Here is a 63,155-nt window from a genome sequence, read left to right on the forward strand (position 1 = left end):
TTGTAATAGGGCGAAAGCGAATGGAGCAATAACCCGAAGTGGGAACAGTGTTGGTGAAATGTTTTAGGGGAATCCCCCCAAAGTGGAGTATATAGGTTTGTAATAAGGCAGCAGTTTACTCAATGGCATCCACCTAAGTGCAGCCCTACGGAGGAAAGCTCTCGCCCTACCATATGCTAGCCGTCCCGGTTAGTCGAGTTGGTAGTGCGACTGCTCCGGTTAAGCGGTGATCCTTGGTCCGAACCATGGACCAGAACGAAATTTTCTTTAACTATGAAGTTTCTGTGGAGGCTGTATAGCTCTCCTTTGTAACCGTATGGCTGCGCTTAGGTGGATGCCAATGAGTAATTTGCTGCCTTATTATAAATTTACTCCACCTTGGGGGATTCCCCGACATATTTGACCAACTCTAATTTTACTTTCCCTTTCCCCCTTCCACAGTGTGGAGTAGCCGGCCAGGGTCACCTCACCACCAGCCGGCGTCTCCTCCTTTCCTTTCATTAAATCTCTTTCTCTGTTTCCGTACACCTCATATCCACGGACAATGAAGATAAATATGTTATTGCATGTTTTCCCACCAATCAGTGTTAGATATTAAGGGAGAAAGGGCGGAGGGGGCAGCCCCCTCCACCAGACGAAAATTTTTCCTCGGAAGAACAATAAAAAACCCTGTTTTTATCTCGTCTAAAGTGCTAGAAATGCATCACGCAAATAGGACTGCCCCAACTAACCGCCTTCACCAAGAGTCACCCACAAATCCGCCCGTGTCGCCCATCAACTATGAGGTACGCTGTAATGGAGCGCGGCAGAGAATTTTCGACCGCATGAGGTTATTTAAGGCCACCTAAATCACTCTAATGACGCTTCCTGCCTTCCGCCTTGCGGTTGCTGAGTCCAGGAACAGAATCCGCGAATTCGGCTGAAGGACACCACAGGCACTGAATCACCGCAGCGAGTCACCCTGGCGATAAGAACTGTGCAGTGAAAGGGCACGTAATCTCTGATGTCGATAACAGATCCAGAGCAATGGCATCGTTCGGACCTCGTGAAACTCAGGGAAACTGCCATTGTCCCGTGCGACTGTAAGCGCATGAAATCATTTCTCCGGCCGCGGACTTAACTATATGGCGGTAATGAAACGGCATTTAATTCAACCGCGTGCGCACCTTACGTCGTTCAAGCAGCATTTTCGCGCTGGGCACCCCGTTCAGCAAAAACTAATAGGGTTAACGTTGAGAACCAACAGAAGTGGCGCGTATTATAAACCGCAGTCGAGTTAATGATACCCCTGGTCAAATCAAGGACTTAAAACAGATTTGGAGCGAGCATGCAGTAATGCGGACAGCCGTCAGTGCAAAGCAGAGGATTTCAAGGGAAGAAAGGCGCTGCAGAAGACGGGGCAGACAACAAGGCGCGGAGATGAAATTAGGGAAATCTGCGGAGTAGAGACGGCCTCAGCTGGCGCAGCCAAGGGGCTTGAGAATGGAGCAGTGGAAGTGGCCTTCTTCGCCTTGCAGAAGACGTAATGAGACTGATGGTGACAGTTTTAAACAGCAGCCTATACAGCACGAGGAGAAAGACCTGCCGCTTTTGTTCTAGTTTCCTTCACTGCAGTGTGCACGACGTGATGGGTATTTCTGTGCAGCGCATATCTGATATGTTGTCACCTGCTCAAAGGACCGCTGTAGCATTACTGTCGCTTCGACGAGGTAAAATGTTATCTCGTTTCATTATGGCACTTGTGAGCGTTGTCTCAGCGTTGTCCGTCCTGCGGCTGTAGTTTGATTTCCTTGAATTGTGATATACATGCTCTTCCTGTGGCACACCGCAGACCAAAGAGTTTCATGTTCATGAACCAGTTTTAATCAGAGCTAAACAAGAAAAAGCAAAAAAAGCTCAGCTATGTAGAAACGTCTGGTGCAAACCTCCGTGGTGGCGAGGCGGAATAAAATAAAAGCGAAGGTAAATGAAAAAAAAAAAAAAGAATGAGAAGGGGGTAGTGGTGGGCGAAGAAGGGCCGACAGAAATTGGGTTATATCGCCGCGAAGCCCACCTGCGCTTGACCCAGTGACCCAGAGACACAACCAGCGGATTTGGAGGGCGCGTAGCGAGACCCCTCTCTCCTCCTGACTGCGCCTCCCTCCTTTCTCCCCTCTGAAGCGCTTTTCCTCTCGAATCCACCGTGCCCGCCTGCCCCGTGTACGTATCTTGTAGTGCGCACTCTGTACGCTCTGCCCTCAATTATATGTAAGCTGTCTTCCGTGCGTGATTCTTGCCTTCTTCGTCAGCTGTGTAAAATTAGCAGCGCGACAGGCTAACAAACAGATCGTGTGGACGTAAGAACGCGGCCTAAGGAATGCGTGTGATTTCGTGTCGAGTTGCGTTGTTTGTTGGTTTACGGCTCCAGCAGCGCTCAAAAGTTGCAACGAAGGTTGCACGCCGTGTTCAGATACTACACTGCGGCTTGAATACCTTCGAAAAAGAGAGGGACTTCTTTTTCTTTCAGCTTCGAAGACGACAGAAGATTAGTTGAAATCAAGTTAGAAATGCGCATATTTAAGAGAAGATTTCGCTTACGTTCTTTTTACTTCGGAAAGCGGCTAGGAAAAAGGGTGTAACGAATTCATGTCGTCATGGGTAACTCTCTGTCTGTCAGTATTTTCGAGCGATAATTGGCTGTTAAGTTCCTTTTTTTTTTCTCGCTCGATGTAGCTTCCGCATCGTCGCGTCCCATCTCGCAACTCTTTCGGGCGTGATCTGTACAAATTTCAGCGGAGCGTGCAAGAGTGCGGCCCTGTTTTCCGGTTAACGCGCGAAAAACAGGGTCTTCAGATTGTAGCCTGAAGAGCGCAAGGCAAACACAGTAGGCACAGGCTGGAGGACGGGCAGCTATCATTACAATAGCTTCGGCTCGACAGGTAGCACGGACGCAGACAGCGAGAGATCGACCTGCAACAAAAAAGCTTCGCGAATGAAAGAAGGAAGATACAGCGCGTGTCGGAAGAGATGACATCGAAGAAAACCAACAGGGAATGGGGAGGAGTACGAAAGAGAAAGGGCTAGTCTCACGCCCTCCGCGCTCGGCCGATTGGCGAATGTTGGTCACGTGAGCCGTTGCGTGTAGACGTTAGCCACGCCCCCCTGCTGGCGAGCGGACGAGGAGGAGCGGTCGAGGGGGAGCGCGCCCTTTTTCAAAGCTCGCCTGAGTCCGGACGGGGCACAGCGTGGTCAAGGGTTCGCTAGATCGCCGGCATCAGCAGCAGCTCCACCACAGCGGCATCCGTAGCGGTCGGCGTAGTAAGCGGCATTATCAGAAGCATGCGGGAACTCGTCATTCTGGCTGCGGTCCTCCTCCTTTGCACGTTGCAGCTGGTGACTTCGGCAGCGCTGAGCGGCGACGAGGAGACAGACTCTCACGGTGAGCGTTCTTAGCGTCTGTCCTTAACGCCGGACCGTCTAAAAACTGCGATGTAGGTATATAGGTTCATGCCTGACTGGCAGGAGCTATTATCACGCGACATTTCACTGAAACCTCCGCTGACGTGTTCCCGGTAGTTGGCTTTTCCCGTGATTTGCGGATGGAGAGGGTTCGGATATCCGGAGCCCTCCATTACAGCCTTTCGCACAGCCCACGCCCAACTTCGGGTGGTTAGCACCCCGTACCAAAACCGGCACTTCCCCTCCCCCCTTACTTCCTGCATACAACTTCCCGATTATCCGTAGAACTCCTTGAGCACTCTGTGTTAGTGACTACACAACCTTCGACTATTTCCAGAATACCACTATCGTCAAGGTCCCCTGCAGAAGTGTAGTACTTGTGCACACAGTATTACACGCGCGTTCCTCATTATCGGCAGTGAGTGCTCACAACTTCCTAGGCCCGTGATCCGCTATCACGATAAAAAAAAAGGAAGTCGAAGGTTGTTTACAGGCGAGCCACTTCCTACAAAAGCTAATGCGCACTATATTTGAGCGAAATATTTCTTTGAGATTGTCTGCCTACTTTCCTTTTAGCGTGTGGCTAAGAATTCTCATTTCACCAGGAGCATCGGTGAAGCCTGGAAAGGGTGCACTGTTTCACCACTCACCCCATGTCATAATTTATTGCGACTGGAGCAAAACCTGTATGAGGCGTTCGAGGAGGCTGCACAGTGCGGGCTAATAATTGTAATCGTTGATTGTCGTTGTTCAGCCATTCATGAGAACATGACAGCCTTATTACCTCGCACTTGTCAGGCTTACTGGTTTTTGATCTCCGGCAGCTTAAAGCGCAAGCCGCGTGAGGACACAGTTTATTAAAATGATCGCCATGCTTATTGGTTAGCAGCAGGCGTAACCGCCACTTGCCAACATGCTGTTATGTGGAGTAGAGTCGCTCACGTCAAGCTATCTCAAGTCTAAGCTGCCTTTGAGACTCAGAATCTGGCTGCGCCGCCAAACTGTGGACTTCAAAGGCGCAGCTAGGCTTCATTTTCAGTGGATGTAGAGAAGAAAGAGTTTGTGTCCTAACTTCCGAGGCTACACTGCACGAATACGCCCGCGCGTTGTTTCCAGTGTCATTGTACGAAGACGGAGGAGTGCAACTCACAGCGACGAACTCAGAATCCATGTATCGCCCCCGTGCCGGATTTCAAGCTAGCCCCCCCTCGTGTATTCGGTTCACCGGAGCGTTTTTGATCGTATTGAATCCTTCAGTCCCGGCGAACTTCTAAACTAGGGGGACAGCAGAACGTGTGCCAGGTGCGCAAAGGTATTCGTGTTGGTGCACTCGGTTGACGATTGGCCGAACCCATTGTGCAGGCTGCACAGAGAAGCACTCTGCTCAGTACGAAAGCATTTTTGAATGTGGTCGCTGGGTTACGGTGCCATGCTTGGGGCATTGCAGAACTGTTGAGGCATTGTGAGTGCTCCGGATAATAATTAAAAAAAATCCGCAATACGAGACCAAGTACGGCACAGGAAGCAGCACTAGGCGTTAATTAATGTTCACGAAATTCGTTGCAAAGACTGCGCAGAGCAATCGCGAAACGCACGCGCCGAACCACTGTTTTTTTTTTTTTCGTTTCCCACTCGGAGCGGTGAGCCATCTCAAAATTTTGATTCACCTGTTTTTATAAAGATACGCTATCTCCTTGAGAGGGCAACGGACCGGATGCCCATACACGCCTGTATTCCACTTTTTCAGTGAAAAATATTCCCTGAGTGCTATAAAAAAAGAAAATTGGGCAGAAAGAGCACAGGCGTGAAAACAGAGGGCGCATGCGATTCGATTTAAATCTGGCCTCAGGATGGATCATTTTCTACTGCAGCACATATGGGACTCTATACACTACATTGTTTACGGGACAAGTGCCAACTCACAACTATTTGTGGACAATACTTTTTTCTTCCAGTCTTTCATCGAATGAACAAACAAGACATCTGAACATGTTTTGCCAGGACGAGGTCTTGTTTACATTTGAGGCACATTCACGTGTCGCCGGGCCATCGTCAACTAACTTTCGTATAAACAATGTTACCTTATGTGCCACAAAGTCATGACGTCTGCCCAAAATATTGATACCTGCCAGTTTTGATCTAGTATCCCATTTCATGCAATGCGTCGGCAGGTCCTGGCAACACGTGTATAAATGTCCAGCTTTCTTGGTCATGCAGAAGCCTCGGATATAAAGAACATTTCCGAGTCCCACGAGAATAGATGTATTGTTATTTTGTTAAGTGAAAACTGACAGGCATCAACATCTTGCCCAGTAGTCGTGATGTGCTTCCTCCTGAAAGCATTGTTTCTCCGAAAGAGCGGTAATGAATATTTCAGTGACACGTCAATGGGTCTAAGATATAAAGAAATTTTCCTGTCAACACGTGTATAGATGTCTACACACGGGTTCGAACCCGGCCACGGCGGCAGCGTTTGGATGGAGGCGAAACGCAAAACACGCCCGTGTGCTGTGCGATGTCAGTGCACGTTCAAAATCCCCAGGTGGTCAAAACTATTCCGGATCCCTCCACTTCGGGACGTCTTTCTTCTTTAACTCCCACCTTGACAAGGAGAGCAAGGTTGTAGGCCAGTTGCTGAGACATAACTACTAGAATCGAAGCAGACAGAGGCAGGCGCCTGCCTCCAACCGGTGTCTGCTGCGGTTTTAGTAGTTAGTTATACTCCCACGTACGTTTTTCCCTTCCCTAACGGCGCGATTGAGGTGTCCGCCAAGTTGTGAGACAGTTACTGAGTCATTTCCTTTCCTCAAAAGCTACTAAAAATGTTTGATTCTTAGTTCATGCTCATGAAAGATTTAAAAAAGAACGCAGATATGTAGTCACATTCTTCTTCAATAACCAGCGGGGAGTTTAGGCTCATTTGGTCTACTTATTAGCGATCTCCCGTGTGTTGCGCTAGTGAGTGAGTGAGAAGCTTTATTTGGCTCTAAGTTTGGGATGTTTGAAAGTCCTCGCGACTGCTAGAAAATAATTATCACTGAACCATGAGCAAGCTAGCACCAATGAAAACACTGCTACAACTCTGGCGTTTCTATACAATGAGTTCCTTACGCTTCGGTTTGCTTGTGCTGAGTCAAACAAGCCCAGGATTCTTAGACATAGCAACTGTGAAAAATTCAACGTGCAGTTAAGGAAATATTGAAGGTAATGGTTCATTCTTCGGATGTGTAGCAAATTATTTCTTTTAAAGTTTGTCCATCGCTTGCATCGTGTAGTTAAGACTGCCATATAAAACCAATGGGGAGAATTCTTGACGATAGCAAATATGTTAATAGTAAAAAAAATATTCAAGTCTGCCATCGAGAGATCTGCGGATATATTGATTGCTATACTGAAATCCTACGATATATGAATTTTAAACAATTCATATTTGAAAAAATGCGCTCGTAGAGAATTTCTGGGCATGGTTCAGTTACCGGCGAATTTATACAGGGCGTTTTTTTTAACCGTTTACAGATTTTTAAAAAGGAGGCGCTGATAGTATCGTGAATGCCACCTTCACGGTATGTATATTCAGCTCGGCGGTATGTATATTCAGCCCATATGCTACGTAAGAGATTGACGAAATGATCACGAGAACCGACGGCACCAAGGCTAGCTCCTACTGCGGCAAAAAGGCGCTCGAGAAAGCGCATAGTCGTTGTTGTTCTCGCGAAAACAACAACAACAACGATTATGCGCTCTTCTCGAGCGCCTTTTTGCCGCAGTAGGAGCTAGCCTTGGTGCCGTCGGTTCTCGTGATCATTTCGTCAATCTCTTACGTAGCATATAGGCGGGATTTCCGGCGCACTCTGAGCGTTCAGTTCCCGAATCGGATCCGAAAAGGCTGAAAATTCAATCGCGAATATTTCAATATCTGTTGCACTTAGGCACATGCTGCAAATTGCATTAGCTTTGAAACTTTACAGTCTTCAATATTGCATTGCAATATGCAGCGTAAAGTGAAGAGTTAAAAATAATTAACTAAATGTGTCTAATTAATTAAATTTGACCGATATTTCCTTATCTTGTGTCCGCCGAGCTGAATATACATACCGTGAAGGCGACATTCACGATACTATCAGCGCCTTCTTTTTAAAAATCTGTAAACTGTTAAAAAAACACCCTTATATATTTCTCTTTTGATATGCACTCTTCGTACGCTGGTAATCATTCAGCAAACTGCGACTAACCAAACTCTTCTTTTGTTCGGCACCTGGCAAATCGTCACTCTCAAGAGAAAACTACTCTTGACTGACACTTACCGTCGAAAATTCTATCGCTACCCTAAACTAGAGTACGTTAATTTGCTGACACTGCCGCGTAGCACCTCAGTCCGAATGCGTCTCCAATTTTTTTTTTTTTAGATTTCGAAGGCGTAAGCTCATCTGTGTTCTGTTTACATTTTGTTCGAATTTAACTTCTCTGTCTAGTAAAGTCACTCCCGGTCTTATTCTGATGCGCTTCAGGCGCACTCAGAAGGCCGCCTTATTATTTCTTTTTTTAAACAAGTTCGCATGCTAGTGTAAGCGCTAGGGACTTACGCGCGTAATGGGCTCCATCGTTCGCTTTTCTTCGCAAATTTACGCCGTCGATCAATGCTGACGCTCAGTGCTGAACAAAAAGCACAGATGCAACAGCGAGTGAGGTTCCAGAGCTCTGCGAGCTGTCGTTCTAAGTCACCCGTCATTTACATGCCTTCAGCATAACAAAGGCGGCTGATTTCGAGTTGATTCCCTGCATATCACCTGCTCTTTCCAGTGCCTTCGGTAAATCCAATAAATTGGTCTTCTTTGAACTCACGAACGATGCGCAGCATAACACCGAGCAAGGAAAAATATTTGCGTGAAAGTGGTCTTGAAGTTCGTTCAGCACTCTTCTGCCATCGCCGGAGCGAACTGAGGCAACGAGCAGCATTTTGGAAGCATTCGCATACGAAAATTCAGGCAGCCGATGTTCGCATAGCCTGAAGAGAAAAGGGATATGAGACAGGTTTCCAAAGGGACATTCTACGCACATTCAGACGTACCTTACTCCAATTCTTATCTCTGTCAGTGACTCCGAATTGCGTGCGCTTTTAAACATATAGGACAATATTTACCCGACACAATGTATCCAAACTCTCTAACGAAGGAATAATGATAGCGCTCCGTTCAAACCTCGCATACGATTATCGATGCATCAGTCTGCCGTTAGTGCTTGAAGCAGCGACCAGATGCACCAGCCGTATAGAAAGAAGTGCCAGCTTCTTTTAACCAGCCAAAAACCTAATCAGTCCACAGAGAATTCAAAATTAATTCACCTTCCGACTGCGCTTGTTCATTTGAGGCTTATTGCCTCTCCTTATCAAATGGAAAAGATATTTGGGTATCTAACATGGTCAAATAAAACACGCGATGCGATGGAAGTTTTCCGTCATCGTTTGCAAGATGCCGAGAGCCCCTTTAAATCGATACTTATTTGTTTCAGTACAAATGCGCACAACTTCAACGCTCCGTGTTCAATAAAGGGTTCGATATCTGACTATGGCGGCAATTTTTTTTTTTATCGCAGTGGAATCCAAAAACTCCTGTGTGTTAAAGAGAGCCCCAGCTGATCGGTGCTGTTCATAAGATCTACTATGCGGCGCGCTAGAGACGTGGAAACTTTTATGAAGTAATCCTCTTTATGAATGACCGTTAAGTTTGTCGAAAAAAGAAAGTGAGCGATAGTTACAGTGGTTACTTTGGGAACCTTGAGTAACAGCAAACATGCACGCGCTGTAAGCTTTAAAAAAATTTCCGAAGGTTCATTTTTTTTAGTCCTGCGCTTTTTGCCGCAAAGAAACAAGTATAACGAAAGTGGAGTTACAGAAGACTTCGGAATTTAAGTATTTAGCAAAGCCGCACATGCTAGCGACATGGGATGAGGGAGGAAAGGTACAGAAAGAAACACTCGTAAAAAAAATGCAGAGGTTTCTTTCAGCAATGAAGTTACGTCCGTGCAGAGATGGCTTGGTGACGACCGTGACTTGTGAAGGGGCGACATTTTCCGAAATCATGTGGTTTCTTTCATTTAGCTCCACGCTGAGTGGTACGCGAGTTCGTAGTTTTTCTTGGAAAACAATCTTCATCTTCGAAGTGTGATGACAGTAATATTACTGTAACATCACTAAAAAGTACGCAAGCACGTAGCTAGGCAGAGACAGATAACATCCATTTCGGTCGTGAGTTCGCACGCCACGCTCATTAATTACCCGCAAAAGAGAGGCCCTCTCGCGGAGATGATTCTATAGCCGTATCAAGAGCCTACATAGCCGTCTAAAGACAGCTCTATTGTAGTACTATGCGCCCATTTTCCACGCTATTATTCACAAGACATATTACGCTTCTTAACGTGGAACATATTTTACGTCTATAATGCCGCGAGATCCTGAAGAAAGAAAAAAAGAATAACGCAATCATACTTGAAAGAGCCTGATGTGCACTTGTGACGGCCCTTCTTTCGTGCATCTATTGCGATTCAGGCGCCACGCCGATCATTCAATCATTGTGATTTTCTTTTTTAACTAAATGCGTATGCAATCTGCACACGACAACGAATAACGAATTTCTACCAGGGATTTAAGCCAGATTATTCGTGCAGTCAGCGCTTTTGGAGAGTTTAGAACTTGAAGTTAGTTGTTCGAGGCAGCATTGCACTCAAGTGGGACATCGTAGGCGACTCGCGCCCAACGGCAGACGATGTTTTGAAGAACGATCTCCAAATCGCGCGTCGTATGAGCGTCCCGAAGCATGAAGTGCATTTTACGTACTCTGAGGCGTTAGCCTATTTTGTTTCCTAACTTACTTTTGGAAGCTGCAGGCCACATGGGCCTCGTGGACTTTGACGTCTGCATTGGTGATCCCCGTCGTGCCTATAAAAACTAATGTCCAGGGGCGCGTTTAGCTTACGATTTCTGCTTCCGGAGTCGATGATCCTAGGCTCTGCTCTGTCGAAGTTGTGTATGCTCCGGCGTGACCCGTCGAAATCGTCATTTTATAGCGCGAGGTTCGTCTTCATTCTATGCTGCGCAGCGCGCAGTAAAGCGTCACCTTGTGCTTCGAGCCTGTCGGTAAAGGCTTTCGGAGATGCTAACGACGCTGTGCGCCTAGAAAGCATGGAGAGAACATGCAACTCAGAAGAAAAAGAAAACGAAGTGATTCTCTGAGCTCGTTGTATATCGTTAAGCGACTTGCACCTTTAAAACATTTTCAAACTTGATTTTGTAAATGTCAGTCGAGACAACGTGTCGTAAGCATACAACACAGAAACCGAGAAATGTTCCGATACGCTTGTTAGTGTTCTACGCCCCACGTTTATACTCCTTTAAAGCTTGTCGTTAAACACGCGACACGGAGTTGTAAATGATGAAGCTGCTGGGATGTCATATATGTGCAGGCTCCGTTAGAGGTCGGCGCAACTCTTATTATAAACTCTGACGTGCTTGTGTACCGTCGTTGATTTGCACCGCCTTCTTAGGATTTACGTGATTGGACTGACGTTTCAACGGTCGTCACGATTGGCTGGCAGTTCACTTGGCGCTTTTACGCTAGATGCGCTTTCACATCGGAAAACGTTCGCCTCAAGATTTCTTTTCGACATTCAAGTTTTGTTCCGAGCCTTACACTTCTCTACGTAATGCGTACAAATCTTCCATACTCTGTTCCTCTCTTCTTGACTGGAACAAAAAAAAAGGGGGAACATTTTTTTGTTTTTTTTTGTTCAGTTGCAAGAAGCGTATAGCGGAAACAAACTGGAATAAAGTAGCGACCACGAAACTGCGCATCAGAGTCCGCAAATTTCGACGCCGGCGAGCGCTGTACGCTGCCACCCATTAAAACTGGGGCAACAGGCGCGGGCGGCCCATTTGAGGAATTATCTTTACAACTCTCCACTCCAAGCGCAGGAGCGGCGTGTCTGTGCGTGCCCGTGGCCTCTACCCTCTCGGAGGTTGGCAGAAGAGGGAAGCGGAGGGCCACAGCCGTCGAAAACTGCGCAGCGGCCTCCAGCGGTTCGTTCCTGCTCCGCACAGTAATTGCCACCTTCTCTAATGATGATGAGGAAGAGGAGGATGGGATGAAACGGGGCAGGGGTATAGCAGGGGCGACCAATTTGCATCGGCTTGGCTTGGCTTGGCTGCGTGTGGTGCGTTGCACTGCACAGCGCGGCCGGTACGTGAGCACGCCCACGAGAAACCACCCCAGAGCTCTCACGCTGCGCGGCTTGAAGGCTAAATAACTGCTTGGCCCGCGTGTGGGCAGAAAAAAAAAAAAAACAACGAAGCCGCAACAAAACGCACGCCGCTTTCCCAAGTCTCGCGTTCTGCTCGCGGCGGCACTGCGCGTATCACATTTTGTTCCCGCCGTAAGCGCAAAATAGATACAAAGGATTGTTGCGCGAGCTAACTTTAGCGGCTCAACTTTGCGCCCCTCGTAATCGGCCGGGTCAAGTTGCGACGGGAACCAGGTTTCCGTGACGCTGAGCACACCCCCCCCCCTCTTTCCTTCGTGGAGTGGTGAGGGTTTGGACGTCAGATTGGGAAAACTGGGTTGCATAATGATGGCTCATTAAGTCAGTCACGGTGTTAGGCGGCCATGGTTCGAGGTGCTTGTTACAGTTACAAGTGCGCCCTGATACTACGCAGCGATTACTATATTCCTGCAGTACACAAGAAGGCAGCAGGCTCGCGGGACGCGAACCAGGACAAACGTGCTCGCTAATTAGCCTTAACTATAACAACGCGCGTGCTAGGCCGTCCGTTGAGACCCCAAATTATCCCTGTTCCCGAGAGGCACCTTGGAAAAGACCGACGAATCGGCCGTGATCGCCCCGCGCAAGTGGGACAGGTCGGTCGTTTTCTCTCAGCGCTGCCAGCCGATGTGCGCAGCGGCACATCAGATCATGTCTCGAGATATGGATGCCGGCAGGTCGAACGCAGGCAGGCTCGTAAAATGGGTGGCGTCAGGTCATCGGCCCTACGCTTCGCGGCCCCTTTCTGTTCGTTCGTTTACTTATTCAGACCCCTACAATGCCCTCACGGGCAGTGTTGCAACGCACCCTTCCGAGGACGGCCACATCCTGAATGATGCCAGGTTTAGCGCACAGTATGAAGTCGATTTCATTTTTAATCTCACCATTGGGGCTCTTCCAGGTCCACTTCCTGTTTTCTCGTTTGCGGAAGAAGGTATTCATGATCCGTAAATTATTTCTATCCGCGAATTCGACTAATAACTCTCCCGTGCTATTTCTAGAGCCTATCCCATAGTCACCTACCGCGTGGTCGTCAGCCTGCTTCTTGCCCACCTTCGCATTGAAGTCGCCCATCAGTACAGTGTACTGCGATTTCACTTTATTCAATGCCGATTCTACGTCCTCATAGAAGCTTTCAACGGTCTGGTCATCATGGCTGGATGTGGGTGCGTAGGCCTGCACCACTTTCAGCTTGTACCTCCTATTCAGCCTAATTACTATAGCTGCTCAGGTGACGAAAGATCTGATAAGAAGCGCCAAAACATGAAGGCATCTAACACTACCGATAGAATAGAGCTAACGGAGCTATCAAAGTTAATAAATAAGCGCAAGGTAGCCGACATAAGGAAGTTTAATATAGAGAGAATCGAGCATGCTATAAAGAACGGAGGTAGCCTAAAAACAGTGAAAAGGAAACTAGGCATAGGTAAAATCCAGATGTATGCATTAAGAGACAAGCAGGGCAATGTCATTAGCAATATGGATAAGATAGTTAACGTAGCCGAAGAGTTCTACACAGACCTGTACAGTAGCCAATGTAATCAGAGCGCTAATGAGAAAGACAGCAGTGCACAGCAATGCGTCATCCCGCCAGTAACGAAAGATGAAGTAAAGAAAGCCTTAGAAGCAATGAAAAGGGGAAAAGCAGCTGGGGAGGATCAGGTAACAGCAGATCTGTTGAAGGATGGAGGGGACATCGTGCTAGAAAAACTAGCCACCCTGTATACGCAATGCCTTATGACCTCGACTGTACCAGAAGCTTGGAAAAATGCAAACATTATCTTAATTCATAAGAAGGGAGACGCCAAGGACTTGAAAAATTACAGGCCGATCAGCTTACTATCCGTTGCCTACAAAGTATTTACTAAGGTAATCGCTAATAGAGTCAGGGCAACGTTAGACTTTAATCAACCAAATGATCAGGCAGGCTTTCGTAAAGGATATTCCACAATAGATCATATTCACACTATCAATCAGGTGATAGAGAAATGCGCAGAATATAACCAACCTCTGTATATAGCTTTCATTGATTACGAGAAAGCATTCGACTCAGTGGAAACCTCAGCAGTCATACAGGCATTGCGTAATCAGGGGGTAGAAGAGCCTTATGCGATTTGCTGATGACATTGCCTTGCTGAGTCACTCAGGAGGTGAACTGCAAATCATGATCAACGAGTTAGACAGGCAGAGCAGATCGATGGGTCTAAAAATTAACATGCAGAAAACCAAGGTAATGTTCAACAGCCTAGCAAGGGAACAAGAGTTCACAATTGGCAGCGAGAGCCTAGAAATTGTGCCTGAATACGTCTACTTAGGGCAGGTAGTGACAGCTGATCCGGATCATGAGAGGGAGATAACTAGAAGGATAAGAATGGGGTGGAGCGCATACGGCAAATTCTCGCAGATCATGATTGGCAGTTTACCAATTTCCCTGAAGAGGAATGTGTACAACAGCATAATCTTACCGGTACTCACCTACGGGGCAGAAACGTGGAGGCTAACGAAAAGAGTTCAGCTTAAGTTAAGGACAACGCAGCGAGCCATGGAAAGAAAAATGATAGGTGTAACGTTAAGAGATCGGAAGCGGGCAGAGTGGGTGAGGGAACAAACACGGGTTAATGACATCCTGGTCGAAATCAAGAGAAAGAAATGGGCTTGGGCAGGGCATGTAATGCGAAGGCAGGATAACCGCTGGTCTGTAAGGGTAACGGAGTGGGTTCCAAGAGAAAGTAAGCGTAGCAGGGGGCGGCAGAAGGTTAGGTGGGCGGATGAGATTAAGAAGTTTGCAGGCAAAGGGTGGATGCAGCTGGCAAAGGATAGGGTTAATTGGAGAGACATGGGAGAGGCCTTTGCCCTGCAGTGGGTGTAGTAAGGCTGATGATGATGATGATGATGATGATGATGATGATGATGATGATGATGATGATGATGATGATGATGATGATGATGATGATGATAAACACTTACCGTCTAGAACCACGCACTGTTTTCTACAGACAGATAGGCTTCAAGGCTGACTAAAAGAATTTTTTTTCTACGTCAAAGAGGGATATCTTTTTAAAAGGAGTGTTTGGGGCTCAGAATCAAAGACCTTCCGAAAATCTAAAAACATGCAGTCAGTCTGCGTACCTGGCAATCGCGGCTGTGATTCCATGAGGGTGTGACTTCTTTCATGCAAAGAAAGAAAGAAAAAAGAAAAAGAGAGAGAGAAAGAAAGAAAGAAGGAAAGAAAGAAAGAAAAAGAAAGAAAGAAAGAAAGAAAGAAAGAAGGAAGGAAGGAAAGAAAGAAAGAAAGAAAGAAAGAAAGAAAGAAAGAAAGAAAGAAAGAAAGAAAGAAAGAAAGAAAGAAAGAAAGAAAGAAAGAAAGATCACTATGACTAAACATCACCGGCATTTTATGGCTGCATTAGCTGGTACACAGCCATGGGCGTACGAGAAATTAATTCTTCTATTTACTTGTCTGTTTTCAGCGGTCTCATTGCCTTTTTCTTCAGCAGCATAATACTAATCGCGTCTGCCGTCGTGCGATAAATATTACAGATAAATCTCTTCCTTAGAGTACAGCGAAATTCACTGCAGTAGACATCGCGACATGAAATCTGCCGCCTACTCGCGTCTCATCCGTCTCTGGTGCCGAGCAAGAGAGTAAATCGAGCATCAGCTGCCGTCACAAGGCTTCCTAACATCGAGAGGGCGGTAACAGACGCCGCCGCATCAAGTAAGCAACCTACGACAACCGAGAAGACACTTATTGTCGCGAGGAGCAGTAGATCGGGCTCGGTGCCTCGACGCAGCCAGAAAGGCAGCAGCACCATGAGCAACAGCAGCAGCGGTCCAGACGCCGGGCACACTTCACGGCCACGCGTGATTTACTGCGGCACGCGCCACTGGCCACGGCTTGTGGAGGGCGCGTGCGTATCTGCGCCCGACGGGTTCGTGCAACGGAGGAAGAGAGAGGGTGTAATTTTCGCCAATATCTCCTCCGTGGCAACCACCCGCCGAAGGCGTTGCAGCTTCCATTCTAGCTGGATTACTCAGTTTACTTGATGTTGCTCATACCTGAGGCAGCCCGGATGTTCCGCTATACGTGTTTCGATGTCGCGAGTTAGACTTTCGCCCATACGGTCGGTTCTTTTTGGTCACACGATAATGGCCTAACAAAGAAACTAAACTATGTATTCCTGCATTCGAATTTACTGGCCATTCCTTCTACCGAGCCGCCCAGCTGGGCTTTGTTGTTTCGACTCTGGCGTGAACACTGGATCGTTGTTGCTGACAAACCTTCCTTCTTTTTTTCTCACTAGATCCGGAATCACTTAAGAGTGGGAATCGCACTGCTCACGGGACACTAAGCAATTTAAATTGCATTCCTTTTGCTAAAGGAGCACTTTTAATACGCATGCGGTTGGCTAAATCGCCCGGCTAAATGACGCATGTATCAGTTGTCCCTCCATATCTTTGTCAAAGAAAGAATTAGAATTTCTATCTGCAAGGAAGTAATGCTGCTGTATCTGTTTGGTATTTTTTGTGTGCGTGGACAAGTGTGTATCACTCTTATGTGTTCTTTTTGTTGCTTAGAGCCTGATGTATTTATTACCACGTTCCGAGCAATAAATCTTTAGTTGAAAGTCAGCGCTTGTCTTTGTGTGTCTTCCTGTGGTCCTTGTCTTTTCGCGCTGTTCTTCTTGAACATGGCATACCAACTCGCCCAAGCATCAGTCCTAACGGGCTTCATATGTCGAGTGGCATTCTAGTGAGTGATAAATGTCATTCTTCTTATGGCGCTTTCGCTTAAATAGCGTTAAGAACGTTCGGAGGACTGCAAGTGACTCAAGTAGTGCTTGGTCTGCGCGCACGTATAGGCCCCCGCTTTGATGTCTCATTCCGGAAGACGACTGGCGTAATCGTCTTGAGAAGCTTTCCTGCAGGGGACCTTACCGCAATAGTGTTTTGTACATTTAAAATATGCAACCTTTCTAGGCCTTAGTTCTGAGTCTGAAATAATAACTGCATGCTGAGTGAAAGGCCACGCCGATTCTCTTCAAAATGATGGCGCGGGAGTGCGGTTGTGAAATTCAGTTTACGGTACTCGGAACACCGCAGATTCATGTAGTCCATCCTTCCAAGAAACGTGTTTTCAAAAAATAAGATAACGGCGTTCAATGGAATGTGAGAGAAGAACAAAGTCTTAACAAGCTGGTAAATCCCAGAAGCTACAGCGCTGAACAAAGTAGAGGATTACGGCAGATATAATTTACGCGCGCCCAATGCCGCAAAAGCTCTGAAAAGGAAGATAAGTGCGCAGATCTTTGCATTTAAGGGATACAGACAGAAAGTTTCGAACGCAAACCGTATGATTTGATTCATGGGCCTAAGGAGCTGCCTTGAAGCAGGTTTCAGTCGCAGGTGCTGAGTGGAACATGATTTAATATGATTCTGAGCGTTCTCCGAGGAGCCGTTCAGCATCAGCATTTCTACCTGCATCGAGTGACATCAAGGTGCACCTGCCCCAAATATTGTGACGTCACCGAGCCCACAACCAGTGCGAACCGGCGACACCGAGGTCATCAGGAATGTGTCAGTCCAGGTTAGCCGGTGCATCTCAGGTTAGATGGTGCACCTCAGTGCCGACGCCGACCAAGGCCGAAACTACCTGTACAAAATCGTTTGTAATTATTCATGCTGTGCACTCGTGTTTTCAGCTCATTTACATTATTGTTATTCGCGCAGGCCTTTTTCAAGACAAACGAACCGACACCCCAAAACTCTGCCACTTTGCAAAAATACAATTCATGATTTACATTCGCACAAAAAGAGGCCTTGGGCTGATTTCTTTTTCGTGAGCCTACCACGCAAGACCACCGCAGAAACAAAACACTGCCGTACTTGTTTTATGTCTCGTGTGTTTGAGAGCCGCGGGGAAAAGAGGGGAGAGTTGCGTGCCGTATGCGTTCGCACTGCATTTCCCATTGCAGTCACTTAACATGTAGACTGCCTGGCTATAATCGTTAGCGCGACATGCTCGCGACTGCACCTCTCGAGGCCAGGCAAGTCAGCGACACCATGGCCCATGTTCACAGGACATGTCTCGTGCCATAGCACTGTCCGTTACTGGCCGATGCGTTGTAATTGGTTGGAGAGCGCGATTGCAGGCCGACCATGGCAGTCGACGATTCTCCACCCCCTACCACAACAGATGACTTCTAAGTTCACAGTCGCTCACAGCATAACTTACGCAAGGCAGACTTTGTGAACCCTTTACACCCGGCGTCAGGACAAAGCGCTTCAACGCTTACAAGCTACGTGCATGACTATTTCCGTGAGAACGCTTTTTCTGTTGGCATGCGCCACGCAAAAATGTGGATCTCGGTGATCACAAACGCAGTGAGATACTAGAGCCTAGACGACAAATAAAAGGCGCGGGCTAAAAAAGATCTAGAGCGGTATCATAGCCTCGGGGGTATCGGTAACTGCATTAACTGACACTGTGGGCTCCAAGTGAAAAAATGAGCGGTCAAGAGACAGGTGGGGAGATGAGAAGAGCAAATATGTTCGAATAGTACGGAGGACAGGGCTCCTTGGAAATCGGCGGAACAGACATTTGGCCTACAGCAGGCACAACCGAGGCTGATGATTATTATGATGATGAGAACGATGATGAGAATTGACCTCGACCCTGTGAGTGGGGTTTTTTGAAAGGCAGGTTTAGCGCACGGCAGTATCAGTGCAGCGTCGCTTTCCGCTTACGGGCCTCCATAACACGAAATTGCAGTGCAGCCTAAGATGTGTCTTACGTCGTAGGTGGTTCGCTAGTATCCTGGGTAGTCCTCCCCACATTATTTGCCTCATATGTGCCCGCTCGCTTTTGCAGAAATATCTTCCGCTGCTCATTCAGCCGTTCTGTTTCAATCAGTGGAAATTTCTTTGCGTGCACCGTGATGCCTGGAGCATGTTGATTCTTCTCTGCGAGAGAATACAGTTTTTTGTATATCCACATGGTATATTTCGTCATATCATCTTCTCGTTTTCGCTAAAAAAAAAGTTTCACTTTCCTTTAACTAGCTGGAAAGCAATGACCTCGCGAGCACAGCTGATAACTGTACGGCACAGAGGTTTGAACAAAGGCTGCTAGACGTATTCCAAATTTGTGCCTTCTTTCTTCTGTCGATCACCACAGCCAAGTAGCATCGCTGTGGCGCCTATTGAAACAGTAGCCACCCCTCCGAGTAGTCGTCTTTTTTTGTTGGTCTTCTCAGGAGTAACGGAAGAGAAAAACACATTGCTTAATAACACAAACTCGAAGAAGGAAAGGCAGGAAAGCTTTCATCCGCTGAGGACTAGTCTTCGTTTTCTTTCCAGCGTTGCGACAAGGTCTCTCGTTGAAATGTTGGTCAGCGGACAGACCCACCTCTTGTCGAAGCTTGTGCACGCTGTCAAGAATTCCATTTTCCCAGCTCTCTATCTGACGTTTCTCAGTAAGGAAGAAGGGGCGGAGCAAAGTATCGCGCAGTCATTGCCGTCAGCACGCCTGGACGCACGCGCCCTGAACAACAGCGTTCAAGTCCGTTGATTTTCTGCCCCCCGAAACATCTCGTTGACAGCGCAACAGCCAGACGTAGCTGCTGCAGCATCGAGAACTAGCCGAAGCCGACGGCTCGTGAGACGTTGCCTGTACAGCTTAGCGATCGCCGTCTGAGCGTTCAGCCCCCCCAAAAAAGAAAGAAAAGACGTCTGCATCATCGGGGGACGCTACCTATACAAAATGAAACGCAGTGAAGCACGGTCGTTGCGCGAAAACTCCCCGAAGCCCGCGACTGTTTCGAAACCCGAAGTGCGCCAGGGCCGTGGCAGCCTCGCACTGCCACGAGCTTACACGTCACTTATTCATAAAATAGAGATTTCTCGCTCTCGCCACGACTTCAGTGTCTGTCGTGCCAGTGCCTGCCCTGAGGCGAATTCGGGCTTTGAAGGCGATGCATTCGACGAAAGCGGCTTTTTTTTATCAGCGGCATTGCGGCACAGAGGCGTGTGCCTTGGACGAGTGAAATTCATGGGATGAGAGCTCGAATGATTCCATGCATATGGGTGCATATCCCCTTACCTGTTTTAATATCCCGAGAATAGAGCTAACGCTGTTGAAGATGAAAGTTTTTGAATTAAGTAAGATCCGTGTTCTATGCTTCCTCTGCGCAGCTTCACTTATTGCTGTATTAACTGAGAACTTAGAAGAGCAGAGTGCACTACCAAGTAATTGCGTGCAGGAATTACAGTTGACGCCCAGAATGAGAAAAAAGTGGACATAAAGTGCGAACGGATTGGCTTCGGACTGGACTAGCTGCAGCGTTTTCTGATTCATATTCCTAGTCCAGTAAGACGAATAATTACCATCAGGCGACGCTCGCGCTTTGTTCTCTTTAAGTTTCTCGTTTTTAACTATTAATTTATCACTCTTCACGCATCTCTTTTCCATTCCTGCCCGGGTAGAGAAATATCTTTGTCCTGATCCCACTGCTTGCGTCACCGAATGTGTACACTCGAAATTTGGCGTGCACTTTGTGCCTGTACACACACCGCGATGTGCAAACATCCGCCCATGTACACCCAAGCCAGAATCTTGTTTTTTTTTTTTTATTCGAGAAGTGTGCCATGAGGCATAAGTTGAAAAAGGAAAGGGGGGAAGGAATGCACGGGATTGAAAGTTAAAAGAAGGAGTGAAGAACCGTTGCGCTGAGGTAGTCGCAGAGGTTGTTAATGAAACGGTTGTCCATTGTCCACTTCACGAAGTCACTTTCGCGGTTCCACCGCAGGCCAACCTCCCTGAGGAGCCGTTTTCTGATAGCAGCCGTCGCTGGGCACGTCCACAACAAGTGCCGCACATCACATATGTCCGGTGCAGCGCCACAGTGAGGGCACCTGTCAGGTAGTGGCAGATCTTTGGCACGCCACCGATGACGGACAGATGGTGTCAGAGCCGCCCCTGCCCGAATCCGGCGCACGGATACCTCCTCCTGCCGAGTAAGACTACGGGGGAGAGGGTGCGAACACGGAGGAATTAGAGCGCGTGTTCGCTGGCGCAGAACTTCGGAATCGGAAACGTGGGACAGGAACGGATCTGGGGGAAGAGGGGAAGGTGGCGGATCGTCTAATGTATGAAGATGAGTCATAGCATCCGCTTGAATGTTATGTGGATCCTGGGCATGGCCGCGAATCCAGTGTATGCGCACAGGACATGGATACTTTGCGCAGAGCACATGAATAGATTGTGAAATCTGGAACGTTCGTCGAACAGCCTTCAGCTGTTTAAGGGCGGCGCGGGAGTCGGTGTAAATGTGAACTGTATTGAATGTTGGAACGAGCGGAAGGGAAGCAATGGCATTGTAAATGGCTTGAAGTTCCAATGCCAGGGGAGTGCACGTATCCGCAGTATACGTCGCGCGAGAGTTGAGATGCGGATGAGATGGACTATACACAGCAGTAACTCCCCTCTCTGCAGAATGAGATGCATCCGTGTATAATATGCACCCTTCAGGCAGATACGCTGCTGATACCGACGGGGAAACAGTGGGGCGATTGTCAGTGATCTGGCAATAGGACCACGGTGGAAGTGTCTTTAAACGATGAAGTTTGAGAGACTGTTTTCGAGCTCTATTTGCCACCCGTTGGTCGATGATTTCACTGAGTGTATTAAGTTGGGCGAACTCCTGTAGCACAGGTATGGGTGTTAAACGAGGCAGATACGTTATGACGCGCATAGCCTCACGATTGATAGCTTCAAGGGAGTCCCACTGTCGGCGGGTGAGACGTTGAAATTGAGCCTGATATACTATCCGTGGCCCCGCCTCATACAGATAGACCTCCTCGAACAGGGTCAGTGACGGTGTTCGCCATTCCAGATGCAGTCGCGGATTGGTTAAGGCTCCACTGTCATCTACAAATCCCTAATGCACTGCTCAGACCATGGAACCATTTCCAAAACATGGACCCCGAAAAATGAAACAAAAAATTAGGTAAGTCAAAAATAAAAGTTTTCTTTTTCAAACAAGAATGATGGGAAGGTTTGCTGAGAACTCTCGCTTGCTGTGCTAACGCTGGATGCTTTTTTCAGGCCCCCGAAAGCAAAGCGCGGACAACAAGATTCTGGAGAATAGAGCGCACAAGCTGGCGGGTCGTGCTCATACGGCCCGCCAGCTTGTGCGCTCTATTCTCCAGAATCTTGTTGTCCGCGCTTTGCTTTCGGGGGCCTGAAAAAAGCATCCAGCGTTAGCACAGCAAGCGAGAGTTCTCAGCAAACCTTCCCATCATTCTTGTTTGAAAAAGAAAACTTTTATTTTTGACTTACCTAATTTTTTGTTTCATTTTTCGGGGTCCATGTTTTGGAAATGGTTCCATGGTCTGAGCAGTGCATTAGGGATTTGTAGATGACAGTGGAGCCTTAACCAATCCGCGACTGCATCTGGAATGGCGAACACCGTCACTGACCCTGTTCGAGGAGCTCTATCTGTATGAGGCGGGGCCGCACGAGTCTTGGTGCGAGCGCCGGACCACCGCCGCTCAGTGGTCCCACGCAAGAGCATGTCTTAGGGGCCGTGGCGTTTGCAAATATCGGGCGCCACTTTCTTGCCGCACACACGCGCGGCCGCAATGCGCGTATGGCGTCTGCGCGTCTAATGGCCGCCGCGGTATGCGCATCCGCAGCAGCACACGTGCCCCGCGGGCGCAGCCATCCGACCGCCAATTTCCGCGCGCAACACGAAGGCTGCCACCGTGGACTGCAGCAACCAGCGCCGCCACGCGTGTGTGCGCATCCGGCCAATAACTCTCGATGCGTGGAAGGAAAACGGAAGAGAGGGAGCCAAGAGATGTTCTTCGCCGGGCAGGTTTTGTTAGGTTTTATTCTCTTTTTTTTTTGCGTTAAGAATTCAAAACTCTGTCAGAGAACGTTTGGATTTAAAAAGAAAGAATGAACTGTGCCACGGCCCGCTTCTTCTTCTTTTTTTTTTTGCTGCTTTCTTCATGCACTGCCAGCCCTTCTCAGTGACTGCACTTTGATAAACCTCCGTAACCTTACGCACTGCCTATTTACATCTTGCTTTTCGTCGTCGTGAAGGAAACTTGAGCTATGCTCGGAACGATAGCGGATGCACGCTACATTTCTCTTACGTATATACCAGGCAAGTGAACCACTGTGCAGGGGAGCGACACAACTGTGCACGCTTCGGTTAGTGCTGTCACAAAAGCCGAGCGCCTTAACAAACACTGAAACCTCTGCTGCGTATCGACAGTGGGAGGTGACAGCAAAAAAACAGCTACAATGGGACGCAGTAAACGCCGGGGGTGTAAAGGGCATAGGGGGAGAGAGAAGGATAAGAGATGCAAGCTCCCTGTATGCCGACTGCAATGCGTCCTTTAAAGCCTACCGTAAATGTATTTTTTGTAAAGACGCAAATCAGACGCGCAAGAAATGTGGACAGGCAAAATCTTTGTCGACACAGCGTAGCTCCAAGCCAAGAGTTCGAGAGCGTCAGCTTCGTCTTCTTCAGCTTTCCCTCCTTCGGCGGCACTGGCCGCTGGGGCAGCAAACCCCAGTTGTATGTCTTACATTTAAAAAAAAAAACCGCAGTGCAATACAGAATTGCGCAAACACATTTCACGTGTCAAAATAGGTACAACGAAGTAGCTAGAAATGCGCAAGCGGGCTGTTGATTTTCACTACAGCACTAACGTTCACCGAAAGGCCTGCAAGTGTTGTTGGGTTGTCTTTCTAGGCGCACACTCAATGCTTTCACTAGACTAACGTGACAGTATACTATAGAGTGAAAGCAAGAAAAAAAGTTGAAGTGTATTCGCAATGCGACAACAGTTGCAGCCTCACTTGTATGTGTAAAGGGGACGTGGCAGGAAGATTATGACAATAAAATGTGCTCGGTGATTCAAGTGCGAGATTTTTTAACCGCAGCATTAATAGTTAAACGGGTGTAACCAATGGCTCGCATGACGACCCTGTTATATGACGAGGTCCTTTCCCGCGGACGCCGACCACGGGATATCGAGGGAAAAGGGAGGGGGAATCTCTGGCTGCAGCAGCCATCAGCTGGTTGCCTAAAATCAGTCAAGTAAAGCTGCAAATGGGCGGACGCAAAAACTACACATACGCAGAGGGCGCGTGTGGTGGGAGTTTTTGCGCCCGGTGTTGTTCGTACCCAAAAGTAGCGCTTTAATGATGCTGAACACGAAACGCAGAAGCTCAACGCCACTCGTTATCGCGCTTGGTTTCTCGGCTCGCTCGTTTTTCGCCACATTTGCTCCGACGCGATCGGGGCTGTGGCGAAGCTGAGAACAAGATCCGTTTAAATTGCCAGAATTCGCCGGTTCAAATCCGAACCGGCAAAGCAAGACGAAAGAACAGGCTGGCAGTAACACCTAGCCGTGCAAAGCGAGCATCGCTTCCGACGAGAAAAGGGCAATCTAGAATTCGGTCGGAAATAGAGAGAGGGAGACAAGGGCGCGACGAAGTCAAAGACAAATTGTGGCTCTTACGGTGATACGTAAAGGGAGGAATGTTCTCTGGGGTCTGGTTCATTATCGCCGCTTCTCGAGGCTGCTTCTGAAGAGCCTCCGGTTTGACAGCGCCGCCTCCACGCGTTGCCCCCGCGGTCGGTCCCTGGCCACCACTTTCTAAGAATACCCCGATCAGCCCTGCCACTCGCCTTCCGGACTTTCTGCCTCGTTCCACCGGAGCGGGGCCCGGTGGGGTGGGGTGTGTGTGTGGGGGGGGCAGGTGAGTTTTCTCATAGGTGTGAGCCCGCCAAGCTGTAGCGCTGGCTGCGCTCGCAACGAGCGCGCTCCCGACTCCACCGACGGGAAAGGCTGAGTCAGGCAGTAACTGGCAAAGGTAAAAGAACCAAGCAATACGGGGGCTCAGACAGCAATGCGAGCCATTCGCTACAGGATGGAAACCGTTGGGCGACTTTCAGGGCGAAGTGAATGCCTGGCACTGAGAGAGAGAAGAGATACGCGAAAGAAAAGTCATTGCGCTTTCGATCTGAGGAATGCCGTCTGCGGAGTCGTTCCCGAAACCGACGCTTTCTCTTTTTTTTCCGGGAGCCAAATTCCCCTTGAGGATTGAATAGGAGAAGATCCTAATCGGGGAGCTCCAAAGTACCGCGCGGTGTTCCTTTTTTACCTTGAGCCCGAACCAGAGTGACGAGGAGATGCGGCATTGCGAAAGAGGCCGCGTAGGGAACGCAGAGGCCTCCGAGACCCGCGACCGCGCGCGCGATAGTGCGATCGAGCTCGGGGCTATGATGCGCTCGTCTAGTGGCCCGCCTTTCCCCGTTCACCTTGAAGCCATTACTGGTCCATTCTGAATTTCATATCGGCCGTCAGAGAGACGGCCCCGAGCTCACCCCGAATCAACTGCGAATGTTGGCCCGATAGCAGGGGCAGTGCAATAACGACATGGCAGAGATACGGGCGGGTATTCGCCATGCCATACTGCCACGACCACTGGATCTACGGTAGATCGAGCGGCCGCGATACTGCTTCTTATGTCCATATCCGAAATTCACTGCGCTTGCTCAAGTAAATGTTTGTCTACGCAGAGGAGTGTCATTCTTATCTTCTCCTACTCAATGGACCTGTCGTGTCTGGAGAAACTCGGCTTATTAAAGCAGTATGCTAAAGTGACCAGAGAACATAACTTCAGAATAAGCTCTTCAGATCGATGTTCAAATTCTGAGGTATCGCGGTTAAGAACGAACCACCCCACAGAATGATACATACTGCTGCTGATGTGTATACCTGAGAAAGGGGGTGCTATTTCAAGCTGCCTGAAAGTTTATTTCTCTAACACACACACATTACAGTGAGAAGAGGGGAAACTGGGTAAAAAGCTTCCTTAGGCAGCTTTTTACCCAGTGCCCCCTCTTCTCACTGTAGTGTGTGTGTGTTAGAGAAATAAACTTTCAGTTTCAAGAAGCAAGGCTGAAAAGATCTCGCAATGTAGCGAGAACAGACGAGAAGTGAACTGGCATGAAGCCAAAGGGAGATCGAAGCTGAACCAAATTGGTGATTAGGTCCTCTTTAGAAGAGCTGGCGTGATGTCGTAGAGGTCGCTATCAAAGCTAAAAGACAGAGGTAAGCGCAGAAGAGAGGTAGCATATAAGGTTGAAAAAGCTCGTTGAAGCCAGCGCTCCCTTTAGAGGTAATGCAGCTGATAGAAGGACAAAAGTATAAGCGTGTCAAACGCTAGTAGAAGGGAGCCGCAACCCATAAGTACTCGAAATGGGGGGAAAAGTGTAATATTTGAACTGAAGGCGAATGAGCGAGCGAAGAAAGGAAAGACACCAGTTCTCTCAGTGGCCAACAAACGGAGCAAACTTGAAATAGTAAAAAAAAAGAAATCAATCGCGAGGGGATCCTCGAGGGGCGCATTCGAAGTTCATTCATTCATTCTGACTTATCGCCCATCATTTCAACATTTCAAGGGTAAAAAATAACAGCCCGATCCTCAGCAGAAAAAAGAGAGTGAACGAAAGGAAGAAAAAGGTCCGGAGTGCCGACGTAGACAGATACTAATGGGCCACTGACGCAGCAGCTCTGCGGCGACCGCCTCCCTAGAAGCATGGAGTGGAGGTTTGGCTCCGCCACCTGCCGACCTGCGCGCCATTAGTCACGGGAGTTTCACCGAAAGCTCACACAAAACTGCTTTTACTGAAAGCTCGATAAATAACCGCATTGTTTACAGCACTGAATTGGAGCTTTCATTCCGCAATCAAGTTTTAAACACCAACTCGGAGTGTATGTCATGAGTAAGTGCGCAGCACAAATTTCGAACCAGTCCCGTACGTTGCTCAAAACCTCCCACTATTTGTAGCGACATTTTCAAAAGTAATGGAATGCTATAGTTTTGAGTTCTACGATAGATCTGTCTTTTTTGTCTAGTTGATGGCTCGAACAATACGAACCACCAACTTACACACTGGGTAGGAAAGGAGTGGGGGAAAAAAAATCGATGTTGTGTACTTTCAGCAAGAAATGAAACGCGAACAAGACAATTGAGGCACGACCAGCAAAATAAGAACCTCTTAGCCAGGGGAAGTTCCATACTAGCTCAGATTATTTTAACTTCGAAATTTGATTAACTCTTCGTCAGAAGTGTTAATCAACCTCACTTGTATATTCACTCCAGGAGCTAAAATGTTAAATAATAAATAATTGGTTTTGGGGGAAAGGAAATGGCGCAGTATCTGTCTCATATATCGTTGGGCACCTGAACCGAGCCGTAAGGGAAGAGATAAAGGAGGGAGTGAAAGAAGAAAGGAAGAAGAGGTGCCGTAGTGGAGGGCTCCGGAATAATTTCGACCACCTGGGGATCTTTAACCTGCATTGACATCGCACAGCACACGGGCGCCTTAGCGTTTTTCCTCCATAAAAACGCAGCCGCCGCGGTCGGGTTCGAACCCTGGAACTCCAGATCAGTAGTCGAGCGCCCTAACCACTGAGCCACCGCGGCTAAAATGTTGGTTTTTTTTGTTGTTGCTACCGCGGCTAAAATGTTGGTGTTTTTTTTTGTTGCTACCTCTATTTTCTTGTTCGCGTTTCATTCGTTGCTGATAGTATCATTCCACCCCGATTTCATATGAGGCTTTTTCTATAAACGCATTCCGGATGTATACAAGCCACCTGGTGCTACCAGCGAGCTAACTTCGGGCCATATAGCCAGGAAACATTGACGCAGTTTTTGCCAAAGCGGGTGCAAACACAGTGCGCTCAGGAAGTGGTATACTTTATTCCAAGGGAGCAATGATTGTTGCAAATGAACTGGAGCGTACCGATTTCCACAGCTGTCTCATGAGCCCCACAGCGAGACTAACAGTGAACCCTCCTTCTTTTCGTGTGTGTCACAAGACTGCAGAAATTATCGGGTGTTGGAAACATGAATATGCAGTGGACAGTTTGGCACATAAGAGCACACAAAATGACCGCACCAAATAACTCTACGAAAGCTTTTCTGCAAACACTTATGACGTAAAGAAGTTTATGCAACCAAAGAAAATTTGCGCACTGTTTGTTTAAACACAGGTGATCAGCGTTCGAAAACGTCGCCACGACAAGTTTGCAGAATCGAATGAAGGGCCATGCTAGAACTCAGTGTTAATTCTTGATATTTTAGAGATGACATAAAACTGAGACATCAACTTTTCGTCATCCTTAAAGAAAGGTTTTTCTTGACTGCACGTACCTGATGGAAACTAATAGATGTGCTTCATTCCACCTGCTTTTGTTTGTTTGTTTGCTTGTTTTGTCTTCTGCTCTTGCAGTACGTTGCAACGTGTGTTTGTCCACACAGCTGTGTACTTCGCATCAGCGACAGGCTGTTATTTCTCTGCACGTGCGGAACACACAGCGAGAACCAAAAGAACAAGGGGACCCTCTATGCGTGCGGAACTAATTCGTCAAAAACCACGTTTAACTATAAATGCAAAACGTTACGATCCAAAGTTCTTTGTGGCCACCAGGTTTTATATTTATCAGAGGCTTTTCTTGCGCTGTGCATTTTTCTCTTGCAGCAGAAAGCGTGCTGTACATAGCAGAACGGTTCCTGAGCGATAAACTTCTGACCAGGCAAGTAAGGATATCAAAAAGGCGTTGACTACAGATGTGTAAGATTCAGTAAAGGCACGAGCACGCCGTGTGGCTTAACTTGCAGGACAAAAACCAAGTAATAAAACTTTGGCTCTTTTTAGAATCAGCATTTATTAAAAAAAAAAGGCTGATTTGATTCTTTAGACGCTCTTTCATTTCCTTCCTATCAGCTATGGCAAGAGCGAAGAGGCACGTTGCTTTGTGCAGTTATTCAAATTCCTGCGGACTCAATGAAAAAGTTGGTATGGCGCGGAGGTATTGTGTGTTTTCGCTAGTTCGCGCTCTGAAGCCCGCGTCCATTGAAATTCCGTGGACACGGGCGCTGTGTGTGTGCACTCGCTTCTCCAGCATGTTCTCGAAGCGCGTCTGGTGTTGGCGTCACGGAGCAAGCACAGGGAAAAACTTGCTGCTTCCCCCTCCTTTTTTTTCTTTTTTTTTCTGGGACGTTTGGCGTTCATTGGTTGTTTGCTCTTGCCACATGCTTAGCATCGCGCTAGCTGCATGCAAATAAACACAGCAAAGAACAAAATACGTGCGGCTTATATTCGATCAGAACATAGCCTCGCTACCAGGACAGACTGTAGGGCGAGAATGCAGCATACGAAAAAAAAGAAGAGTGTGGCGTGGACTCGAGTTTGCTTGGAATGCAAACTTTCTTCGGTTGTGCCTCGGAATAGAGGAACCTGTCGTGTACTGGCAGAGAGCTTGGGCAGTAAACGCGTAGGTGTTCTTGTATGTGTGCCTGACGTTGTGCGAGCGACGCAAGGAGCAGGACGTGTTCCCAGTCGCCGAGTCTCTACGCAGAGCCCGAGAGAGGACAACGAAACAAACAAAAAAGCAAGCAAAAGAAGATAGGGAGAGGACGGACATACTGTCCACGTTTTTATCACTCTGTTTGTTCGGAGTGTTGCTTGTCATGGTGTCTTCCTTCACATGCTGTGATAAGATGACGGCCGTCTGGGTTTTGGAGCCTGTCGACCAATCTTCATTTTGTTCCCTCTATTCACGGCCGCATTGCCGTGGTTTCTGTGCACCGCTCAAAAGCACTTGTGTGCGTGGGTTGTCAACTTACACCGAGGGACACCGCATTAGTAACAACACATTACATGGAAGCGGCTCAGGTATGTCGGCACATACGCTTTAATGGCCCTGGTAAGAATGCGAAAATTTTGCTTGTGCCGCGTTCTGCCGTATAGTGATTCGGATGGAGGATTCGAGAAGAGTTAACATAACGGTAGGGTTATACCGTAACTCCAGCCCAAAAGGGCATTTTCATATCTATTACGTCGCGAAGCAGTGAACAGAAGGCAAAGGTTTACACCAAACCGGCATTATTAAACTACTTCGGCGCATATGGCTTCTGCCAAATGCTGAAAAGCAACATGCAGTACAACATTACTTAAATCACTCATTGAAGCAAAGACATGTGAAAGTCTCAGCGACGAATATTGTTTTTTCCAGAGACCAAAATTAACCGGCGGCGTGGAAGTTGTTCGGTATACAGGCTTCCATCGTGCAATGCGCCATCGCTTACTCAATTTTTTCTGTGTTTCTCTGTTTTTCCTTTCTTCAAATTACCACGCGCGTGCTTGAAATTAAATGACTATAAACGCAGTCTAGCCTCTCAGCAGATACCGAGTGAGGGCGGTCTACTGGCCGCCATAGTTTATTCGCTAAGGTGCCACGCCAAGATAGTCACATTCGCTCAACACCTGGTGGGAAAAGAATTAGGTAGACTCGTGCGTCAAATTTCCGCAAGTTACCGCCATGAATAACATCCTCAAGAGCCGGCGAGACTCAACGACGACAATCTAATCAAGACATGGATCTCCTGCGTTTCTTGTAAGGCACTCTAACGGAAGCGCGAAGTAGTAATTCACGCTACAGCAACGATTACTCGCTTGTTACAGCACTAGGCGGACATGAGGCGACGGCGATTCATTATAATCGCACCGCTGTCGCATCTCTCTACATCAGCGTATCCTTGGCTAACAGGCCCCAAGAATCCGATTCTCATCCCGCTAGGAAGAGGCGGCGTCACTCCACACACAATACAACGTCCGGTGCAACAGTCAGCAACCGCAGAACCCCGGCATCTCTGCCCAAAAGTCTCGTGAAGCGGACGCTCCCGATACGCGAACCGTCGCATTCCTCACCTCGCTCCGTTGCACAACGGTGGGAAAGTGGGCGTCACTTCGAGAGACCGGAGCTTATGCGGTGAGCCCGTGTCATCTCCGCCGGAGATAAGAGCATTGCGTTTCCCTCTTCACCAAAGCAACGCGATAGCCTATGACGCAAGGGCTACCGGCAGCCCTGGCAAGGCGATCGCAAACGTCACGCTCGGACAAGGAGTATACGATTACGCGCCTTATGACGTTCGCACAAGTGCCCACTATCGCTCGTCTTAAATGGGCCAAAGTGAACACCTGTTGTCGCGAAACAGCATCGTTGGAAACCTTCTCGGTGCCTTCGTGTCGTCGTGACGTCGGCAGTGACGTTGCTATCGCTCGAGGACGTCTCTCCGTAGAGGTTCGCAAAACAAGCTACTCAGTGTTGACGCTCTGCGACTGGGCTGGGACGTCACTGTGACGGTAACCGTATACTGTATCGCACGCGAGGCGTCGAGGATCGCTTGAGCAAAAACAACCGACATACAAAGCATCAACGCGAGGCATGAGAGGCGACATGACGTCATCGACCGGAATAGCAGCTAACATTGTGGCTGCTATGCTCTCACCATCTACACTTTCGCCGCAAGAGATTCCTGAATCGAGAGTGCCTAGATAAACATCTGTTGTCCTTCCCCTTTCATGAAACGCTAGAACAGTAGGCACGCCTAGAGGTGAAGTAAGTCGCAATGCTCTCACCATCTACACTTTCGCCGCAAGAGAGTCCTGAATCGAGAGTCCCTAGATAAACATCTGTTGTCCTTCCCCTTTCATGAAACGCTAGAACAGTAGGCACGCCTAGAGGTGAAGTAAGTCTATGAATGCTAAGTAAACTGAGAGCTATAGCTGCGTGCAGGACATGAAATTGTTGAAATGATTCGAAACAGGCGCATGCGACTATAACGCACTTCACAGTGCGCGCGGGTCTTGCCATTTTATGTAAACCGGCTGCACTCAGTTTCTCTTGCTTTTAGTTTTCTTTGAACATCGGCTCAATGACAGACCTTCAAGGTGTGCTTCGGAGAGTTGCACAAAGGATAAAGAAGTACGACATTCGTTTAGGTGTCAGTGGCGGACATAAAACGCAACGTGAGCGTCATGCCACTACTCGCAATCCGAAAGCAGCGCGCCAAGTCGAGGACAACGGCAAACGGCACTCAGCGCCACTTGTCTCATTGTGTGTGACTGTGGCAATGCAGTCAACGATATTCTCTGCCGCCCTGAAGATGACGTTCATATTTCGACACACTGGCAGCGACCGCATACGACGACTGTTGCCGTCGGTAGGTATATCTACAGTGCGATGACTCTGGAGACCCGAAACTCCTCAACCTCAAAAGATAGCGCCTTGAGAGCAGTTTGACGTCTGTCAGATTACATTAAATACCTTGCAGGCGATGGAACCATCTGAAGGCTGTAGATCGTTGAGGCATCGATCAATGAGCCCGCTCCGCTCCGTGCAGTGACGGAGTCATCACCATTGAGAGGACGGGTATTGCCTCTTCAACTTCTCGAGAGCCAAAGAAAAAGAGAGCAAGAGATCGAGTCAAGAATGAAACGTCATTTATTGAAGGAGACGCAGAAAATGCGACACGACCGTGCTTTATTGAACTGCGCCGTGTGCGTGCGCGCGCGTGCGTGTGTGCGTCTGCGTGCGTGTGTGTGCGTGTTTGTGTGTGTTTAAAGCGGCGCACTGTATAAAACTGCGCCCATAAAGCAATCATAAGCACCGAAAAGATGAGGCAATTTCGATGCGATTCGTTGTATACTCGAACCTTTTAGCAACAGCCGCTATATGACATATCTCATACCGGCGTTTCTGCGGCAACTCAAGTTATATGGCTCTCAAGTGTCACCCGAATAAAAAAAAAACGCAATAAAAGACAGGGAATGTGAGAGGATGAAAGAGGCTCACGACGCAGTCGTCGAGCGCACGAGAGGAACCGAACGCCAGGCGGAACAACACTTCACTGGCTGGCGCAAAATCAGCCCTTCTCGTCGCCGCTTCTAATGGCTCGAGCCACTCGAGGATTCCGAACGCCACATTAATTAGCCCTGCGAGAAAAGGCTGCGCAGTAGCAGCGCGTCGGCGGACTTAATTAGCCGGCGCAAAAAATGCGACAGAAGTGGGCTGCAGCGCACAGCGACGTTCGACGAGGCTCTAACCACGTGGTCCGGTGCAACATCTGCGCCCCCCACTGAGCGGTACGAGCTAGCGTCTTAGAGTAGACTTCGCTTGGGGGAGGAGGGGGAGATGAGTTAATTAATAAGAAAGGCAAAGAGGCGAGCCGGAAAGATTGATACCCCGCCTGCTGCTCTGCACTGGGGAAGAAGAGAAGAAAGAGAGTTGAGCGAAAAGTGGCCGCGGCGTCGGCTTTCGGACGCTTGTGTCGGGAGCAAAAGTGGTGTGTCATATGCCACTCGAGGCTATAGCCTGCTTTCGAACGGTTAGACTTTATTTGAAGGGCGACATTTCGGCAGCGCTCTCTGGCGCCCGCTGCAAGGTACTTATTTTTATGTATTTTTCTGCCCAAACTAATCTCTGTCTATATAAAGGGCAAGGGGGCTACCGTTCGTATCTATGGGCTTGTCAGTTTTCTCGTTTCAATCCGTGGCGATCCCGGTTGTCGAAAACGCCGACAGAAGTCACAAGGGCAGCGTGCCACACAGGGCCACGCGACAGCTCGCCTCAGTCACGAAACGAGGCTGGACGAGTACTACTGAGCCTCCTCACGCTTGTTCTCAATTCGCGTGCTGCACATCTACTGAAACCACCCAAAGACGTAACAGGACCAGGAGAAAAACAAAACACTAGCCTCGCTAGCGCATTATGCTGTAAGCGCAGAATTAATTGCGGAACCGAGAAGCCAATTCATGTTGCGTTCTTGATATTAATTAAGCACTTCAGGGTATTTACACTTATTACAGCGCTATTTGCTTGTACAGTCACGTTCCTTGTACAACAGTTTGACGCATCCGGTTTGACGAAAAAATAACTTATCTCCGCGTTGCCTCGCTTGCCAATCACATTGTATTTGCCAATCGATTGTACGTGCGTGGATGTCTCCTCATGCTTCTAAGCACTTCAATGAAAACTGCTATGCTTGACCGCGCGAATCCGCATCCCAGAAACTTTTGTGCATGACTCTGCAGTTTAAGAGGATCAATTTAGGGCTGCAAGAAACCACTTACAAACACACGCGCGCGCGCAGACTGAGAAAGCAAGAATATGCATGAGCGAATCGTTACGCACCAGTGCACAGGAGCTGACGTGATCACTTTCGCCTCGCTGTATTCGTTTTTTTAGTAGCACGCCACCGATCGATTTCAGTATGGGTAAAAATCGATTCGTGCCTACACTCGAGTATGCGCCACACATTTGCGAGCAAACGTTAACACCTGCGGCCCGCTTCAGGGCACAAGCCCTAAGCCCACGCGTAAAAAACAACAAAAAACAAGAAAAAGAAAAAGAAACAGAGCAACACGATCTGTCCAGGAGGCGAAAAAGAATATTAAGCGAAGACTGCCGAAAATGGCACTCAAAGATAAAGAATGCGTTAAAAATTAGTTTCAACGTATATGGATATATACAAATCAGATTACGACACTCGAAAACACATACCGAACTATGCTGATCGTGAGAAAGGGCTTGCCGGTATGATCATTAGAGCTGACACATCGAACATATGTGCCCTGGCAGCAATTAATGCTGGAACTGCCGCTACAATAGAATAAATGACACCGATTCCCGGCTGGTATTGTTTTTCGGGCAGGACAGGTTGTATTATCCTTGGCCAGCCTTGAAATACTGAAGCCAATAACAAGTATATTGTACATGCGACGTAAAAATTTTGTATTTGTTGTGGCCATGATGAAACTAATGCTTTTGATTACATCTGATCAACTTTATCGGCGCACCCTCAAGTGCGAAAATGTCACAGGCGAGCGAAGACTGTGGCTAAGAGAAACCTGCATCGATAACACCTAAGAGACAGGCACCTAAGCGCTCTAAAATGCATGTGAGACAAAAATAAAAATGCACAAAATTTTGACCTGAAATATTCCTGTTTACCGCCCTAGATATGAAGGGGCAGCTACAGTGAACAAGAACGGCATAAATTACTGGCTGTCTGAAGCATGCGGAGGAACTGTGCCTATGAATGGCGAAACAAAATACACAAGAATATAAATCTGTTCCGCGCTCCCGATCAACTTCTTCTCCGAGTTAAGATGTTCGATCGGCTCTTCTTTTCACTCCAACTTGAGCGCATGTCGACTTCCGATCGATGACTCCGAGAACAACACGCCTCGTGCACCAATCACGCTTCCTGCCCGACGAACAATTTTCCAGTGTCCCGCCCGAGTCGATACCTGGGAACCACTCAACTTTGTGTCCAGTGGCTTCCGTTCGGCGAAAGCCGCGCAGATAATTTAAAAATAAACAAAAAAGGGACACTGAGCTGAGCTGTGGAAGTCTGTTCTGACAACAAATCATGAACAAAATGCGAGAGGAGGTGTCAAAGTTCTCTGGCGCCGCTCTGTTATATATCAACGTCTTATTCCTTGCTTTTCAAGCTCGAAGGCAGTAAAGAAAGAACAAGAAAAAATAAGGGGGTTGAAGAAGAGTTGTTGATGGCTGCAAGAGGAGCCGAGAACATAAGAGCAGGCAGGAGTCGATGGTGCCTGTCTGAAGATATCCTCCTCTGAATTCAGCAGAATTCAGAGTGAAGTAATACCCGAAGGTGTGGACAACACAAGTAAGAACCACGCAGATTTGGAAGGAAACAGAAACGCGCATGGTCATCACTCTGCTTCGTCTCGTTGGCCGTGCCTGAGAGCGAGGCCGCTGTTCTTGGAGAGCGGCGTGTGGTAAGAGGTAACCGGGGATCTCTTGTTCGCGACTTCATTTTAAAGGCACTTGAGTCGCATACTGCCTGTGCAGAGCAAAGGGGTCTGTTCGCACCTCATTATCGAGTCCAGTTTGACAAACGCGTGGGCTCAGGAAGTTGAAAACTTGATGGAAGAAGGTGCGTACGGCCCCTGGGCCGAGAATAGAAATAATAATTGGTTTTTTTTTGGGGGGGGGGGGGGGAGGAAATGGCGCAGTATCTGTCTCATATATCTTTGGACACCTGAACCGCGCCGTAAGGGAAGGGATAAAGGAGGGAGTGAAAGAAGAAAGGAAGAATAGGTGCCGTAGTGGAGGGCTCCGGAATAATTTCGACCACCTGGGGATCTTTAACGTGCACTGACATCGCACAGCACACGGGCGTCTTAGCGTTTTTCCTCCATAAAAACGCAGCCGCCGCGGTCGGGTTCGAACCCGGGAACTCCGGATCAGTAGTCGAGCGCCCTAGCCACTGAGCCACCGCGGCGGGGCCGAGAATAGAAATTCATAATCGATTTTTTCTTCAAAGCTAATATACTAATATTTGGCCTGAGAAGAAGTAATATCGAGGAAAAAAGAAGCCGGGACCTCCTGTGTAGGTTGTGAGAAAGGAAACTTGGCGTGATAGGAAAGAGCAGCATGAGTGAATGAATAAAACTTTTTATTGCGTTGAGCCAGGAATGGTGGGTGGTCTCCGTGTTCTAAGAAGTCATTGGACTCATCTGCAGCCAAGAGCCTTGCAACCTGGTGTGCAATGTCAGGGTTGGTAAGCATGAAAAAATAAAAGAAAAACTTGCACAGATGAGATCTCATCACTATTTCAATAAAAAAATAATGAAGATATAAAGGGCGCCCTGCTAGCAGAGGAGAGAAAAATGGGACATTGAAGGCACTTAATGAGAACGCGCCTACGTAGCAGCCAAATATTTCTTAATTTTGCTTTCAATTATCGCGCAACTATTTACCGAAAAAAGCCTATTTAACCTAGTTTTTGTGCATGTATGACGGTGCGAATGATGTTTTCTCTCAGGACAGCGCACAATAAGCCGCATAGAGTATAAGCCACATGCAGTTCCGTCCTTAAAGAGACAAAGGTTCGCATCTACCGATTCTCGTATTTTATCTTATCTCGTGAAAGTACTCACCCTTGCTAAAAAAAGGGCGAGATAAACGCACCGCGCTTTCCTTTGCGTCCTGCTCCTCGAAATTTCTGTCTCGTTTTTTAGCCTTCCACTGACGTCACGATGCCAAAAGCGGAGACAGACACGCTTTCGCAGCTGACATCAGCGACTTATCGGAAACACTCGTGGAGCGCATGACGTCTTTGCGATAGCACCGGGATGTTTCACCGATAAGAATGGAGTAAGGAAGGACGCGATGCAGCGACGCATCCGTTACGAAACAATGGGCGCGAACCGCTCCTTGTCGTACCAACTTGACCTCACAGTTCAAGTCGCCCCCTATCAGAGCACGATGCCTTAAATGGAAGCAGACGTGTCAGTGAATGTGGCCGGACGCCTGCACCGTTATCAAAGCTCAAAGGACGGCCGCAGTATCTCCGTCTCCGTCAGCATCCGACGATTGTTAAAAGCATGCGCTTTGTGACGTAGGTACGTGCACTGATTACGGAGAGAAACGCGACGTTGCAAGGAGACAGCTAGTAGCTGACGCTACGTGTGTGAAAGCTCAGAGGTACAATACCCGCTTCTAAGCCGAGAAACCACAATTTATGTATACGGATCGTCGTTGTTTGTTGAATGCAAACCAGACCTGTCTGAGCTGATTACTTGACGCATTTGCAGTCTCCACGCATGCGCCTCTCACGGGGTGCACTTGTGCTCACGAATTCCACACTGAACTCTTGAACGTTAAGGACGCGTGGCGCTTGGTTGTATCGAAAGCTGAGACTCCCGATGCTGCACCTGGACCATAACCACCGCGGCGGCTGGTTTTTTTTTTTTTTGTTCGCCTAGGCAGAAGGAGATGGGAGCCACGTAGCAAATAACCGTTCTCGCTCGGGTTGTGACGACTTAACTCGAGGAAGCGATACCGAACGGCCTACGAAAGCAACGCGGTTTCGTAAACGCTCCTGCTAATCGCGCAGTGTAAATCATTCTTCCAGCGCATCATGGCCCGCACCTCTTGAAGCCGGTCATTCTTGCGTTGTTTTGATCCGAGGCTTCCGTTAAAGACGCGACCTTGAGGGAGACGCCTCGGTTTGTTTATTCCCGTTTATTTTCTTGCGCACGGCAGCAAAAGCGAGAAAGAAGCCACTGCTGCGTACTGCGAGTTCCCGCGCTTTTTTTTTCTTACTTTACGGTCGTCCTCCTGTGTCACCAAACACAGAAGATCAGCTTAAAGGCTAAAGGAACACCTATTATCACCCGCTCGCAACTGAGATCCATACCCTGGCGCCCCTCTTTTTCGATTTGATGGGGGGACCCTTCTTGTCAGAGTGTGTCGGGGGAGCACGAATGTTAGGTTGTGAGCAAACATTCCGGAGCCGGCGTGTGCCATCTCGTCGTCGCTCGCCGAAGGCCTCGTTTCACTGGGCTGTTTATTCAGGCTGGCTGTAAACACGTGTCTGACACTCGAATGCCCCCTGGGTTGAGCCGAGGCTGCTGAAAAAATAACTCGCTATAGGGAGCCTCTGGCAAAAAAGAAAGGATGAAATAATCAATAAAAATATTGTTTTCAAGCTTTTATTAACCTTGTAAACTACACCTTAAGGTCAGACGTTTTCACACTATTGTGATCCCGCTGTCCCATTCGGTTGGAAGCGTGAACCACTGGCATGAAATATTGGCTGTAAGTCACGTGAAGAGGATCGGTCATGCAATAGTAAGTTAATTGAATTACGCACTCTTAACAGCAGCGCAGTTAACAGCCCCTAAAGATTTTAGGGCGCATAACACGGCCCTAAAATGACCATGTTATGCGCGAAAAAAGACAGGTAACAGAATAAATTTAGATTTTCTGCTGTTTGCACTACCTTTGAGGTCATTCGCTAGGTATCAAGTAATTTCCGCTAACCTTCAGCTCGAGTTAAGCTACGTTGAAGCATGTGCATTGGTGGGACAGCGCAGAAGCGCCGAGGCGTTACCTACGCCCCAGCGCTGGGCTTGATAACGTCGCGTATCCTTGCTTCTATTTTTCCATATTCTCTTTTGTTCGGGGCCATGAGAAAAGGAAGAAGCTTCCAGTGTGTGCTTTCATCCTGATTATGCCTCTCCACCGAATGAGCGGCAGCCGAGGCATGGTGGGCAGTTGGGATAAGAGGCAGAGTGTGGGCAGTGGTGCACAGCGCGGCAGAATAAATGACAGCCACCCTCGAGAAACGGCGTCTTGTTCGCTAATCGAGATTTCCGCGGCTGGGGCACAGGGGGGCCTCAAACTCATCCCTTTTTCATGCCTGCAGCGCCCCCTGGTTTCTGATGCCGACAGCAGTGACAAATGGCAGGCGCGCGATAGAAAGGCAGGCTCGGAAATTCTGGCTTAGTGGGCGGAAGACGTAGGAAGCCTCAGTTAGCCGAGGTCACTTATCACGCCCAAAAAATGAGTCGCGCGACGATAAACACAGATCACGTTACAGATGCTGCGTTTCGATATATATCACGACAGTGAGCACATTAACGCCTGTCCACTTACTCGCCCGACGACCTTCCAGAACTGTGAAGTCTCCTTGCCTTTTTTTTCTCTCTTTATTTCGTTTTCTTTTCCCATTTTTAGGTGGCAAGATATTGCAACACAGCTTTGGAAAGTGCAGGTTTTAGCGGTCCAAGGACTGGAATAATAATAATTATAATAATAAAAATAATTGGTTTTGGGCAAAGTAAATGGCGCAGTATCTGTCTCATATATCGTTGGACACCTGAACCGTACCGTAAGAGAAGGGATAAAGGAGGGAGTGAAAGAAGAAAGGAAGAAAGAGGTGCCGTAGTGGAGGGCTCCGGAATAAGTGGAGGGGTCCAAGGACTGGAAGAGCACAAAATTTTTACAAGTTAAAAGCCTATCGCAATTTTTTTCCAGCGAAGCACCTTAATTATTGGCGCTCTTTTCGGATCTCTCCTGGTTTGCTTCTCGCAAAGGCTGCACGTCAGAAAACGGGGCTTTCCTCGCTTCCACGTGGTTTGCTGTCATCAGCTTCATCTACCGACTGCGCCGAGCGATCGTCAGCGCGCAGGCGACCGCAAGCTCCGAACTTTTCTTTGGCGCTCTAAGCTTCTTTGAACCTTTTTCGTCAGAAGAAAAGCAAGCATTTTATTTTTACTTTTTTTCGTTTAATAGGAGTATAATAGTGTCATATGATTTGTATCTGCGTGTAGAGTATCCAATTAGCGCGCTGCCGACAGGACCAGAGCTTTCGTCATTTCTGGGTCTCGAGATGCTTTCTACAGCGACGCATCTATACGAGAGAAAAAAAAACAGTTTAAAACAATCTACTGAAGAACCAAAAAAAATAAACCAAAAAAAGTAGCTGTCTGCACATTACGAAAACCACTGCAGTGAATTGAAAGCTGAACTTTGAGGTTTCTATTTCATCCTTCAATGATATATACTTTTCATTCGCTAACAGCTTTCCCACTAGCCGAAGCACGCCACTGCAGCCTTATCGCGACGCGGAAGTTGCGGGAAAGTGCGAGTACGAGTACAACTCCATTTCCACAGCTCCGTTCCATTTCCAACGTTTCCACAGGTCGTTTCTTACCCTAATGACGTCATTTATTCCGTGGGTCTCAGGACGCTGAAGAAGCAGCAACAGCTCCAGGAAGTTGGACGCTCGCTTTCCGTCCAATTCGAAGGCATCCGCCTTCTAATTCTTTCTTTCTTTTCGTGATTCAACGTGACCTTGAGCTCATGGTCGGACATAAAGCCATTATGAACCCGATGCGGCCACTTTTTTTTTTTAGCGTCGCATATTCTCCCTTAGATTTGACATTAATGTCGCGCCTGATGACCTTCGCACCGGAACGCCCAGCTTTGTAAATTTTTTTCATTCTTTTTCAACAGCGGTGCTGCGTGCTGTTCTTGCAGATGAGCGCATGTCGTGAAAAACAGTCAGAATTGGTGCAGCCGCAAGTCGTACCTAACGTAGTGCCTTAAATATGCAGTTGAAGTCTGGCGGAAGCTGTTTTATCTTTTCACTTTTTGCTATTTAAGCCTGCTTGCTCCAAAGCATTTGGCTATCGCATGTTATCAACCGCAGAGCAGGAAAATCCCGCTAATGAACCCGTTGACTCCTCCACCTTGTTATCGCGCTTTTTCTCCATTGAGCGCACTCTTTTTGCCACGATTCGTTACTCGTTTCAAATATGAACTGACAAGAACATGGTGCATTTTCTGACTGCTTATCCTCTCTACCGCAGCATCGTGCTCATTTGTTCCCGGGATCAACCCTCGAGTGCTGAAGAGACTTCAGTGTTCGTGCCATGACTCTGCTTGATATAACTGTGCCTCACTTTTCTGGGGTTATTTAAACAATCTCACTCGGTTTCCCGCTTATGTTGTTCTTCTTTTTTCCCCACCAAGCTCCGCGATTGTTCTTCCAACCAAGACCAAACCGTACGTTATGGCCAGAATGATGAGTTTTGTAAAGCGTGCTATGCGGACTACCAGCAAGCGTTAGGTGAAACCAACTTTAAAATGTGACGAGCGCTACTTTTAGAGATGAGGTTGACGGATAATGTGAAGCTTTTTGGTGTTGTGTACCTTTTTCGGAGTTTTGTCCTTTTTGAGCCGTTTTTTTTCGTTTTAAATGGACACTAAAGGGGAATACTAAGTCAAGCTAGACTGAGAGATTAGACTTACCTGATGACAAATATGCCATTTTTAGCGAGAACAACGGTTTTATAAGTCAGAAAATTGAGTATAAGCGAGGAACGATAGTTACGTATTCATGACCGAACACTATTGCGCCGTCTGAAGGGGCAATTACTTCAAAATACGAGGAACCGAATAAGGTGAAGCTGAGTGGCTGAGTGGTTACGGCGCTCGGCTGCCGGCCCGAAAGACGCGGGTTCGATCCCGGCCGCGGCGGTCGAATTTCGATGGAGGCGGAATTCTAGAGGCCCGTGTACTGTGCGATGTCAGTGCACGTTAAAGAACCCCAGGTGGTCGAAATTTCCGGAGCCCTTCACTACGGCGTCTCTCATAGCCTGAGTCGCTTTGGGACGTTAAACCCCCATAAACCATAAACCAAACCTATCCGACAGTGTGAAGGGTCTCGTAATTTAATTAAAACAAAAGCAAAAATGACGATGGAGAGAGATATTCGTCACAAACGTGAGGGCTGAAGCTTCGCCTCGCAATCTGTGCACTCAGGTTGCGTTTAGCCGCTGTAGTCGTTCTCACTTCAGCTGACGAATCGGCTACTTTGTGCAGGCATTCTAACAGTCCGAGTAACACACTGTACTGTAAAAGCTCCAAAATGAGCACTTGAAAAGGGTTGGCCGTCGTCCGCTTTTTAATCGTGTTTTTTGGTGTGCCAGCCGCCTTTCAACTTACTACGTGCTGACTTGCAAAATGTGCAACGCTCAGTTTTCAGCAGACAGGAGTTAGAGGAGATGAGAAATTCGGAGGGATATATAAAACAAACAAATAGGATATGCCAGAAGGAAACAGTTGTCTCTTCTACTTCGTCGTAGAGTTTTTTATCCAATCATGGCGCTGCGACTGTATTTCATGCTTGCTCTGAAAGGGATCCTTTAGAGGCCTGCAATAAGGGCAGGACGCAAAGTTCGAGACCTTGCCGCGAACTGTGCGTCGGAATCAAAAAAAGAATTCTATGAAAACAGGCTCGACAGTGGACACCTGTAATTTGTTTTCTCAAGAGCGGCACCCGCCTTCGACGTGAGCGGCCGCGCTGTCAGCTAGACACGCGGCTTGACAACAAAAGGGGTAACGCGAAGCTGCGTCCCCAAGACTCGATAAACAGACCTGCGTCATAAAGGGAGCGCAGTCCTTTAACAAGTGTTTCGTTACAAATTAACTCCACTCGCAAGCCACTTCTCAGAAAGTACTCCAACTCTCATGTTTAGTTCGGCGCCATTTTGTTTGTTCATTTATTTTTCTTATGTCAACAGAGAGTGTTCTCCTGCCCGCCCGGTGTGGGCTTTCGGTCCTGATTGGAAAGCCCAACGCAAGGAGCCGTTGCTGGCTTACTGCGAATGCGTTCACCCAGCGTCGTGCTTCTCTATTTTGTTTCCTCTCAGTCTTGGAGCGCACAATCTTGCTGTGGCGCCCACTTCGCGAATCGCTTATCCCCGAACATCCTGCGAGATAATCCCCTCTTTAATTTCGCGCAATCCTGTACTGCGCCAGATGAGCGACGTAGCTGTCTTGCCGCACGATAAGGCCTGTACGACCGTCGAGCAGCATCCGCAGACGGTCTTTGACGTCAGGTTAGTGCTCGCTGTTGTCCTTTCCTGCCGTGTTTTCTTTTTTTACCCGTCGTTCATTTTTGTTCCACGCTGGGAGGCATCGGGCTCCCCTTCGGTCTTCAGTTGTAGTTTCCGAAGCCATGTGTGAGCCCTCCCTACGGCGTTTCCCTTCGAAGCTGGCTTCCTTTTCGTTCCGCCCCCCCCCCCTTTTTTTTTGTCGAGACGAAATCACTGCCTCGCGAAGACTGCGCCGGAGACATTTGTACAGATCGTCACGCTCGACTGAGCGAACATCCCTTTGCGTCCCGTCTGTGTCGTTCACTTTCACCGCTACTTTGATTTTAAACTCCCGGACGACGTCGACGACTGGAGTGACATATGAGAGCAATAAAGGCGTCGACCTTCCCGACTCTAATCGGCGTTTCTTCTTTGGGAATTTCTTTGCTTGAATGTCGCTCCACCTTTTTATGTTCATTTTCTCGGGGGATGAGCTTACCCGCCACGCTCCACCAGGCTACTTGATCCTGCCGCAAATAATAGCGAGCGGAACAAGACAGACAGTTGTATTTTTTGTTCCTTTCATTTGTCTGATTTCGAGAACGCGTACTATGAAAGGCTAGCATCGCTGGTCCGAGTTCAATACCATCATGAACATAAGAAGCAAATGTCAGTAAGTAGCAGACGGAGGGCGTATCTCTGGTCTGCTCTTACCAGGGAAAACATAGAAAGTTCAAACGCTCCCTAAAACGGAGGCCTTGCCGAAGTGCAACGACCGCTAAGTGAAAAAAAAAAAAACTCCGCTACGTCCTTCACGATATAGTGGAAGCAACATCTGTCAAGTTTTGCCAGAACTTTCATTCTACCTTTTCTGGCGCAATACTCAGAAACGGGTTTTTGAAGCAGATAATATGGAAGCAATTCACGTGTATCGAAATAGGGACTTCAACCTCGCTACGGGCGGTGAAAAAGGAAACAGTGCTACCTTTCGGTCAGTGTCAACCACCTCACTTCTAGGAAGTTTAATTTTTAACTGCCGCCTGGATTTGGCACCAGATTAAAGATAAATCAGCAACTGCATGGAGAGTTTAATAACGACGCCTGGCAGTCCGGCGCCAGTTGCGGCGATAAATCGTTATCTCCGAGGAAAATCTTTCTCTTAAAATAAGCCCTTTCACGTGATACCCGAGCACCGCAAATTCGAATGTGAAGAGATGGCATTTTTTTTTTTCAGTTTTCTGCGTAACATGTACACAGCGGGCAACGAAATACAAAAAAAGGAGCCGAGGGGTCTCATTCACTGCTATTCTTTCCGGTTTGATTCTTGCGGAGTTTAGCTCACTGATAATACAACAGAAATTTAATTTTAGGTACCCGCGCTTGGCCACTTGGCTCTTGGCCGAAAACAGCGCACAGCTTCAAACTCAGGTGCTTCAGGCAGTGACACCAGACTTTAATTTCAGTAGTTTTGTGATGGGGAAAACTTTTATTGTTAATTGTGGTAGGGTGCGAATAAAGCAGTTCCTCAGCCTGGGCGGCCGCCCGGACCCGGCTGGTGATCACGCTATGTACAACCTGGCCCGGCTGAGCATTACGGCCTCCCACTGGTCGTCTGTGAGAGTATTCTCTTGGGACTGGCATTTTATCATGTTCAGTAGATTAGAGTAGTTGTCGCATAATCAGCAGGTGTAGATTTTATTTAGTAAGCTAGGGTGAGGGAAGGTATTGGTTTTGTAGTTGTGGCCAGTGAACTTGTTTATATTCACGTAGAGAGTGGCACACCAGGGTAGATTTGCTTCGGCCTAGTTTGTAGTGTTGCGTGATTTCATTATAGGCAGAGAGGCGTTCTGTGCCCGCTTGACCGTCCTCTGCACCGAGCGGAACTCCGAATCAAAATACGACCAGTGCCTGCGGCCAGCCTTCTGAGGGTCAACAGATTGTAACAGCACCTTTTAGCAATGAGCTGCTGGCAACTTTTCATTCTTCACCGCAACTGTGTTTTGAAAAGATTTGGGAAATCTTTCTGGATGCCGCAAGAGCCGTCACAGTCCCCTCACATTCAAATCTTGGACCCATTAGGACATCGTATGTTGTTATAACTAGAATTGGTTTTTAGGGAAAGGAAATGGCGCAGTATCTGTCTCATATATCGTTGGACACCTGAACCGTGCCGTAAGGGAAGGGATAAAGGAGGGAGTGAAAGAAAGGAAGAAAGAGGTGCCATAGTGGAGGGCTCCGGAATAATTTCAACCACCTGGGGATCTTTAACGTGCACTGACATCGCACAGCACACGGGCGCCTTAGCGTTTTTCCTCCATAAAAACGCAGCCGCCGCGGTCGGGTTCGAGCCCGGGAACTCCGGATCAGTAGTGGAGCGCCCTAACCACTGAGCCACCGTGGCGGGTCGTATGTTGATTTTCGAGCACTGTGGACAGTTTAAAATCCAGTATGATAAAAAATCTCAGAGAGACGGGCAATACATCTACCTTCAGGGCGTACAGAAGCGCAGCAGTCAGAGTCGCTCCGCATGGCTCAGTGCCTTCGCACGTCTCCCTCAAAATGACCGTGAGAGTTCTGAACAAAAAAAAACAGCACTTTTGAACCACCTGTGTTCGCGGAATTCCGTTGTACGGTTCCTGCTCTTCGCAATACTTTCTGCCAGAGCACATTTTTCCTAACCTTTGTCTCTACCACATTTAATTTCGCAGACCAATGGCTTCAGGCTAACCCAGAGTTGGAACAGGAGGACTCGGATGACTACAGCCTGCAGTGGCTGGGAACTCCGCCGCCGTCGGGATACTTCCGATGGCACGACGACATCAGTAAGTAGCACGAACGGCGGGCTGCGTTCAATGACTAAATGTGCACGTTTGGTTACTGTTAAGAGGGCCGTACCTGCTTACCTGAAATAAGTTAGTAATTACTCCAACGTCAAGGGGAATTGGACCAACCCTTTTCTCACATCGAGTTGTTGATCAATTCGCACTCACCCTACCATATGCTAGCCGTCCCGGTTAGCCCAGGTCGTAGAGCGACTGCCCTGTGAGGTGCTGGTCCCGGGTTCGAACCCCATAAGTCTTCTCAAAACTCATGCGCATACTACGTAAGCATTTGTGAAAGCGCAGCGACAAAAAAAGCAAATGGCGCTAATGTAAAGCTGGTCTTCGACAAAATGATCCCAGACGGTGCTATGTTTGCCTTGGATACAGATAAAGGAGAGCGTATTAAGTTGAACAATAAGAAAAACAACTCAAGAGGAAGGGCATGATACTCTATCTTTAAAAATCTTGAATGTGAAATGCAGAAATGCGAGGTGCTCTGTTTCTCGCGCACTGCAAAATTTTCTTCTCGTTTTTTTTACCCAAATAGCAGCATCTCTATAGATAAGAATAACACCTACACGTATAGAACGACTTCATAGGCTTGGTAAATCTAATGACAAATCTAATCCAGTTAATGTAAAATGCCATGAACTAAAAGGTTCGTCATTCACTTCGAACCCCGGACCAGGACAAAAAGAATTCTTCTGCTACGAAGTTTCTTTGGAAGCTGTATAGCTCTCCTTTTTGACCGTATGGCTCCGCTTGGGTGATGCTAAGCAGTAAATTAGAAATCTGCTCCATCTCAGGGGTTTCTCCTATACAATGAACCAACACTGCTTAGTTGTACGCGAGCCCAATCCACACTTCCGCATTCGAAAGACTCACACTCTCATACATTCAATCGCTCACTAATTATCATTTTGATACTCTCGCATCGTACACTGCTAGGAAAGTTCCATTGTCCAGTTAGGGAGGCAGGCGTGGTTTCGTCCCATTTGCATAATAAATTCGAAGTACCGTGACTCCTTTACGTGAAACAAGTCAGCAGTGCTGTAGTCAGTATGCACTATATCCATAGGGCCCCTCGTTTTCCAGTTTTATTTTTTTTTTCAGAATTGGGAGCGTCAAAATCGGGCCATACTTGTAGTTTGAATTCGGGAACACATATGGTTATTCACCAAAAAAAAAAAAGAATTCACAATGCGGGGGTTTTTTTTCGGCCCTTTTTTATGCAGTAAACGAGAGTTTACTATAAGCGCTCGGTTTAGTGCGGAACGCAGATTGCCCCAATTTTTGCTCAGTATTACACAAACAATATAGAAATTACAGGCTTCACAGAAAAAAAAAAGTTGTTCACCAAATTTGCTATTACAATTGTTTTATGGCGTAAACTGTTACTCTCCTACGGAGCACTTTACATGCATGCAAGGCCTGCCGGCCTCGTACAGGTGCGGGCATAAGTAACTGGAGCAGGCTATTCCGCTCAAAATGAAATCGCGCCTTTCCCATTGGAAGTGAAGAAACACTGCTTGTCCACAAGAAGGAGCACTAGTGTCCACTAACAGCCTGCAGATACTACAGCTGCCAATTTCAAATACGCAATATGTGAAAAATGTTCGAAGGAGATAACGTGCTCCGTTTACTTTTGTCCGCACCTGTACATTGTGAAAGCAGTCATAAAACATCACAGAGGTTAATCTAAACGGGCAAGAGCCCTGGAGCAGGAAGTCCTTAGCGTGCATAACGTTTGATATATGATACCGAAGAAATCCCTGGTAACTACCCGTATTTTGGCGCTTGGCTTCGGAAAGTACCTTTTCGACCTCAAATTAGGTCGCGTCATGACTGACAAGCGTTAAGAGAGGTTTAAGATCACCACTTGAACGAACAGTCCCCTGGAATAAGCACAGAGTATCCGCTAAATTTCGCGCGGTGTCGCCAGCTTTGTTTAGGAAAGCGTCCGTTCTCTGTGTCCTTTCCAGTACACGCACATATTAACGAGCTCCTCACTCCGTTGCCATTATGTGGTGTACTCTAGAAGGGGCATTTTCGGTGTTTAACCCAATTTTTGAGAAATGTGTTCGGGCCGCAAGAATCAGGTAAAATCGGGTTTTATACCGAATACGAAGGGCTCTACATAACATGCACAATTTAAACACTGTGCCTAGGATCAGTCGATTCCTTGGCGTAGCATATGCTGTTGTTCCTGAACATGCGGCTCCGTTTCACTGACAGCTGTTCTACTTCATTCGCTATCGATCGCTTTCCATGGTCGGTGTTTTAAAGTCTGTCCGCATGTCCCGAAAGTAAAAAAAAAAAGAAACCAATCAAGCTATTCTGCCTAGCCGTCCTTACCGCTCGGTTTAATATCAGTTGCAAGCTGCGCCTATACACGTTGTACGTCGGTGGCGTTGACAGTGCGCTGTTGAAGGTGTGCAGAGAGACTACAAAATGCGTCAGATGGCGCCTCGAGTTCAGGCGCGAAAAACATTCATGAACGAGTCGCTGTGCCTATCAGCGGTCGGAACGACGACACTCTCGTGCTACCTGGCTCCTTCCTTTTCTTTAATAATAATAATAATTGGTTTTTGGAGGGAAAGGAAATGGCGCAGTATCTGTCTCAAATATCGGCGGACACCTGAACCGCGCCGTAAGGGGAAGGGTAAAGGAGGGAGTGAAAGAAGAAAGGAAGAGAGAGGTGCCGTAGTGGAGGGGCTCCGGAATAATTTCGACCACCTGGGGATCTTTAACGTGCATTGACATCGCACAGCACACGGGCGCCTTAGCGTTTTTCCTCCATAAAAACGCAGCCGCCGCGGTCGGGTTCGAACCCGGGAACTCCGGATCAACAGCCGAGCGCCTAACCACTGAGCCACTGCGGCGGGGCTCCTTTTCTCTCCCACTGTCCGAAATCAGCGAGCCACGCGTTCCGAATTAAGCCACTCTCGGCGCACGCACGTCCGGCGGGCCACACGTGGCTCGCCTACCTTCCGCTGCTTCCGAGACACGCGAGCTCCGCCGAGCGAAGTCACTCGAGAGCTCCTTCGCCAGCGCGAAGTGTGCGCGGCCTACTTTCGCGCGGATTGCGCACTCTGTCACCGAGGGGGACAGGCGACGTGTAGTGCGCTCTCTCACTCGGCAGAGCACGGCTCTTTCCAGCCAGGAGAAAGTGCCTCCTACGCCGTCCTGTTCGTGTCGCTTTCCCTCTATCCGCTCACCACCGGCGAAGGGACTTTTCTGTCATTCCACACCGCACATACACTTTCCTGGTCTCATAACAAACATTCACCACGACTGAGACGTGGGTGTTGTTGGCGCTGACAAAGCGGGGAAAAAAAAAAAGAACTGACGAAAGTGGTGTAAAAAAAAATGGGACGGCCAAAAACGAATATTTCATCAAGCTGACCACGCTCACGAAGTACTCAGCGGGAACACTGTGGAGTGACGAGGCGTTCTCGACTAGTAGCTTTGTTTTCTTTTTTTGTTGTCTTCATACACACCTTGCATGCCCCTTTATCCGTCTCTACGCCATCTGCAACCTTGAAGGCACCAGGGAAAAGCAAGTTTTTTTTTTTGGTTCTTTGGGCGAGTGACAACAACGGCTCGCTGCGTGCACATGCAAACCCGCCGCGACAAACTTCTGCTCTAAGTCACTGTTAAGTTGGTGCACGTTTGACATTATCCTCACCGCGAGCGCTTGCCAGAGGTGTGACTAAGAAAAGTTTGGCGAGAGGGAGCTTTTCACACTTATTCCCGCCCTTTGATGTGGCTGAGGAGACAAAGCGTTCAAGCAGTGGCAGTGTTGCAGAAAAAAGAAACCCTCAATAAAGGAGTTCGTGTCAACTGCGGAATTTAGCATATATATTAGGTAGGTGGTGGAAACGAGCAAAGTTTGCTCTTAGCAAAGCAACCTAAGTGGCACGCCGATCTTTAAGGGAAAACAGATTGGCAATGACGGCGAACTTTTGCCCGCTCTGGCAACTGTTTTTAATTTCTTCGTTCTTACTTGCATTCAGTGCCAGTGAGCGAGTTTGCATTGTGTGCCACTTGATGCACGTTTTATTTGTGAATTTCTCTTCATTTTTAGTATCCTAAATAGTTTTAGAGGCGGCAAGCAGTAAATGAAGAATGAAGTCGCGAGAATGAATTGTTGATCTTTTTTTTTACATATGTGCGCCACGTGCTGGTGGAAAAGAATGCAACTGGACGCCGCATGGCCCATGCGTTAAGCCTAAAAGACACGATCAGCAGTCAGATACTAGCACATATCCGGCGCTTATTCCAGGGGACTGTTCGTTCAACTGGCGATCTTAAACCTCTCTTACGCCTGTTAGTCGTGAAGTGACCTAATTTGAGGATATGTTCTAAAATCAACATTTAGAAGTCAAACGCCAAAACCTTGAAACAGGGAGCTGTCAAAGCATGCGGTCATCACGCGTCCTGTCCATAAAATATACAATCTCCACGGACTTTTAGAAATTCTCTGAAGTTGGATTTTCCCCGTCACGACACTGATTAAAAAAGAATGGCTTCGCTTGTCGACACACTGAAGAAGTGCTGAATGTGTTCGCCCACCGTTTGGTAGCGGCGCGTGGTGTCGCCACGGGAACCACGTCAACATCTTGTAGGTCATAAAATACATGATCGACGCTTGCGTTTGCTGCACTAAACGTTCGCCGTTTCCCTTTACTTGGGCATGATGCATTGCTGTGAAGCTGACCTGAGGTTTTCGGAAAGGGCCCACGACAGAAAAGCGGAAGTTTTCTTCAAATTCATCCGTACGGTGGCGCTACGAGCTATGCACGGCTGTGATGCACACGTGCCGACTAAGTGTTTCGTCTTCCTCTTGATGTCTGGCTCAAAACGCTCGACTGTGCCGACGCCTTAGGGTCTGTGACGCGGGAGGCAGCGCCCACTGCCGAAGTGGATCATTTCTCGATCAAGAGTCTGGGGCAAATTGTTCAGAACTCTTTCGAAGCCTTCAAACGTAGTCATTTGCTCTTTGTCCTGTAGGTACTGTCGCGTTATTTTTCCAGGACTATGAAGGTCATGAGAATAAACTGGCGAGTATATCACGGAGTCTCTGACAGGGCCTTTCTATACGAACGAACGACTCGGTAGCCTTCAGTCTTTCTTTTTTATTTTTACCCGTGAAGATGAACAAATAACACTTCTGACACTTTTATAGCAGTAAAATCATAAAACAACTTCATGGCTTCGAGCAATATGGAGTGGTTATGACACTATAATAAGCAAACGCCGTCCGCCTGACGCGCTGACGACGTGTGTATCGCATCAGATTCTCGTTTGCAGCGCCGCTTTCGCCGTCGTCTGAATACCATGGAGACAGATTTTTCGCACCAGCGGCAGCAATTTTTTAACGTCAGGTTTTTCTGCCAACATCGAGAAGATTGAACGACACCAGCTGAACCGTAGAGAGGGAACACGGCAGGGTTTCTGCGCTGCTATGTTTACCGAAGGCAGGGCACGTGCCGTCATTGTCGCCTGCCATTTTCTTCTTAAAAGCCGCTTCAGTCGCGCTGTCGTGAAGTAGTGGCGCACGCACGCACATTCATTTCCTGGTTGCTATGAGTCGAACTGCTACTCATTGAGCGCCTGTCCAAACCTGTCCAAGGTTTTAGCCGGACACCAGGAACGCCCACGTTCACACAGCAAAACTTGCAACACAGTTAAAAACCAATGTTTTCCAGCCCCACTTCATAGGATTTGGAGCCGTTCTGTTTAGCAGCAGGGCACATTCAAGCTGAAGTCCCCCCCCCCCCCCCTCCTCAGGTCATTGCGACGTGCACGATAGGAGGGGAGTGCATGCGAGCGAGCGGTCGTCGACAGACACCTCTCCTGATCCCACGAATGCGTCCGTATACATCTGCACAATGGCGCGAATAGGATGACGCAATCGCGAAATACCAGATCCCAAATGCAGGCAAGCGACGTGCGCGAAACCAGTAAAAAGGAGCTAGCATGCACCAGATTGCGCGGAAGGTACCTCCGGCACAGCGAGCAGCAAATTGAGCGCAACCACGGCGGGACGAGCGCATTGCAGCGTGAGTTGGCGGCCTTTAATGAGCGAGGATCGGCAAACGACCGAAGAGATCGCCGGGAGATCGGCCTTATCGCCGCGCAGCAGCCGATGCCGAAACCTCATTCTGCGAGCCCGTGCGACCTTTGCGCTAAGCGCCGCTCGCGTATATTTACAAACTGCCTCGCGTTTTATGGCCTTTGGAAAGCGAGTTTTCCCTACCCTGACCGTGGCGAGAGCTTTGTGGCGCTGCACGCGTCTCCAGCTCGTACGAGAAGGAAAAGGGTGAGGGCTGTCGCACGCAACACGAGCGGCGTGAACTAAACGCTGCCTCGGGCGTCAGTGGGAGTGTGCGTCACGATGCGGTTGCGCAGCCTCCTCGGATGAGATCCTTTCTTCGGAGGTAATGTCAGTCGTGCAAACCGTGCACTGGCGGGCGTTCAGTGACGTGCACGCACTCGAGACAAAGCGTCCAGCACACGAGGTCGTCATCGCGATAGAAGATGCGGATTCGTTCGAATTGATGCAAGAGAAGCATATAAGGGCTGAAAGCAAAAGCTCAGTACCGCACAGCGATGCACAGCCTGTAACTTGTGCTCAACCGGTTGTAAAAAGCACAGAAGAGACAAGTCAAGGGAAGAGCATGCGCCTTATGCCCAATTTTGTGCCAATTTGATTGCGCTGGCCCCACGTACACTGACTGGCTGTGTGTGTGTGTGTGTGGGGGGGGGGGGGGGGGGGGGGGCATCCAGACGTAACGACCGCGCGCTGAGTGGACGCTTCATACAGACACCCATCAACTTCCTTGTCGCTGCCTCATTAACGGACTATATCTCCGAAGAGTTGTGCTCTTGACAGACGCGCACGAGTCACCGCCATAATGCACATGCAGGCAAAATACAGGGTGTTCATTTTTATTCTATGCAGATGCGTTAGAAAAAGTTGCGTAAACATAGGTAGTTAGTCATTTCATATTCACAAATAACCTTGAACGAGGTAGCCTCCGGGTAGCATCCGGGTGAGACAGCCTCCCCATCTCGTCAAAACTGGTGCAATATGTAGCTGTTGTAGCAGGCGGCGCTCCGATGGCGGCGGAACGCAAAAAGTGCCTACTGTTATCAATAAAAATTTATTTATTTATTTATTTATTTATTTATTTATTGAATGATTGATTGATTGATTGATTGATTGATTGATTGATTGATTGATTGATTGATTTTTGACTGACTGACTGACTGACTCGATTCTTTTGTGTCTTCGCAGTGCGCCGTTCACGCAAGTCGGTGGGCAACCGCTACTACACGGCGGGCGAGCTGGTCGAAATGCTCCGCAGGCTGGCCGCGTCTAGGAAGCTGCGTCAGGTGCGCGTCGCCAACAAGGCCATTCGGTTCGGCATCAGCAAGAGGTCGCTACGGCAGCGCTTCTAGGCCGGTCCTCCCGCACGGCTCCCCGCTGCTGCTGCTGCTGCGCGGAGAGGGACTGTGACACCGCGCGACGCCAGGCACTGAGCACGGAGACACGCCCCTACTCTCTCGCTCTGTACGGGCAGGGGGCGCTGGGGACTCGCAAAGCAGGCTTACATATCGAAGCAAAAAAGAAAGAGGCCCCTATGAGTGCACTCAGTGCTGCTGCAGAGTATGGAGGGCCAGCAAAGCGATCAGAGGGCTGCATGGTGGCGAATCGCGGTGATTCTTTGCGCCCTGTGCACTTGGGTGTTCCGCGTCTGAGTCTGGAGCAGGACCACCACGAAGCATGCGATAGGTGGCCGAATGCCTGGCTTCCGTATACCTGCACAAGTTCGGATAGAGCGGCTCAGAAAGAGGACAAAAACATTCCCCACGTTGTTCCGTCTCTGTCTGCGACACACAGCCGCGTTTTAGGCCCGGACACGAAAGAAAATGTTATCATGCGGATTAGCGTAAACACATGTCAAGCTTAGAAACCCGGCGAGCATTCAGTGTGCGCCGTTCTGATGAAAGATGGGCCCGAAATAGTGTAAGTGGCAGACCAGAGCACCCAAAAATCATTTTCCTTCGGTCTCATAGCGACTAAATTAAGCGCCGGGAACAGACAAAACTATGAACTGCAGAAAAGCCGAGAATTGCTATAGGCGACAAGTCGTCGGTGTCACTCTCCTTCACCTACGCGGACGCACATCTAATTCGCAGCTATAACAGCTTGTGCGTGTGTTGTTCAACCGCCGTCGTGTTGTTGTGCAAACAGAACAGAAAGCTGCCTTCTTGTTTTCACGAGCGCGTACGCTGTTGCCTCAGTGCGCCAGGAAGCATAATACCCTCGTGGCACGCTTGTGGCACGACCGTGCCCCTACACCGTTCTGGTTTCAGGGATTAAATATATAATATATACACACTCAAATATATAGCGTATATATAAAGCAAAATATCTATATTTACGGATACGCATATGTGCCCATCGGTACTCGACAGAAGTGAGAAAATATTTAAAGAGGCTAAAGAGGTGAAGACGGCCCAGAGACATTGAGAGGGCGAACAAACGTATTTACCAGTGCCAAATGTATTTTTGTACAGCAGACAGCTCTCGTCTGACAACAAGTGGCTTTCTGTCGGGCTGCTCGAAAAACGGTTGGGCGCACGAACAAAGAAGGCGCGGTCTTTGTGTCAGAGGCACCAGCGTGTCTCGGAGAGCAAGGAGTGCAGCCAAAGGGTACTGTGCATGTTTTTTCTCTTCATCTGCGAGCTGCAAATGAGTTACGCGGCAATAAATGTGTGGGATTCGGCTATGGGTTGTAGAGCTTAGTTTTGTGCCAGACTAATATGTGTGCGTGTCTAGCTGAATGTTTAACTCCTGACACCCGTTCAGCTGGTTGGACACTCTGAAGTAGATTTGGGCGCCGAGGCTGCCTCCTTACCTTAAGCGCAAACGCATGCACTGCGGCATACCGGCCGCTAATGTCTGCAGTAGTGTCTGTCCAAAGCTACGCAGTATTTATTTCTTGCCATTCCGAGATGTAATTCAAACTGCAGAACCATTCTGCACCTTACACTTCTTTATTGCGCCGGTTTTACTGGGTCGTTCTGATATCGAAAAAGATAATGCAGCTCAAACTGAGAATTTCCCTTGTCCCCTAGAACTAGGAGAGCAGTCTTGTCCGCACTAATGATAGTGTTCAGAAATTATTGTTGACAAAAGTAAATTAATGACTGTATAGGCTTTGTGTCTCACACTATCGCTTATCGTGTTCAATTTGTCGGGTTCAGATCGGCCCTAATTGGGGTGAAAAATGCGCAACGGTATAAACTTCCAGGGGTTGTTGCCGTTATGTTCATCTCTTATGTATCACATTCTGCACTTTTTTTACATCTTATCGATAAAAACTGTCCATTTTTATATGTCACTCACTTGCACCTATTTATTTGTTCATGTCACTATTTATTCAAAAGTAAATAAAAACTACATCAGGGTTGTGAACGCACGCTTAATATTCAATTGCACTGTCGTTTGCTCGTGAACTTATCTCTCTCTCTCTTTTTTTTTTTAAATGAAAGTAGCGTCCTCGTGATGTGACGGATAAGATACTCCGTCTTAAAATCTCTATATTAGACATAGGACGAACACCTACATAGAAGCTCCTCGGTGAACTTTGCTTGCAGCTGTTTCGTCAATGACGCGCAGTTTCCGCGCTAGAAGCAAACATACCTGTACATTTGTTTTCGACCCGAAACTCGAAATAAAGGTCAACTATACTGACTTGTCATTTGAAAGTCAAACGGTGGAGCGAACTTGAAAAGAGGAGCTGAGCAGCACTGTGCGACGAATCTCCCGTCACACACACATACAGGGTCGATGAATAAAAGATACGAACAAGCCCGACCAGAGCTCCTCTATGTATACTGCCCTCACATGTTGGGTTCCGCGGATATGCATGCTTCTTCTGCTTATGGATAAGCTGCTACGCCATGTGAAAAACTTGAAAGGGCCTACTTGAGATCATTTTAAACGAAGTACGAGCTTGAATTTTTCCAAAAAAGACAAACAAACCGCTCACCTCGAAGTAAACCCTCATGTTCTTGTATGAAGGCACCAAGTACAGGCACAAGCGCACAGCATATGCTCATACTCTTGCGCATGCGCAGAACTTCTGCGGACTGATGCCCAGCCTGCGCCAAGCCCTGTACACTGCCGTTCCGTTGCTGTGGCTTTTTTCGTTCTGTTGTTTTCAGTGACTCTGTGTGCGCTCTCGGCAGTGCTATTCGACCCTCTGCAGCGCCCACTTCTAGGAGCGCGCAAGGCCCGCCTCCATTTCTCTCGTTCGCTGCTCGCGAACCTGAGAACTGTCTCGCGCGTAGCGTTGTGAAGACGTGTAGTAGCGTGTACTAAACGTGCATGTGTGTCCATGTTTCCGCGCACGCATCTGTGCGAGCTGGCACGCACGTCGGCTCCTCCTGCAATTGCGCTTCGCTGCTGGCTCGTGACCGCGAAAAGACGGTTCGCGTTCGAGAAACAAAACGCACTGTGTGCTTGAGATGTGTGTACTACGCTCGAATCCATGTCTCAATAAAATCTTGCTGAGCAAACGACACCTCCTGGAGGCATTTGCCTACCTCGCTTTCTCTCTCTCTAGTCGTTGGCGGCCGAGCTCTCAACGCATAGATTCTGCAGGACGGGAAGTGTCAACGACGGGAGGATTCCGCGCATCACCAGATGTGCAGCTACAGGTACGCCTTGCACTGTCGGTGGCCTCCACAGCTCAGTATGCAACTGACCGCAGTCTTTGATGCTGCTGAGGCAGACAAGCAAGTGTTCTATACATGAACCATAGAAGCGGAGGCGACGAAGAGACGTTGGGAGCAGTGGTGGTGCACATGCTTCAGTATAGTACACGTGCCAGTGCACTGGAAGTGTTTTCTTTCTTTTTCCCGATTTTTTTTGTGGCCATAATTTTTGATGGGATCCGGGTGGTCCCACCTATCTCCCGATGCAAATGGAATGACCTCAAACTCATCATCCTCCTCTGTCAAAATAGAGCCAGCTCTATTTCCCGTCTTGGCAACCACGGTGTGATGTTATTCCTGCAGCCGCCACATCTTCCTCTCCTCCTTACATGACAGTTACTGCATCCCCTCCTTTTCTCGAAACCATTTCTCTCCTCACGCGCTACCCACCGTGGTGGCTCAATGGTGACGACGCTCGGCTACTGAACCGGAATTCAAGGGTTCGAACCCGCGGCCGCGGCGCCAGCGTTTCAGTGGAGGTGAAACGCAAAAGGCCCCCGTATTCTGTGCCATGCCAGTGCACGTTAAAGATTCCCAGGTGGTTGAAATCTCCAGAGTCCTTCACTACGGCGTCCCTCATAGCATGAGCCGCTTTGGGACGTTAAGCCCCCATAGACCATCTTTCTTCTTTCACTTCTACCTTTCTACCTTCCCTTTCGGCGCGGTTCGGTGTCCATCGAGATGTGAGATAATTACTGCGCCATTTCCTATCCTCAAAAACAAAATTTTCAATTTTCATTTACTTCACGCGGTGACCTGATGTGCGATGCCTTGCATCCTCCACTTCTCGCGCCTTTCCCTTCTGTCATCATCAGCCTGACTACGCCCATTGCAGGGCAAAGGTGAGTCTCTGAACAAGTGGCACACAATTGGCCGACACATGCTGCCGGGCAACAGCGACACGTTTCCCCACTGCTCGTGTTGACGCGGTGCGACAGGATCAGAAACAAAAACCAGTCACAAGACGGAACACAGCTAAGAGACGAGGAATCGTCTCTTCGCTGTGTTCCGTCTTTTGACTGTTTTTTTCCCCCTGAATATGTACCAATTGACCCAGATTTCAACTCTACTGCAGTTTTTAATACCCGCTGTACAGGTGCGGCCAAAATATTACGGAGCATGCTTCAGCGTTTGAAAATTTCCTCACGTGTTTTGTAAAAGATCCCAGGTGGTCGAAATTATTCCGGAGCCCTCCACTACGGCACACTCTTTCTTCCTTTCTTCTTTAACTCCCTCCTTTATCCCTTCCCTTACGGCGCGGTACGGGTGTCCTACGATATACGAGACAGATACTGCGCAATTTCCCTTCCCCAAAAACCAATTTTTTTTTACTATTGTTTTGTAGAGGAGATATGAGTGTCTTCTGTTCATACGCGAACGCGCTAGTGACGTGTGCTAAGCTGTGTAAGAAGTACCTCCTAATTTGCGTTAGGTAAGGTAGGGGAGAGTTCGAATCCCCGCAGCGTGCTCCGTAATATTACGGCCGGGACTGTACATGTCAGATACCCGTGCCTGCGCACAGGCGCCCGAGTGCGCGTCGGAAGCGGGGTCCGGTTAACCAACAATCGGAGGACCGCGCGGCTCTCGGCGACTTTTTTTTTTTCTTCGCATGCAGCATATCTTGTTCATCCTGTTCTGGTGTGAGAGTGCGTTGTCGGTTCTGGTCACCGAGATCAGCTAGAGGCCGTACCCCAGGCCTTGTTAAGCAATTCCACCGACACGAGTTTTTTTTTTTTGTTTTTTTATTGTACCCCTACCCCTCTTAAAAACCCTCTGTAGCGACGAATGCTGTGCACCTGGATTCGTGGTTTAAATTCGCGCGCACGTTCGCGAGAGGCGGCGTACGTTACATAAGAAAAACAAAAGGCGGAGGGCTGCTGTAGTTCATGAAAGATGGGACTTTTTTTAATTTTTGGCGTTAAAATCTACATGAGAGAAACCGCCTTCCAATTTCAAGAAACTGGAAGGGACGAATTTCGGACTATTTACATTGGATCCCTCATAGCACGTATACTGATACTGTAGGCAAATCAGCAGCGACGGCTCAGGCCGGAATGGTAAGCGATGAAGGCGAGAGACAAATATTCAACATTCGTAAATTTCATACTAAATCTTCACGGCCTGTGTCATAGATGTCCGACGCACCAGACAAAAGTAACACACATGACGAAACATGGACGCTGTTTCGTCTTGTGTGCTCCTCCTTTTTTGTGTTTTGCGCTAAATGAATTTGCTGATGCGGTATGCCGCAACGATAGCGTAGAACAATATTGTTGCGGTTGGAATGGATTTACTGACAGGTAAAGGCTGGGCGGACAAGAGGAAATGAAGCAGGCCGCCAAGAGAACGTTGTTGTTTGCCGCATAAAAGGGCTAATACCCACAAGGGAGATTGGCTATAACCAGGCGGTGACCACTTGCATTGCAAACTGCATGCGGCAAACACGGGAGGACCTAAAAAAAGATTAATGTGGGTTAGCCCAGCTAATCCAGGATATACAAAGCGAAAGATGCAGGCGTTTACTGTGTTCATTGGCGTTGACAATGTCCTAGACGGCGATGGCTTTGAGGAAAGGAAGTCGCATAACTGGCTCCCTGGATATGCGGACGCCTCATTCGTGCTTTGAGACATGTGGCGGTCGTGACAGAGAGATGTGGCCTGAATGCATTAGCGCCGACAGTGTTGTGGCTGACATGCGGCACTGCAGCAAAAGATAGGCCGCAGCGTTCATTTGGTGATCAACCTCTCGCGATCAACCATTATCTGCATAAAACCTCCCAGGATGGCAGGGATGGCGCGCTGCCTATCCAGTGTGCGGAACGCAATCAAAGCAGACTTTTGCAATTGTACACCAACGCCACGTACATGAAAGCGAGATTGAGGTCTCCACTGATCCACGGAGCCGGTTGTACGCCTTTCCTTTCGTGAAAATGAACGGCATTTGCAAAGCTGTCAGCGCCAATGAACTCTATGAACGCCGTCGGCTCACTTGTTTTCTTTGGTTTTTGAGGAAAGGAAATGGCACAGTAACCGTCTCACATATCTCAGTGGACACCTGAACCGCGCCGTAAAGGAAGGGATAAAGGAGGAAGGGAAAGAAGAGAAAACTAAAAGTTGGATTTTGAGGAAAGGCGCGGCGCTGCGCAGCGGCGGAACAGCTGTGGCTCGGTGCTACTAGTGGCGCATGCGCAGTAGTGACTAGGGAGCGAGAGAAATATCCGCGGCGAGGCGCGCGTTGTGACGTCATGTGCCTCCTCGGAGCACCGCCACGGCGAAATCGCCAATTCGCGGCCAGTAAAGCTTTCGCTTTAAAAATTCGCTGTGGTCTAACTACTGCTGAACCTGGTTATAGTGAAAGCTGTGGTTTATCGGGCAAGACGCGGCTTGGCGTCTGTAACGTTGATTGCGCTCCGCACACTGGATAGGCACCACACCCACCCTGTCAGTTAAATTAATGGTTCATCGCGAGAGGTTGGTCACCCGATGAACGATGCAGTCTATTCTATCCCCGGGGCTCTACCGGCGAATCGAAAGGTCAAAGGTGGGGTGCCTCGATGGCCAGCGCAAAGCACCCTAGTCAAAGGTCAAGTGGTGCGACACCATGGTAGACCACATATGGCACGGCCTGTAGCCACACTTGACCTCTGGCTCACTTGAAGGCCAACCGGCGACGCACGGCGAAATCGGCTTTACCTAGTGTAGTGAAGCTTTCGCTTCAAGAGAAGGAGGATAAACTTTATTTTCGTTGACAAAAGTAGCAGGTGGTGTGGGGTTGCAGCCCCATCAAGTGGTCATTAGCCCGTGGCCTTCGGCGACTTCTAGGGCTCTTGTCACAACCCGGATCTGTGTGTCCGAGTCGGAATTGAGCAATGCGGCCTCCCACTGGTCTGGATTCGAGAGCTGCAAACTTCGCGGAGGGTAGTCCTGAGGGCAAGCCCAGAGTATGTGGGATAGAGTGGCATGTTGGCTACATAGCTGACAGGAGGGAGAGTAGACCCCAGGGTATATGCGGGCACATATCGCGGGGTTGGGGAAGGTGTTCGTTTGAATTTCCTCCACGCGACCTCTTGGGGTTTGGTTATAGAAATATGTGCGGAAGGATATATAAGTCTACCTAAGCGGTAGTGCATGGTTATGTCATGAAATGTAACCATACGATCTCTCGCCGTCCGCAGGACGGGCGTCAACACACCCCGGTCGACAAATCCTCGGGCATGATTGTGGGCCGCCTCGTTCCCTGGATGGAATGAGTGCTCAGGGACCCAGGTCAATTTGATCGGGCGGAGCTGGTCCTCGGTGGTGTGGAGGAGAGATAGGGTGACGGGGGAGATCCGGCCTTAGGCGAAATTACGAATCGCACATTTAAAGTCGCTGAAGATGGTTTCTGCAGAGGTGGAGACCATCGCCAAGGCTACAGCCGCCTCCTCGGCCTCTTCAGACGATCTGACGGGAATGGAGCACGCAACCAACGGCCGTCCACAATAGTGTACAACCGCGAGCGAAAAAGCATCGCGATCGGGGTATTCGGCGGCGTCGACGTAGACCGCTGTCTGATCTGTTAAATACTTTTCATGCAGAGACTTAGCCCTGTCCTTGAGGCGAGCGACATGATACTCTGGGTGCATGTTTTAGGGAGAGCGGTAACGATAAGGTTGCTTCGAAAATTGGGCAACTCAGTCTTTGTTGTTAGCCTTTCAAAAGATGGCACATGCCCACACTGGGGGATCGGCCAAGAATCGGGAGGCAGAGCTTGCCATTCATCTCTGCTCAGTAAAAGGCAAAAAGAAAAGCACGCAGGAAAGCAACACCGGTGGATTCTGCCTCAAGAAGGGCACGGACTGAAAAGGAACGAAAGTCCGTGAAGCGAACGTCCTTCGCGCGTCCACCTTCCACACGGTGTCCGCGTGCTTCGTTCTCTTCCAACGCGGCTGCGTGACATATTAACGACTTTCTCAAGACATAAATTGAGGTTAGGTGTGCTGGCACAGATTGCCGCGATTAATTATTCCAACCATCAGAAGCTGTAGTACGTGTCGAGAGAGACGGGCCGACAACGCTTAAAAAAAAACGAAAATTTGCGGCATATACGCACAATTCCCTACCAGATGAGGGAAGTATTTCTCTCATATATATCTATATAAGAGAGTTTCGGACTATTACCAAGCAACACTCGAGTTATTCTGCATGTTTTTTTTTCTCCTTGTATTATCGCAGAGCTTCAGTTCCTTCTGTGAACAAGCATTGCAAGCACGACCGGGTAACAGCGTATCTACTCAAGCTGCATGCTATACATTGCAGAAAAATGGCGTTCTTTTTATTTTGTAGTCAGATTTTTTCGACATGGTAGCTATATATGTGTTCCGTTAGCGAGATTCATCGAAAATGGCAATGACGTGCACTGCTGCGAAAAGGTACAACAGAGTATCACTGGTAGGCAGCTAGATGCAAGCGATCACGAAATTTTAAGTGGGGATCGACAAGTGCAATAAAGTGCACGGGCTGCTGCCTCAAATAGTACGCACACTGTAAATAAACGTTTCCTGAAGCAAATGACCTCTTCAAATGTATTCTCTTCGACAAATCTTGAAGCACGGCTTACTTGTTGAAATGGTTATGTTCAGAGTTCATTTCCTGGTACCGAGTATTCAGTTCTAAAAGCCTGCAATGTACAATGTTCCTCCAAGGCAGTTTATTGTCGCTCTGTGGCAGAGTTTGTCGCCTCTTTTGGGCTGTTCAGCTAGAGAAAACGAAAGCTAACATTGCTAGGATGCCTCGCGGCACACATCTATTGTGCTGTGCGACACTAATAGCGGCAGAAATGATCACAGGGTGCTCCATTCGCTCACAAAGTTTTATGCATCTCATTGACAAGAATAATCCAAATTGTCATAGCTCGCAAAATGATTAAAAAGAAGCAAAACTCATTGAATGCACAAACACGGGCGATCTGCGGCCTCGGGCATACTAGCCTTCACAGTTTCAAGCTAAGCTGCAGTGCGCCAAAAAATTTGCTGCGGTTTTACTACTACTCAACCTGGCTAGAGAGCGAAAGCTGTGGTGTATCAGGCAACTAGACACGTAACGTTGAGCGCGTTCCGCTCACCGGATAGGCGGCTAACTGGCACCCCCGCAGCTAACTGGCCAACGCCAATGAACACAATGAACGCCGATGACGTATAGCTTCAGTGCCGCACTTCTGCCACAACATTGTGAATGCCTATTAACGCATGCAGCGCACATCCGTCACCACCGCCATGTACTACCTCATAGCGCGACTGAAGCGTCCACTGCCCCAGGGAGCCAGTTATGCACCTTCCTTTTCTCAAAATCAACGGTCTAGAACGTTGTCAACGCTAACGCCAATGAACACAAAGAACACCGACGCTGCCCGTGCAGACCTGCCCTGAATCAAACCTCCTGGTTTTAGCTTACGGAACCCCCTTCGTCCTTCTGTGCTGAGCTCGTTGCAGTTCAAGAAGCACTCTGCTCCGTGGCCGCCATAACAATGCTCCCTGCGGCCCGCGTTGTCATCCGCACTGACGCCCTTCAAGTTGTCCGGTTGCTACGACGTGTTAGCCGCTGTCCAAGGATAAGTCAGGACATCCACCGGCTCGCGGCACGCATCCCGCAGCCAGTACGTATTGAGTGGGTCTCACGGGATCTGCTGACCAATCAAAGCCGGGCAGATTTAGCGACCCGCCTTGCGAATACA

General features: G+C 48.4%; 1 protein-coding gene across 1 annotated transcript; it reads left to right on the plus strand.

Annotated features, from left to right (window-relative positions):
- Positions 1-3,183: 3,183 nt before the first annotated feature.
- On the plus strand, positions 3,184-56,270 carry LOC144125749 (uncharacterized). Its single transcript, XM_077659418.1, has 3 exons — positions 3,184-3,418; positions 45,536-45,649; positions 52,953-56,270. The coding sequence occupies exons 1-3, from the start codon at positions 3,319-3,321 to the stop codon at positions 53,114-53,116; spliced, it is 378 nt and encodes a 125-aa protein (XP_077515544.1). The 5' UTR covers positions 3,184-3,318; the 3' UTR covers positions 53,117-56,270.
- The last annotated feature ends 6,885 nt before the right edge of the window (positions 56,271-63,155 follow it).

This window comes from Amblyomma americanum, chromosome 3 (assembly GCF_052857255.1).
Source record: "Amblyomma americanum isolate KBUSLIRL-KWMA chromosome 3, ASM5285725v1, whole genome shotgun sequence".
In the NCBI taxonomy this organism is placed as follows: Eukaryota; Metazoa; Arthropoda; class Arachnida; order Ixodida; family Ixodidae; genus Amblyomma; species Amblyomma americanum.

Bases quoted from the DNA above. Each gene is read 5' to 3' on its own strand.
- LOC144125749 (XM_077659418.1), top strand. From the start codon at position 3,319: ATGCGGGAACTCGTCATTCTGGCTGCGGTCCTCCTCCTTTGCACGTTG. The intron at 3,419-45,535 runs GTGAGCGTTCTT...TTAATTTCGCAG, and splicing joins CGAGGAGACAGACTCTCACG to ACCAATGGCTTCAGGCTAAC. The intron at 45,650-52,952 runs GTAAGTAGCACG...GTGTCTTCGCAG, and splicing joins CCGATGGCACGACGACATCA to TGCGCCGTTCACGCAAGTCG.